The following is a 72,089-nucleotide window of genomic DNA, read 5'->3' on the forward strand; positions in this document are numbered from 1 at the left end:
TCCTGTATCCTAAAAACAGAAAAAAGCTTTCCAAGTACAGGGAGCAGAGTACAGGGAGCATTTCATTTCATTTCTTTGACTGTGTGAAGTTGCAGGCTCAGTGGAGGGCCAGATGTTCCCCAAGAATTTGAGAACAACTTTTAATTACAATTTGTTTAATAAATTTGCCAATTCTGCTGCACAGTTCAAGCATTTGGATGTGGGATTAACCAAGGATTGATACAAAGGGGATGGTAGAAAGGAAGTGTATGGAGAATTCCAAAAAGAGGAAGAACTTGTTCCACTATGCATGCACTTTAGAAGGCAAAGATAATTCATGGAATTTAAACCTGTCTGCTTAATTTTACTTTGTAAACCTGTGTGCTTGGCTTTGGGCTCATCTCTTCCTATGGTCCTATTAATCCCTGCATCCCTCTGAACTTTTTGACAGAATCTTAAAATGGGGGTGAGGGGAATCTAACTACAGCAGAACCTCAGAGTTATGAACACCAGAATTACAAACTGACCAGTCAACCACACACCTCATTTGGAACCAGAAGTATATAATTGGGCATTAGCAGAGCTTCCCCTTCACCTCCCTCTTCCCCCCCAAAAAAGCAAATACAGTACAGTACTGTATTAAACAAACTACTAAAGCATAAAGGGAAAGCAGCATTTTTCTTCTGCGTAACAGTTTCAAAGCTGTATTAAGTCAATGTTCAGTTGTAAACTTTTGAAAAAAACATCCATAACATTTTGTTCAGAGTTACGAATATTTCAGAATTATGAACAACCTCCATTCCTGAGGTGTACGTAACTGAAGTGCTATTGTAATTTACACTCTTGCCATCCCTTGCTTAATTCAGCTAGAACAGAATGTTGCAGTACATCCCTTCAGCTACACAGACGACCATGAAAATGTCAGACGTGTCCACCACACTCTGCATTGACTTCCCATAAAAGTTAAGTTCAAGGTCTCAGTCCTCATCTTCAAAGCACTCAACAGTCTGGGCCCATGACATCTAAGAGATCATCCGATGCTCCAGGATGAGGACTGTGGTAAACAGGAATAATGGAACATTTTACTACCAGGGTAAAACTTGTCTGTGTAAGAAACAGGATCTTGGGGATGGTTTCAGACTGTGGAATGAACTCCTTCAGGAACGCAGGACCATCATAAACCTCACACCTTCTCACTCTAAGTGCAATGTATACTTTTTCAACCTTGCCTTTTCTAACAAATATGTAACAGCATATACCACAAGCACTACACTGCACACACAAATTCTCCCCCTGGGGAGAGAATGAGAAAAAGAACCACACATGAAAGATGTCATCCATCTCACTTACTGTATTACTGGAAGGTGCTCAGATATTGTGGTGATTAGAGCAGTTTGAGAACCTATGTAGAACAGAATCCCATGATCTCCCCTCCAATGAAATTCAGGGTACTTTTAGTTGCTATATATTTTATGGGTTGTGTAGTTTAATGATTATATATTATCTGATAAGTATTTATTTGGCACTGTAGTGACTCTGTGTGGCTCCCCTCCTGCCCAGCAGAGGGAGTGCCCTTACAGACACCCAAGTGGGCAGAGCCTCCGCCACCTGTTCCCGCCCCCTGGAAGTCAAGGGACGGGACAGGAAGTATAAAAGCCGGCCGCCAGAGCTCAGTGCAGCCCCAGCCAGCACAGGGAGCAGACGTGCAGTGGGAAGCTCGCGGCCGGGAGACCTCCGAGGCCGTGGCCCGAGCTGCCCCGAACCCACTACGAGGAACCACTGGAGCCCGTCCGCTCCCATCATTGGGAGGACCCGTTGGAACTCCCCCACACCAACCCCGAAGGCGAGACACCACCAGGGGCCTTCCACCCCTGCTGTTACCTAGAGGAGCCACCTGAGTCCACACCGGACTTCCCCGAGGAGCTGCCAGACCTGCCACCAAGCCCCGGCTGGGAGGAACCCATGCTGATGGACTGGACTGGGCCCGGTGGCACAGACGAGGTAGGCCCTGAGGGGGAAACTGGAAGTAGCCCGGGGTAGCCGACCCCGGTCAGGCTGCAGGCACGTACAAGCCGATGTCAGTATGTTTCGGTCAGGATACCCCACTGACTCACAGCAGCAGCCACTGCTAGAGCCCCAGGCTGGGACGCAGTGCAGGGGGTGGGCCTGCATCCCCCCCTGCCACCCCGCTCATGGGTGGCAGGCTTCCCCCTCACCCAACGCTCAGGTATAGGGCCTGAGCTCCCTAGCTTTTGTATTGTTGCTCAGCCCCTGCACCTGAGGGCCTGAGCCCTGAACTGACTGTTTGCTTGTTCCACCGGTAGTGAGTCAGTGTGGCTCCCCTCCTGCCCAGGAGGGTCGAGCCCCAGCACGAACCTTCTACAGGCACATAAACAGTAATTATAATTTGTATTACATAGTATCTAGAGGCCTTAGTTGTGTAGGGTCCCATTGTGTTCTAGTTCTTGCACGTACATATAGAGACAGTCCCTGCTTTGAAGTGTTTGCAATCTAAATAGACAGGACATCCACAGAGAGGACAATGGAAGAGTAGTAAGTAGTAACCCAAGATTTAAAAAAAATTGACCAAAGAGCTCTCTGAATCACTAATGTTTATTGTTAGCAAATCTGCAAAAAACAGATGAAATTCCAGAGGACTGGAAAAAATGGTAATGTGCCAATATTTTAAAAAGGTAAATGGGATAACCTGTGAAACTTTAGACCAGGGATTGGCAACGTTTGGCATGCGGCTCACCAGGGTAAGCACGCTGGCGAGCGGGGCCAGTTTATTTACCTGCTGACGTGGCAGGTTCGGCTGATCATGGCCCCTGCTGGCCGCGGTTCGCCGTCCCGGGCCAATGGGGGTGGCGGAAAGCTGCGGCCAGCACATCCCTCGCCCGCGCCACTTCTCGCCGCCACCATTGACCCGGGACGGCGAACCACGGCCAGTGGGGGCCGCGATCGGCTGAACCTGCCACGTCAGCGGGTAAATAAACTGCCCCGCTTGCCAGGGTACTTACCCTGGCAAGCCGCGTGCCAAACGTTGCCGACCCCTGCTTTAGGCTGATTAGCCTGACATCGATGCCATGCAAATTCATGGAAAGGCCAAATATGGGAAGCTATTGGTAATTAATTAAAATGACAATAGCATAATCAATTACATTAACAGGTTTATGCAAAATAGGTCTTGTCACACAAACATTTTTTGGTGAGATCACAAGTTTAGATGGTAAAAGTAACTGTGATGACTTCTGTAAAGCATTTGACGTAACCCTCCATGACATTCTGATAAAGTTAGCACTATACAAAATCATATTAATGGACTAAAAGTTGATTAACAGAGACCCCAAAATGTTTTTGTAAATGGGAAATTGTCATCCAATGGGGTTGTGTCTAGCAGAGTCTTAAAAGCAATCTGCTCGACTCACTAATAATCAATTTTTATAAATGATGTGGAAGAAAAAATAATTGCTGGTAAAATTTCCAAATTACACTAAAATTGGTAGCGTGATAAATTAAGATGGGCACAGGTCATTTATACAAACTAATCTGGATCACTTGGTAAGGTGGGCTCATCTGAACGTGTATTTTAAAACAAATAAATGAAATGTAGGAACAAAGAATGTAGGTCAGATGGGGGCTCTCTCCTGGAAAGCAGTAACTATGAAAAGGAGGGGTTCATGGCAAATAATTAAGGCTAAGATTTAGTCACGGGTATTTTTGGTAGAAGTCATGGACAGGACAAGGGCAATAAATAAAAATTCACGGCCCATGACCTGTCCATGACTTTTACCAAAAATACCCGTGACTAAATCTCTACTTCTGGGGCCCCGCTGCTCTGGGGTATGCCTGCACTAATGCTGGGGGTTGACTGACCCCCAGCCGCTGCTCCTGGGGACTGCTCTCCAGACAGCCTCCAGGCGCTCCTTGGGCCACTGCTCCAGCCACCCTGGGACTGCTACTGTTCAGGTGGTCCCCAGGGCACCATGACTGCTGCTTAGGCACTCCCCGGACCTGCCACACTGGCCACTGTTCCAGTGGTCCCCGGAGCCAGCTGCCCGGGACTGCCTGAGCAGTGGCTGGTGTGGCTGGTCCCGGGGCAGCCCCTAAGGCCAGCCGAGCGGGACCGCTGCATGGGCAGTCCCCAGGACCAACCGGCACCGGCTGCTGCAGAAGTCACAGAGGTCATGGAATCTGTGACTTCCGCAACCTCCATGAAAGAATTGCAGCCTTACAAATAACCAACTGAACTTGAGCTCCCAATGTGATGCTGTAGTTGAGAGAGCAAATTAATCCTTGAATGTATATGCGGTGCATATCAAGTAATAGTAGGGAGGTAGTATTCTTGCTGTATATAACATTAGCAAGACCATTACTGGAATGATGTGCCAAGTGCTGGTTCCGCATTTAAAAAAAATATTGAAAAATTGGAAATGGTCCAGAAAACAGCTATAAGAACGATTCAAGATCTGGAAAACATGCCTTACAGTGAGATGCTAATATAGCTCAATCTATTTAGTTTAGATAAGAGAAGGTTAAGAGATGACTTGATCATGATCTAGAAATGCCTTAATTGGGAAGAGATTTCTGATAGACTGAAAAAAGCAAGAGATTCAATGGTTGGAAGCACAAGTTAGACAAACTCAGACTAGAAAAAAAGGCACATTTTTAAACAGTGGGGGTAACTAGTTATGGGAACAACTCCTCTAGGGATGCGATGAATTCTCCATCACTTGATCTCTTTCTAAGAGATATGCTGTAATTCAAACAGAAATTGCAGGCTTGATGATGAAATTACAGGGTGAGGATTTTTTGGCCTGCATCATGCAGGTCAGACTAGATGACCATAATGGCCCTTCTAACCTAAAAATCTACTACGTATTTTATTATATCCATTAAACAAATGGGGAACCAAGGCACAGAGAGATTTACATGCCCAAGGTCCGACAGGAAGTCTGTGGTTGAGTCAGGAACTGAACCCTTGATTTCTTGAGTTCCAGTCCAGTGCCCTAACCACAAAAGCATCCTTCCTCTTTAAGGAATGAAAATTATTTCTCACAAAGAAGTTTTTAAAAAGCACATAAGACTACAAGTCTCATGAATAAGGTCAGAGGAATAAATATTTAAGAGATGGCCAAGGGATAAATTCAAATAATTTAAAACAAAATCTCATGGTTTTAAAGAGTGTTAGGACAAATCCTTGGATGCCACTATGCAGAATCTCTGTCCACCGAAGCCTGTGGTCTATGCTATAGGTGTATGTTCAGCTGCAAAGTGCAGAATGGCTAACCGACCGATGGGTCAACATCGGATACTTTGAAATTAGCATGAGAATGGCACTGTTTCCTATAACTGCTTAAAACCCCCCAAAACAGAACAGGCTGGCATGCCCCAGTATACAAGACAGCATGGAGCACATAGAGGTTAGAGCAAGGAACAGAGGAGTGAGCAGAGCTTCCATTTTCACAAACATATTATTCAAAGTCCTTTCTCTAACCCCCTCCCTTTCCAAAGTGGCCAGTCAGACTCTGTCTGACTTCAGACAATCTTATACAACAGCTCCCGATGAAACAAGGTCACACTCACCTTGCCCCTACTTAAGCAGCAGCATGCTTAGACCCAGCCCTCTGAGATGAAGAGCAAATTTCCCAAGCACCTTCAAGTACCAGCATCTGGACCACGATAGAGGGATTGTTTTCACTACGGGGGTAAGTCGATCTAAGTTATGCTACTCCAGATACATGAATAACGTAGCTGGAGTTGACGCAGCTAGGGTCAACTTACCCCGGTGTTTTCACTGCACTGAGTGGACAGGAGACGCTCTCCAGTTGACTTCCCTTACTCTTCTCGGAAAGCTGGAGTACCAGGGTCGACTGGAGAGTACTCTACCACTGGTTTAGCAGGTCTTCAGTAGACCTGCTAAATTGATCCCTGCTGCATCGATTGCAGCAGCGTCAATCTCCCAGGAGTGAAGGCCAGCCCTTAAGAATCAGGAAATAAGAAGGAAGTCCCGGTCTCACACAGGACACAGCATGGCTATAGCTGTTCCTTCACTGTTATCTTGGCTATGTATGCAGTGTCTAGGGGGCTGCTCAGGTAATTTAAGTATAATCACATAACACAATTTTCTTTTTAAAAGCTAGAAATAATTTAGCAGTACTGTACACATTTCGGACAGGGGAAGAATGAGTGAAATACAGAGGCTTCCTCTCTAGCTAGCTTTAGAGAAAATATCTCCTTATGATCCTACTTAAATTACGTATTAAAATACAGCCTGAAAAAAACCCATTTGAAAGGCAGTATACACCTTAGTATACAAGTCAAGAAATATTGCACCAAATTCAAAACTGTCTCTTCAGGGTATGTATTTCTTTTTTGGAAGTATAACACAGCTGCTTGGCTTATATGTTACAATTTGAGTAATTTTATTTTTCTTCTTCTGTGATTCACCACAGACTCCACTCTCCCACCCCCACCACTTTATCTTTTTCATATAGTTACCATCTACATTTCCACTCACACAAAATTCACACTGATGTCAGTAGCAATTTTGTCTGTGCAAGAACTGCAAGTTCAGGCCTTCACTCCACAGTGCACAAAAGTCATGTAAACTACATAGATGGGCAATTTACATCTACAGTTCCATTGAATGCTCTGTGAACATGGTTATTTTAGAGTGCCTTTTAAAGAGAACAGGAATACTACAGGAAAGAAAAAATAAGCAGAGGATTATTTTATGAAGCAAACTGTAGAACAAGAAAAGATAGAGTCCCATACAGAAAGTAAAACAGGATCAAATAGAAATGAATGGGATTTATATTTTGGAGCCACCCTCAGCAATCATTTCTTCTGTCTGGTTGCATGCTGGAAAAGGACTTTAGAAAAGGGTCACACTGCTTGAGCTGGGGAAGCATGAGAAAAAACAAAGCTTACCTTGTACAGAATTCCCAATAGTTTGGTTACCTAGCAACATAACGCTACTGCCTTTACCCATGTCCTTATGTAAAACACAACTAAACAAGCTTTGTACATCTGAGCTAAAATGAGTCGTGATGAAGTTAAAAGGAAACCACCCCTCCTCAGCTGGAAGTGGGTACTCTAGATATCCTCTAGGAATTATTTTGGGGCAAGTTCTAGGGCCTGTGTTATACAGGTCAGACTAGAAGATCACAACAGTACCTTATGGCCTTGGAGTCTGAGTTCATGGGCTACAGTAGTAGTTAGGGTCCCTGCAGACCCAGTAACAAAGGGAGCACAGGGCTAAGGATCTTAGTAGTGTCAAGTCATAGTCTCATTTACACACAGCCAGCTCTCCCATTGAGCTGCTACAGTCTTCACGGAACACAGAATACTGTGCCCTTGGCACAGCCTTTCAGTTTCAAATTTTACAACCAGTTGGCACACTGCCTTGTGAGTTACAAACCCTGAAGTCTTTGCCTCCTTGAGAAAGCAGGTGGAGTCAGCACTTTTCTTAGATTAGAGGCAATATACATCCATGGCTCTATGTATAATGCAGTTGCGAGTGTCTATGCAAACAGCTGCCTATTTTTTCCATTTTAAAGTTTCTTTATTATTGTGCTCCAGCACCTAAGCTTTTATTTAAAAGCTAAGCCTAAATCTTATGAGTGAAAAGATAATCTTCAAAATGTGCACCAATAAACTCATGCTGCACCATATGCAGAGCTTGCACACAGCATGACAAAATAGCTCAGAGAAAGATGAACTGCTCCTATTAATCAACATTGGGGGGGGAGGGGGCTCAACTCTAATGACAAGTTAAAGATCAACATGGTTATTTCACAACTGTTTAGATTAGCAGGGGAAAGGGGGGGGGGGAAATCAAGCTAATGCCCGAGGTTTTCCTTTAGTGGTTTTAGGTCACCAATTTGAGAGATATTTAAAGGAGTCTTTTTTTTCAGGAAAAAATGCTTTGAAAAATAAAACCCCTTTAAATATGTCTCAAGTGGAGCACAGAAAACTTTATGAAGCTGTTACAGGATACTGTTTATATGAAATATATAGAAAATCTCATTCTACTCAGGTTCCTGTACCATGCAATCCAACCACTTCTATTTCACTGTATTTCTTAAATTACATGTTTATTCATTTTTCATAGTTAAGACAAGTGTAGGTAAACCATTAACCTTTCAAAAATTAATGCCGAGCTCTTCCATGCATGTGGAATTACTTGCATGTGGAATATGCTTAACATTCAGGGAACTACTGTGCATTGTGTAGGGTTTTAAAAAAAACAACAAAAAAATAAGACATGACTTTTCCTTGCAATTTTCCCTTTTAAATTTCCTTTCTGAGAACTAAACAAGTTAAAACTCTTTTTGCCTGGAAGTTCAAATGGTGAATTTTAAATTCTGTCCTCTAGGTCTTTCAAAAGAAGGTGAAAGACATACCATAACCCTTTTATATCCTGGAGGGGTAATATTGAAGTAATATAAAAGGGCAAGAAATCCCTCAGTCACTGAGGAATGGTGATGAACAAAACCCCAACAGTAGTTTTCACAGTCTTGTGCGGTAAGTAGGGATTTGCCTATGACATAATATAGTTTTGCAAGCACAGGTTAAAAGCCAGATATGATTACATAAGCCTGCATAAAATCAAGTATGCCACTGACATTTTAAATTTGTATCTCAGGATGATTAGGTAGTGGAGCTAGTGAAAGTTTTTTGGGAGGATGGAAGACATCCTGTACAGATTTCAGAATGTTTTCACCTTGCTTTTAATCCAGATTAAGAAACTAAATATTCAGACAATCTTTCAGTCTGAAAGAGGAAATATAAGGGGGCGGGGAGAAGAGGAAATCTGAAAAATGTAAAGGTGAAAAAGGGTAGCAGAAGGTCACCGATTATGAGCTGTACTCTGAAAAGCTGAAAATAGGTTAGAGGTCATAGAAATGGATGCTTGCAATTTAAAAAAAAAAATTAATCTACTAACCACCTTGTCAATTATATTTCTGTGCAGTAACAGAACATCTAATATGGGCAATCTGTATTCCATTTACATTGATTTGTTTTGTAAATAAATTGTAAATATTTTACCTGTTAAACAGCAGCAGTTACCAGGCAATCCAAAAAAGCCTAAATTCATTCTGAAAACATATCACAAACTGGAACAAGACATTAATGGCACTTTTAATGTATCAATTTATTGCACGTCAGTACATAAAAATAGAATGTGTTTTGTAAAATCAATTTTATTGTAAAAACCAGACTAGAATGAAAGTGTTTGTAAAAACTGCAATGGTTAGCACGTAGACTGACACATTTATGCTTAGGGGACAAAATATAGAATTAGAAGTACTGCTTCGTAGGATACTTAAACTGAATACTAAAAAATTAAAGAAAATTCATTCCTTGAACATTCAATGACTGACTTTAAATTCGGAACACCAGCTATTGAATATGCTTTAGCTATATAGGCTTCTCTCTTCTGCACGATTCTACTGTAAACTATACAGACAGGACAGCATTATAAATTGTTCTAAACGGGACACACCAATCGTAGTTTAATCCCATCCTGTGCAGGAGGCATTAGTTTTATTTTTGGCAAAGTGTCTCTTGCAAATTGGCACATCATTCTTTTAAAATGCACTTGAAGAAAGTGATTTATGAAATATAACTGAAGGTATATCTGCATCTCTTTGCTAACTGAAAGTGTCAAATCATGTAAACTTGTCAAATCTTAGGATTTTAGGGTCAGAACTATTCACTTTTACATTTGTCACCATAAGAACATCCAAGGTGACACTACTAATTAGTCAGGAGAGAGAGTGAGAATGTGAGAGTGCATCTACCCTTACAACTGGGAGATTGTCCACAAATATCAAGTCTGCCAAGTATGTTTGTGCTGTATTCTTTTACCTGAGAATGGACATGAGGGCACCTATATTAGTCATTTCCCCCCGCTTTGAAAGCTTATATCTTTGCATTTCACAGTTTCAGAACTAGATATTAGGAATGTAAACATGGGCCAATAGGAAGCATTATTTCCACTAATTACATTGAGAAATAAAGTACTCTTGCCTGGGGGGGATTTATCACAAGAACACTAGTGGCACAGCTACTCTATTTTGACTCCCAATTCTTTTGAAGTCTATTTATATATATATATATGGGCAGTTCCTACTCAAGCGTATACTACTATATCTTTAAACCGAAGAGCGACCCCTCTGTAAACCCTGGATCCAGACTACTTAGTCCCTTCTCCCCAAACAAGTCTATGATTGGTAATCGTACAAAATAAGAATATATATGGTTCACAGTTAAACACTTTATCTTACTGTTATTTTTTGCAAGAGGGAATATTCTACATAGAGGAGCACTGGCAAAGGTGCAATTGACTTAATTACCCTTCAATTTATTTTTCAGTTAAACACAAATGATATAACAGCAGTAATACTTTAGCCAAACGGCAAAGATTCTTCTCAATACCCAACCATAACAGCTGCTTCTCAAACTGAAAATTCAACAGCAAAACACTGGTTTGTCACTGTACAATTTGGAGCCAGAATGAGTGCATTGCTGTAGACAAAAATCTTGACTTGTCAGATGTTCCAGCTGGGAAGGATTCCCTCACGGGGGGGGGGGGGGGGGGGGGGGATAATTTTCCACTTTTGTTACCAATAAATAATCACATTGACAGCAGTATAGTATTTACAGAAAACAGAACTTAACAAAATTGGTTTAAGAATTCCCTCCCACCTGCCCCAGATGGATTTCAAAGCGAAAAGGTAAACGTCTTTTAGAGATTCAGTTTCTCATTCACACTGCTTAACATGACCCTATCCCTATATGGCACAGGAAAGGAGTCTGAACATGTGTATGTGGTTGAAGGAGTAAAAAGTGGAGGGTCAGTATTCAGTTTAATAAATCCTATGAATATAGACACCTCATACCTGGGATAAATATTTATCACAATGTGCAGGTTTTCAGATATATGACTTGAAAACCCACAGTCACTATGGTGATATGGTTTGGTGATCAAGAGTGCATTGCTAAACAGTTCTAGTTTGTCATGATTTCCTGCCCCTTCCCTCCCCACACGTTGCTTTTGCAACTATGGGCCCAATTCAACATTCCCTACTCAGATGATACAAGTGTATAAAGAGCCCTTTATGGAGTCAGAGTTTACACTAAAAATACACATTTAATTTATGTTCAGCTTTTGCTTTGGAAATCCATATTTTATATTGGGCATAATTTAATAATGGCCAGATATGACAACTTTTGAAGCAGCTATTTACAGAGCTGAATTTACAACAGTCAACAAATAATCTGCATGAGTGGCTGCTACTATTAAAAGCTTTTTCTTTCAGAACAGCAATATTTGTCCCACTTAGAATAAATAAATTATATCCGAGTATTTTCTGTAGGAATTTAGTCAGTTCCAAATCTGTGATGTAGCTGAAATAGTACAACACAAGAACAAAATTTGTGAAAAATATACACGGTCTGATAGGAATATACCAAGTAAACGAACATTATGATCCATTAAATTCTTTTAGCTGTTAAGAAGGTTGCCACTTCTACATCACACAGGAAAAGAAATATACTGCACAACACTGAAATAATTAGAGGAGACAAGGAGAGTTTATAACACGAGGCAGTTCCAATGTTGACTCCAGTCATTTTAAAGGACTTCTGGCTGCAGTATTAAAAATATACTTGTCACTGAGATGGCAGCAATATAGGATATGTCTTTATTAAGAAAAATGAGTAACCATCGTTGAAAACTATTTTCTCTAGTTGAGAAATTTCACCCCTCATGTCCATATTTAATTTGTTGATAAAGACATATCCATGTGCAATACCTGTACTTCTATATAATAAAGTAGTCATTAAGGCACCAGTTCAGGAATGCAGCTTTGTTCACTGAAGCTAACGGACCTTGGGCACATGCTTAAGTGCTACTCCTAAACAGGAATGGATTTAAGCATGTGCTGAAGTGCTTTCCTGAATTAGGGCTTAAGAGAATTCAGTCTGAAACAGCAATGGTACAGATTTTTGAATGGAAAACCTTTTTTCACAGATATACTTACTCTGGTTAAAAAAAAAGCTATTTGTTGAATAGGCAAACTGCATATCATCTGCAGCAAATGAGTAATTAAACCTAGACAAGGTATTTTATATATTTGTACATGTTAACTGAGCAGATGCCAGACAGCTTTGGTATAGTTGTTCAAGCAAGGATCCTCATTCTAGAAGGACAGTCACAATCAGGCTCTTATCTTATTATTCAACACTGTTGACACTAAAGTGGTCACCATTAACTCTTAATGTGACTGGAAGAAATTCACATTTTTGTTGATGGTACTTACAATCTGCACAATATACAATAAAATTTAAATAAAAAATCCGCAAACAAAAGGCTAAAAGTTAAAATAAAATGATCTATATTCACTAGGCTTTAACAAATCATAAATCTGCTGAGTCTAAATGTTTATGTGGCTTTCTTATCCCTATCATAGAAACCGTACAAATCAAACTCTGTTTTAACAGACTACTTGTTTTAGAAGTGTATGTAGAGGGAGTACAGACATGTTTAAGTTCATCAAATTTAAAATCAAATGTAAGTTTATATGTAGCACCCCACCTGCCATCTCTTAAACAAATAGTGTTGCTCTTTCTGCTATCCTGACCTAGACATGGGACACCCTGCCTAAACTGATGATTGTGTTGTGATGCCAACAAAAAGCAACTAATAATGGCTAAGTTGAAGAGCTGTGGACAAACAATAATTGTTCTGAAAGAGTTATATTTGGATGGTACATTTTTTCCCCTCTCTTCATCGGTTAATTCTCTTCTCAGATAGCAGGCTGTACAAGGAAAAAACATCTCTTGGCCTTTAGGCATGGACACTCAAATTTGTGAGCACTACTACAGTAAAAATAATGAAAATAATATAGAAAATTGGCTTTTCCTCTTAACCTTCAATTTGTAATATAACATATATAACCATAAAAATAATCAGGATCGCACACCCTTAGGTATACGCTGCCATTAATGATATTTACATTACTTAGCATATCTTGCATAACACAGAAATTCAAAGAATAAAACACTATCATGCATGGTATACTTAAACTAAATCCTAGAAGAGAAATATTGTTATGGAACATATTTTGCTAATCATGATTGGCCAAATAGCTGATACATACAGCAGAGAATACTGAAGTGCCTTCTGTCATCTTAAACTAATGTAAATTGTAATAATGTAGTCACAAGAAGTTTAACAGCCTTCATTGTATATATCGAACAAGTGGAAGAATAAACAAATCCAAAAGGTGTATGGGAAAGACCTGTAAAACTGTTCACTCATTTACAATGTTGCAAATGTAAAAACTATATGGATGATCATAATAAAGTATTAGACCTTTCCAAGTTTAATTTCACTCTTTAGGCAAGTACAGAGATAATATACATTTAAAAATTGACATTCTTTTACAGTTTTTCACAAATCAAGGTACAGTGCAGTTTTATCAGAAAAAAGGGAATATCGATTATATTATTGTTACATTGGATGATGTTTTTGCCATTTCTTCAGGGGAGTGACTCTTTATTACTTCTTTGATGAACTGTTCAAGTGCAGTGAAATAACCTTGACACTGCCAAGTGTCATTGTGAGTTCCATCTGGAAATATTGCCAATCTCTTTGTCCGAGACGGGGATAATTCATAAAGCTGCTTCATCATAACTGGAGGAATTAACTGGTCAGATAGCCCAGAGATGAAGAGGGAAGGCATTCTGCACTGAGAGATTTTTCTGTAGGACAGGTATTGATTTTTGTAGCACCACAAAGGAAGATATCTCATTGGGAAGAAAGAAAACAAAGTGCTGGCCATATGTGGAATGCTAAGAAATGTGTTCTCCACCATTATGGCAGAAATCCTATGGGAATTTTCAGAAGCTAAATGAACCGCCACTGCTCCCCCCAAGGAACGGCCAAAAAGAAAGATTTTTGTTTTATCAAGGTCAGACCTAGTCATCACGTAGTCTAGCACAGCCTCAGAATCTAAGTATAAACCTTCTTCACTTGCTTCTCCTTCACTTTTTCCATAACCTCTATAATCAACCAGCAGCAAATTTACTTTCAAGTTTACCAGCATCAGCAAAGCATTCGGTAACCTGTGACCAATGTTGCCTGCATTCCCATGAAAATAAATGATAGTAGGAGAATACGCTGCATTGTCCCCAGTGTATCTCAACAGAATAAGATTGAGAAGAACTCCATCTTTGGTTTTGATGAAGATGTTTTCATGTGGTATACCGGTAGGCATAGGAACATAAAGGCGTGAAGAAGAGGGCTGTTCTGGGAAGTAAAGCAGTACATCCTGGAATTTATATAGTATACCTGCTATCGATACAAATATTAACATAAGTAAAGTAATGCCGCCATACAAATGAAAAGTTACTATCAAAGGTAGAAGAGAAATACGGCAGAGACCCCAAGACCATGATGCCAAAGCCAGTAGCCACCTTTCAACAAAGGTCCAAAGCATCCATGACTTTTCCATTGCAGTAGTGATTGATCTTTTAGTCCATATGTATCCTGCAAAAAAACCCAAATATACATACATAAATATCAAACATGGAAAACAGTCAAGCAAGCATTCATATTCCTGAAGATTATTAGTAAACCATTGCATAAACAAAAGGTAACAACGAACTACTGTTTATTTCATCTTTTATGTAACTGGATCACTTTAATCACTTCCCAAAGTTCAACTGTAATAATCAGCAGGGCTCCTAGAAATTCATTTGTCATGGAAAACCACGAAATTCGTGTTTTTATACAGAATCTTTAGTTTTGTGAAAAAGCATACATTAGCTACAGCGGAACCCTGTTAATCTGAGCCTCCATTATCTGTCTTAACCGAACCAGGGCTGTGAGCCCCAGGCAGCAGGGCTCAGGCTTCAGCTGACAGTGGGAGCTCCGCTGCCTGGGGCTGAAGGTCTCTGCCCATTTGCCAGATTATCCAAATTTTTGATTATCTCATCTGGCCCAGTGCCAATTAGCTCAGATAAACAGAGTTCCAATGTAGATCAATAAAAGACTGTGTTCAACAGATACCTATATATATTGTGGGTAGGAAAACTAAAGTTCAGCATTTCATTTTAATTGCGAAAAAATGCGGATTTTTGTGGGGGGTTTTAAGTCAGAGAATTTTGGTTTTATCATCATGGAAAACTAGGATCTCTGATAATCGGTGAGAAGAGTAAAATAGGCTTTGCAACTCCTAGGAGAGTTCTCTTTTGTTTTCATTTGAATACTACTTAGTACTAATAATCCCCTCAAATACAGTGGCTGACAGCAACATTATTGCCCCCAAATTGCAGAACAAAGCATGGGCACACATGGTGATTTGATCAGTTTGTAAAACTGCTTCCTGGGCATTAGTTCTAGGATCCAGAAATAAAAACGATGTCACAGGTATGGAAGTAAGAGTGGTAAGTGTCTTCAGTCTTAGACTATTTCTATATAAATTGTCAAACAGACCAACTTCCCCAATCCCTTGCAGCAAGGCATTTGCAACTATAGCCCTTAGTTACCTGAAAAAGTATTATAGCTGGATTATGACCAGATGAAATTGTGATGGATGCCTACTACTTGTCCCCACCCCCATTTTGTACCTATGCTGCTTAATGCCACAGTTGTTCAGATTCTGTTTAAGATTTCTGCTACCAGCTTTCTAGCCATATTTCCTCCGGATTCATTTGTTACAGGCCATCAAGTGGGAAAGGTATTTAGCAGTATTTGTACCATCATCCACGGTGATGACCTCAGGTGGTTTTAATGTCCTAAGGCTACTGCGAGGTCAGTTGTTTGTACCTCCTTGTGATCAGCAGAAACAATACTGGTTCAGGAGAAGGTCAGGATGCCAAAGCAAGTTCATGCCCCAATGAGAAAAGTACACCCAGAGATCAAAATGAGGGACACAGTGGTCAGTCCATGACATGGGAGTAAACTCTATCCCTCCAACTACTTATCCCAATATATAAACCAGATCCACAACATAGCCCACTGTATGCATTGAGACTGATGCCAACTAGAAGAGTTATAGTAATAATGAGAAGTGGAATTAACCCCTAAAGAGTCCTTATCTAATTACTAAAGACATCTAAGAAAGTCAGTCTGAGTGACTGTCGGCTCCAGATGGGACCCTGTTATGCTGTAAGGGTGATCAGGCATCAGCAACAAAACATGCTAGCTCCAACCTGAGGTTCATGCACTAAACAATCTTGGCGTTTGGACAGGATATCGTCCTTAGAGGTCACTACATTCGCTGAATTTCTCTCTCTAGTTTTATTCTTTTTTCCATGTGTGTTTATTCTTATTTCTAGCCTGAGTTCATCTGCAAATTTGCTAATGGAATTCACACTAAACACTCACTGGAAAAGTGTTAAGATTTCAATTTCCGTGCAGCCACTGAATCACAATACAAGAAAACAGAACCACAAGAGTAGGCACAGAAAAATGTTAAGCACGCTGACTGAAGGACCTGATTGAAAATGCCCATGGTTTGGTCCTCAAGTGCCAAGAACTGCAGGGATAATGACAAAGCAGGTGACCATGATATGGCAGAAAAGCTGTGCTTTTATTCTGTGAGGAAGAAGACATAAATGATTGCCCTTGAAATAAGAAGGAAAGGGACCCCAAAGCCTTTTTTGATATAAGCCATTCACTGGTGAGGGAAATACCTGTGATCCAGTGCATGAGGTTACCATTATTATCATCAGAAAAAACACAAAGAGAAACAGTCACAGCATAGATCAAATCTCAAGAACTCCGGAAGTCATAAGAACGGTTGAATAAACTACATCAGACATCATACTTCACTACATGATGACTGACATTCACAAGTGAAACTTTACAGGATGGCAGGCATCCTTCTTATTGTGATAGAAGAAGCTTTGTAGGCCATCCAAAGTGCTGCATATACCAGTCTGGGAGCTTCTTCTGTATGCTGTTATTTAAGTTGCATAAAACCTTTGTACCAAAGTTTATAATTGCACTTGCAAAGCCAAGCCAATCTACTCCTCCAACTAAAAGTCAAGAAAGAATACTTTAAGAATTTAATTTAATTAAATCAGGTTTGTCATGTGGCTAAAGTTTTACAGATATGGAAAAACAAACAGTACTTTTGTTTAATCTGACAATAAGGAGGGGGGGAAGACAGTACAACCATAAATCCATCTCTTTTCACAATCAGCTACTTGATAGGATATTAAACCCATCTGGGTCCTTGAGTATCTGGTAATCAACATTGTGGTCAGTTGGCAGCAGAGAATTCTTCCCCAGAGAGTTATCTGAAACTTAACTGGTTCCATCCCATGTCCTATTATTGGTGCTCAGCATTACAGCCAGTCAGAATCATAGAAGATTAGGGTTGGAAGAGACCTCAGGAGGTCATCTAGTCCAACCCCCTGCTCAAAGCAGGACCAACAACAACTAAATCATCCCAGCCATGGCTTTGTCAAGCTGGGCCTTAAAAACCTCTAAGGATGGAGATTCCACCACCTCCCTAGGTAACACATTCCAGTGCTTCACCACCCTCCTAGTGAAATAGTTTTTCTTAATATACAACCTAGACCTTCCCCACTGCAACTTGAGACCACTGCTCCTTGTTATATCATCTGCCACCACTGATAACAGCCGAGCTCGATCCTCTTTGGAACCCCCTTTCAGTTAGTTGAAAGCAACTATCAAATCCCCCCACCCCATTCTTCTCTTCTGCAGACTAAATAATCCCAGTTCCCTCAGCCTCTCCTCATAAGTCATGTGCTCCAGCCCCCTAATCATTTTTGTTGCCCTCTGCTGGGCTCTCCAATTTTTCCACATCCTTCTTGTAGTGTGGACACAAAACTGGACACAGTACTCCAGATGAGGCCTCATCAATGCCAAATAGGAGTGAATGATCACATCCCTCAATCTGCTGGCAATGTCCCATCTTATACAGCCCAAAATGCGGTTAGCCTTCTTGGCAACAAGGGCACACTGTTGACTCATATCCAGCTTCTCGCCCACTGTTATCCCCAAGTCCTTTTCTGCAGAACTGCTGCCTAGCCACTCGGTCCCTAGTCTGTAGCAGTGCATGGGATTCTTCCGTCCTAAGTGCAGGACTCAGCACTTGTCCTTGTTGAACCTCATCAGATTTGTTTTGGCCCAATCCTCTAATTTGTCTAGGTCATTCTGGACCCTATCCCTATCCTCCAGCATATCTACCTCTCCCTACTGCCTACTGTCATCCATGAAATTGCTGAGGATGCAATCCATCCCATCATCCAGATCATTAATGAAGATACTGAACAAAACCAACTCCAGGACTGACCCCACGGACACTCCGCTTGATACCGGCTGTCAACTGGACATCGAGCCGTTGATCACTACCTGTTGAGTCCGACGATCTAGCCAGCTTTCTATCCACTTTATAATCCATTCATCCAATCCATACTTCTTTAACTTGCTGGCAAGAATACTGTGGGAGACTGTATCAAAAGCTTTGCTAAAGTTGAAGTATATCACGCCTACCGCTTTCCCCATATCCACAGAGCCAGTTATCTCAGAAGCCGAAGGAGATTGGACAGAAGAGCAGTTTCAGACCCTCCATAATATTAACACCACAAGAGTAGAGGTGGAAGAGATGTCATTAAATTGATACCCAAAGAGTCCAAATAAAAGAGTCCCGTAGGATTTTTAATTTTCCTTCTCTCCCCCAAAACCATTTGAAAGCGTGTACACATATGCGGTAATGAAGATTCCGTTTCTGAGCAAAATTGAAATTAAACCCCTGGAAGAGACCCAGTAAGCTAATATGAACGTAAAATCATTTTAAAGAAAGCTACAAATAACATTTTCTTCAGAGAGCAGTACTGCCATCAAGCTGTAAAACGCCTTACTACAATACACACACACACAATCTAATCTGATCTGCACAATGGAAGAAGAAACAGGCAAAGCTGGATTTCAGAGAGAGTAACCTAGAAATCAGGAGTATCATTTGCTATGGCACAAAGCGGGCAGTTACCCCCACCCTGCTGACTTTGGACACAGTTAAGCAATAATTGCCTAGCTTTTTTTCATTTGAAAATATTTGGAACACAAAATGTTCTATTTGCTGACACAACTTTGCCTACCCTCTGAAGTGGGGCCCCTGCTACAAATCATTGTGCTCTTAGAATAAAACTACAAATGCATTTCTGGGAAAGCCACACATTTTGAAACCCTCAGCCCCTCCGTTACCCCTGACTTCCCCAACAGTGACTTTGCACTGTTTCTCTGGGGGCACAAAATACGGTTCTGTATTGTAGTTTTGTAAGATAACTGTCATGCTGTCAACACTTAGAAAGGTATCGTTTGAAAGCAAGGAATTTCACACAGAACCATGAAATATAAAACCCTAGTCACAATTTACTTATATTGCTGATATTTGAAGAATAAAAGTACACATTTATTTTTGGTAGGTATACATACTCAAAATTAGATAACTAAACTATGATTATACTATGTTATTTTGATAATTAATATATGTAGAATTTTAAAATATTGTATGTAGAATATTTAATTTTTTGGCAAAGAATTCCCCTAGGAGTAAATCATGGAGCCAAACAGTTATTTCCTTCAGTGTCTTCCAGACTCAAACAACATTCCCTTTCAAATACTTAATTTCAGCTAATCAATATTTCCTCCTTTCCCCAAATATGACAAATAGTCAATATTATCTTTAAGTACAACTACCTATAAGACAGGAGTACTTGTGGCACCTTAGAGACTAACAAATTTATTAGAGCATAAGCTTTCGTGGACTACAGCCCACTTCTTCGGATGCGAAGAAGTGGGCTGTAGTCCACGAAAGCTTATGCTCTAATAAATTTGTTAGTCTCTAAGGTGCCACAAGTACTCCTGTTCTTTCTGCGGATACAGACTAACACGGCTGCTACTCTGATACCTATAAGACATTATCCATTTATATTATTTGCCATCTGTAAATGTGAGTGCCCTATGAAGGAAGGTAAGTATTGTCCTCATTTTACAAATGTGAAAGCTAGGAAACAGAGGAATAAGGTGACTTGTCCAAGGGTGACCGAATGGGTTACTGGAAGAGCTAAGAAGACAACTCAGACTCCTGGGCCAGTGGATAAGAAACTGAATTCTATTGTCTACACATGCCTCCTTTCCATTCCTGGATAAATATTAGCCCTTTATAACCATACTAAAAGTGGTTGCTTGTCATGGCCAAAAAAATCCAAATGATTTTAGTTAAAGAGAGAAGTCATGGCCCACAGTGTTTCAGGTAATAGTACATTGTTTCTCTTGGAAAACTATGACCAAGAGTCAAATGTTTAACTTTATCAAAAAATTCATAAAACAATTTAATATTTGAAATTGTTACACTACGCACTTCTATTACATTGGCCAAAACAGAGTCTGGGGTAACAGGAACAATGAAACAAATATCTAAAATTCACTTTTTTGTTATGGAAATCTCAGCTCTGACTGACATGCAGACCTCAAAATCAGTAATCCTTAATGAACCTTTAAAACAATATCTTTGTGAATATGTTAGTAGTTTCTTGAAGCCAACTGTTCTTGACTAGCAGTTAAGTAGTAACATCTAAGAGTTTAGTAATGCAAATAGAAAATACGTATAAGATATTGGGTACCTGCAAGACAGTCACAAAGGCAACTTAATTGGCTGGTTGGATATACTCCTGGCACAGGGGAATACCAAGATGGCATAGAGTCAGTTCTATGCTACCTCCATCCCAATGCCAGCCTAGGGGATGAGACTGGATGAAAGAGAACTTGACCCCTTTTTGCTATTATAGACCCGTGGGAGCCACTACAGCCTGCACAATTTAGAGCAGTCTGAGACCACTCTCCATTGCTTCTCAGACCTAGACTGGTACCTGACAGTCACATACATCGCTTATAGCCACGTTTGCAGTCCCATACCCCACAAGCTGCACTGGACACTGAACCCAAGATCTGGCTCACCAGGTATTAGGGTTCTAAACTTAAACATTTATTTTTGAAATCATTGAGTTTTGCAAGCTTTGTAATTTTGAGTTATTTAAAAAAGAATTTCTCTCTCAGATTATTTGGGAAGATTTTAAGAGGCAAGTAGTAAACGCGGTGGTCCTAAAAATTAGACCTACTTACTTCGCTGCTGCAAGTTACTTTCTTAATACTCTTGCTCTGCCCATCAACCTCAATTATTGTATGCCAAAAAGTTCTCAAACTTACAAAATACTATTTGATTTCACTGAGGGGGAGAAAATCCCAAGACATCTGAAACTTTTAACAAATTACATACTGTAAAATGTATATAGGTTCTAGTAAGTAGTGTATGTGTTGGACAGTTTATTAAATTTAAGCTGTACAATAAATGTGAGGAACTTGTGGAAATCAGCTACCTTAATGCATAAGTGAAAAGAAATAACTTTTAAGAATATTTAAGCATAAATGCAGCACAAATGACTATCCAACTGTTCAGTAAAATGGGTTATTAACTAAACTGAGCTACGCATCTGAGCTTTGATTACTTAATTTATCAAGCTTGCATTATTAATTTATTATTATTAGACAGATTTAATACATCCGGAAAAAGCATCTTGTGTCCCGCTGCTTTTCCTCCTCTTTCCTGCCGTGCCCTCCTCACACACACACTTCCTCCCGGTCACTCATGTTCGCTGCGGGTTGCCCGGAGTGACGCTCCAGTCCGCGCACACAGAAAGGGAGAGCCGGGTTATCTGGCGACTCCGCATCGTTCTGACCCAGGGAAAAAAAAATCCCGACCGAGGCTCACGTGGGCGGGCGCAGAACAGGCACCGAACTGCCCTGTGGCCGAGACACTGGCCCGGCCCCGCCGCACGGGGCTCCGCTACCGGCCCAGCTTGGCTCAGCCACGGCGGCCCCGACCCAGTCACCGGGGGAGCCCGGGGACGGTGCAGGGTCCGCCCGGGGGAGGCTCGCTGGGCTCCGATCTGCGGGTCTCGGCAGGAGCCCGCCCAGCACCAGGCACCGAACCCGGGGGGGGGGGGGGGGGGGGCTCCCCCCTCCAGTGACAGGCGGGGGGAGGGGCCGGGGCAGCCCTGAGGTGGCTCCCCGCAGCAGGAAGACGCCCCCTCCCCCCGGCAGCGCCACGCTGCCCTCGCGCCTCCCCGCGTGTCTCTCACTCACTCAGACGCGCCGCGCTGCCGGGACCGCTCCCAGGCTGAAATCGGGCTCGGCGGGGCCCCCGCGCCTCATTCTCCTCCGCAGCCGGAGCTCGCCCCCCCCGCCGCGCTCGCTCGGGCCAAAGCCGGGACTTCCAACTTCAACCACCGCCGCTTCCGGGAACGAAACCACCACCGCAGCCACTTCCGCTTCCGGGGCCAAGGGCATCATAGTGGTGCCTCCCCCCAACCTGATACTAGGACAACGAACTATTGCGTAGGACGTGGGGAGGGAGAACGGGACCAGTATCCTTTTTTTCCTGGGATGAACCAACCCACGGGCGCAGAGGAGGGTGTCAGAGCTATTCCCGGCCAGGATTAAACCACTGCGCGCGGGGAGGGGTCCGCGACCTGGCGTCGTCGGGAAACGCCTTCCCTCCCCCCCCCCCTCAGCTTCCAAATGGGCGGGTCCGATGAACGAGTTTCCGGGTCGGTGCGTGGCCCCCAGTGACGTGTGCTGGGGCAGGAGCTGGGCTCGTTGTCGGTGGTGGGTGAGTTGGGCTGAAGGGTGGGGGGGGCGTCAAGGTCGGCGCTGGGGCCGTTGTGACGCAGCCGCGTTACCCGTACTGGCCGCTGGGTGTGTAGGGCCGGGGTCCCCCGCTGCTCCCCCCACCCCCAGTCCAAGTCGCCCCTTTGGCAGGGCCCTGTGATTCCTCCCCTGCCAAGAACCCCACAGCTGGGGGGGGGGGGTGTTCTCATGACCCCCCAATGCCAGGTTCGCCATCATGCCCCTCCCCCCGAGCGGGGGCTCTGTGTGCACCCGACTCTCCCCTCCCCCCACTGTTGTTATCATTGTATTATTATTATTTGTGAATAATGCAGGGGGTCAGTGTGTTGGGAGCATCAGTAGGGCTGGGATGGGCGATTGTTATGCTGGGAAGTGTTCATGATGCCATCATCTGGTTGATCACTGGGTAAGAAACTTTTGAAGGTGATTGAAGCCGTGGCTGTGCTAAAAACAAGAGGGCAGTGGGTGCTGTGTGTCCCTGATTTCGCCCCAGAGCAAGAGGCTTCTGGTCACTTATGCCTAGAACATTCTCAGTAGTTTTGAAATTGATCGGATGCAGCATTGCCTCACCCACTCAGCTTGACGATATTTCTGCCTGTCTGTGTGTAATATCTTTATGGGACCAACTTCTGTTTGTGTGTGAGAGAGAGAGCCGGTTACCCAGCGCTCTTCTTCAAGTCTGTGTAAGCTCAAAAGTTTGTCTTTCACCAACAGAAGCTGGTCCAGTAAATGATGTTATTTCACCCACTTTGTGTCTCTCATATTCTGGTACCATCACAGCTATAACAACATCAAGCGGAATGTAAGACCTTGCAAGCTTGGCTAATTATTATTAATTTGTGTTGTGGTGGATTGGGCCCCAAGGTGCTGAGTGCTGGACACCCAACACAGAAGGTCGTTCTTACCCTGAGAATCTTTGGACATGTCCACACCACAGAATAAGCCTGGGTCTGAGCCTGGGCTCAAGAAAAACCTTCTGTGTGTCCACACTGCAGTTGTGCTAAACTAGAGCTCAGACCCAGGACCCTGCAGGGTAGGAGGGTCCGAGCCCATGTTAAGCCAGGACCTAGGGTCCCTATTGGTTTCCTATGTACATGTGGCCCTGGCTTGACTCACATCTTGGGAGTCCTACAGATGTATCTCATGGTTCCTGGCAGCAGAGTGGCTGCGCTGCAGATAGCCAGCGCAGCGGGCCAGAAGCACTATTACTGCCTGGCCGAGTCCACTCTCCTTTCCTGCTCTTCCCTCCATGTCCTATTCGCTGCTGTGTGGAACTTGCCCAGAGCAGGGAGCAAAGTTTCAAAGTGGGAGTCAGCTTCCAGGATGTTGGGGCTCATCTAGGGTTACCATACGTCCGTTTTTTCCCGGACATTTCCGGCTTTTCGGCAATCAAACCCCCATCCGGGGGGAATTGCCAAAAAGCAGAACATGTCCGGGAAAATGCCGGCCAGGCACTTCCCCTCCCGCGGTGGCTCTGCTCCTCCCCTGACTCTTCGGCTCTGTTTAAGAGCCAAGCTGCCCGAGCGCTATGGGCTTCAGGCAGCCCCCTTGCCTCCGGACCCCCGCCGCCGGCCGGGCACTTCCCCTCCCAGGCTCCGGCAGCGCAGGGTCCGGAGGCATAGGGGCTGCCCGAAGCACAAGCGCTACCGGCTTCACGGTTTGCCAGGCAGCCTCCAGACCCTGCGCCCCCGGCTGGGTGCTTCCCCTCCTGGGCTCCAGCTGTGCTGGGGAAGCGCCGGCCGGGGGCGCAGGGTCTGGGGGCTGCCCGGCAAACCGTGAAGCCGGTAGCACTCGGGCAGCCCTTTCCGCGTGTCTGGGAGTGGGAGGGAGGAGGGGGCGGAGTTAGGGCGGGGAAGGGGCAGGGTTGGGTTGGGGGTGGGAAATGGGCGGGGCCAGGACCCTGTGGAGGGTCCTCTTTTTTTATTAAGTATGGTAACCCTAGGCTCATCCCTTCCTGGGCCAGGCTGAGCTGGGAGCTCTACTGTTTTCCCTCCCTTGCAGGGCAGTGGTTGGTCCCTGCTCTACTCTCTGGCCCTTGCTCCAGTGCTCCCCCAGCCTTTCCTGGGGCTGTAGGGGCGGGGGAGGGGGTGCCCAGGTTGTGTGCACTTTCAGGACTATGAGTGAATGCCAGCCCCAAAACTTGCCTGCAGCGGTGCCTGCAGCTCCGGCTCCTCGCTGAAGCATGGAGCTTTCCCAAAGCAGGGAGTAAAATTCACAAAGTGGAGGTGGCTCTTAACTACTGGAATGTTGGGGATCATCCCACTCTGAGCTGCACTGAGCCAGGAGGTTTACTGCTCCCCCTCCCTGCAGGGCAGTACTTGATCCCCGTTCTGCTCGTTGGCCCTTGCTCCCGGGCTTCTCTTGCCCTCCCTGGGGCTGTGTGTGTAGGGACACCCAGGCTGTATGCACTGTCAGGGTGGTGAGTGGGAAACAGCCCCAAAACTTCCCTGCAACCTCCTGGGGTACAGAGGGGGCAGGGATAAGGGATCCCCACAGAGTGCTGGAGAACACTGCACCCCAAGCCCTGGGGATGTACTTAACTGTTCTGCAGTCAGCAGCAGCCAGGCTTAGTGGGGAGAGGGGTGTCTTTTTCCTCTGATACCTTCATTTTATGTCAGACTTCAAAACAAACAGGAATGAATGAACAAATAAACACACCTTCATTGAACATCCAGTTTTAAAAATTGAGAATTGCAAAGTTTAAGTTTAATAGTTGACAGGCCTGGAGACGGATGTCCTAATTATACTCAGAACAGGTGCACGTGGGGATTTTCATGCCAATATGACTCAGCCTAGAGCTATAGAGCCCAATTCTCAGATTAGATGATAGTTCAGTATAAAGCCTTCTCAAACTGCAGTTGGTCTACTGACACAGCCACCAAAGGAGTTAATTATGTGGTTTGTGTACTCGTGCTCCTTGTGGCCATGAGTCCCATCAATAGCACCACTACAGTTAGGAAACAGAATGGGCAGTAGAGTTTTCCCACAATGCACATGTTCCTAGAGCTAGAGTGTCGATACTGGGGAGTGGGGGCTCTGGATACTATGACTTGGGATTGCACACTGCAGTGGGGATGCCAGAGCCCTAGGTTGGAGCATGAGTCAGAAAATTATTAATCTGCGGTTAAAATGCAAAGTAGATGCTCAAGCCCCAGGTCAGCTGACTCAAGTCCCACTAACGCTAGGCTTACATTGCTGTGTAGATGTAGCCACAGTGTAAGACCAGAGATAATAGGCATATACATCCAACAGACGGGGGGAGGTGTATATGTGTGTAGTTGTAATAATGCATGATTGTAGTGCTCCAACTCCTTAACCACTTCTCCACTAGAAGAAGTAAAGAGTAAAAGTTGAATCCTACTGTTTTTTGTGCCGGAGTCAAAATTCCACTCCCCAAATAAAGAACATCTTTAATCGCTATTAGTGTCCCCAAAAATAACAGAACCCAGCACAATTTGGCACTGGAAAAATACAGAACAGGGAGTGGACATGCAGATTTCTGTGTCTCCTTCTCCAAAGTTGGGTTTTAGGTGATGGAATTAGGGGCCTTGGGTGCCAAACTTGGCAGGATGCATCATTTTCTGTTGGGCTGTGGCTTTTAGCCATGCCTCATCTTGATCAATAGTAACTACCTAAGAACCATCTAATCATGTACTACTAACCTGCACTATATTTAAATCTGTCACAGAGATGCAAGACTGTAATTCATTACTGTCCCTTGAACCATCTGATACCTCTGCTTAATTGAAAATAAGAAATGATTAAATGTCATAGACAGTCCTATTATATGATGCAAGATTTCCTCTCAAGTATGGGAGTCTGAATAGAAGGGAGAGGATGGTTTGAGACTAAGGCTGGGTGGCAGGAGATCTTGGATCAATTTGAAGGTCTGCCACAGACTTTTATGTGTCCTTGGGTTAATGGGACTTATGTTCCTAAGTGCCGCAGGATATGTCTACATTACAAGTGCAATGGCAGCACAGCTGTAAATGCTGCAGTTATGCCACTGTAATGTTGACACTCACTTCAATGATAGAAGAGGTTTTTCTATTGCTGTAGGAAAATCTTCCTCTCAAGAGGTAGTAGGTCATCCTAACCATGTTGAACAGATCATGACATTTTTCATAGTCCTGAGCGATGTAGCTATGTTGACCTATGTTTTAGGTATAGACCAAGCCTTAGTAACTTTTGATAATGGCCCTTATGCTTCTAAATCACTTAGGCACTTTCAAACATTTTACCTGTAATCTCATGGTATCTCTGTTCCCCATCAGTAAAAATTGGATAATATTTCCTTTTTCCATCCTTTTAACTGTTTTGTCAATGTAAAATTTATTCTCTTCAGGGATTTACAGCATTTTTTTTTTTTTTTTTTTTTTTTTACAGAGCCTAGCACAAGGGGGCCCTAATTTCAGTTGGGGTTGTGGGGTGGTATTGTAATATAGATGATGATAATAATGGTAGTTAAACTAAGGGTAAAAATATCTACTGATTGTTCTATGTAAAAGTAATTTTTAAAAACCTACCTAATTCTTTTTAGAAATAGGGCAATTTGATGATATGTTTTCTTTCACTTTAAATATTTTTGTTTTTTTTAATAGTGAAAAAGTGAATCCTGATGTCTTCCACACCTACTTCTCAATCTTCCCCTAAACGAACTGTGGCATCAGTAGTTCCTTTTGCAGATCTGTGTTCAATTTTGGAACGAATACAGAAATGTAAATCCCGGCCAGAGAAAACCAAGTATTTTAAGGAATTTTTAGATTCATGGAGGAAATTTCATGATGCTCTTCATAAAAAAGAGAAAGATGTCACAGACTCTTTTTATCCAGCAATGCGACTTATTCTTCCACAACTGGAAAGAGAGAGAATGGCTTATGGAATTAAAGAAACCATGCTTGCTAAGCTCTATATTGAACTGCTCAATTTACCCAAAGAAGGAAAAGATGCCCTAAAACTCTTAAATTATAGAACACCTACTGGCTCACATGGAGATGCTGGAGACTTTGCAATGATTGCCTATTTTGTATTGAAACCGAGGTGCCCAAAACAAGGCAGACTGACCATACAACAGGTGAATGAGCTGCTGGATTCAGTTGCTAGTAATAATGCTGCCAAAAGGAAGGACCTAGTAAAGAAAAGTCTTCTTCAGTTAATAACTCAGAGCTCAGCACTTGAACAGAAGTGGCTGATCCGGATGATTATAAAGGATCTAAAACTTGGTGTTAGTCAGCAAACCATATTTTCCCTTTTCCATCCTGATGCTGCTGAGTTACACAATGTCACAACTGACCTGGAGAAAGTTTGCAGACAACTGCATGACCCTTCTGTGTCACTCAGTGATGTTTCCATCATGTTGTTTTCTGCCTTTAAACCTATGCTTGCTGCTATTGCTAATGTCCAGCAAATTGAGAAACAAATGAACCACCAAAGTTTTTACATAGAAACTAAACTAGATGGTGAACGTATGCAGATGCACAAAGATGGAGATGTATACAAGTATTTCTCCCGTAATGGGTTTGATTATTATACTCAGCAGTTTGGTGCTTCTCCCCTCGAAGGTTCATTAACTCCATTTATTCATAATGTGTTTAAAAATAGTATACAAAACTGCATTCTTGATGGTGAAATGATGGCCTACAATCCCAATACACAAACTTTTATGCAGAAGGGAAGCAAATTTGACATAAAAAAAATGGCAGATGATTCTGATCTGCAGACATGCTTTTGTGTGTTTGATGTATTAATGGTTAATGATCAGAAGTTGGGTCATGAGATACTAAGCAAAAGATATGAGATTCTAAATGAGTTGTTTACACCAATAACAGGCAGAATACATATAGTTCATAAAACACAGGCTAGCACCAGGAAAGAAGTAGTTGATGCTCTAAATGAAGCAATAGATAACAGAGAAGAAGGAATCATGATAAAAGATCCTATGTCCATTTACAAGCCAGACAAACGTGGGGAAGGCTGGTTAAAAATCAAACCAGAGTATGTCAATGGTCTCATGGATGAACTAGACCTATTAATTATTGGTGGTTACTGGGGAAAAGGTTTGCGTGGTGGCATGATGTCTCATTTTTTGTGTGCTGTTGCTGAGACTTCCCCTCCTGGTGAAAAACCATCTGTCTTTCATTCTATTTGTCGTGTTGGTTCTGGTTACACTATGAAGGAGCTATATGATCTTGGTTTGAAATTGGCCAAACACTGGAAACCTTACCGTAAAAGAGATCCTCCTTGTAATATTTTATGTGGAACTGAGAAGCCTGAAGTCTACATCGAGCCTTGTAACTCAGTCATAGTTCAGATTAAGGCAGCGGAGATTGTTACTAGTGATATGTACAAAACTGATTGCACTTTGCGATTCCCTCGAATTGAGAAAATAAGAGAGGACAAAGAGTGGCATGAATGTATGACTTTGGATTTCTTAGAACAGCTCAGAGGTAAAGCATCAGGGAAGCTAGCATCTAAGCACCTTGATATGGGTGATGATGAACCACAAGAAAAGAAACGGAAAACTGTACCAAAGGTTAAGAAAATAATTGGAATCATGGATAATTTTAAAGCCCCTGATCTTTCCAATGTAAATAAGATTTCTAATATATTTGAAGATCTTGAGTTTTGTGTTATGACTGGAACAGAAAACCATTCAAAATCTGAACTGGAAAGTAAAGTAGCAGAAAGTGGCGGTAATGTGGTACAAAACCCTGGACCAGACACTTACTGTGTTATTGCAGGAATTGAGAATGTCAGAGTAAAAAATATAATATCTTCCAACAAGCATGATGTTGTGAGAGCAGAGTGGCTTTTACAGTGTTTTGAAATGAAAATATTTGTACCATGGCAGCCTGCCTTCATGATTCACATGTCTCCAGATACAAAACAACATTTTGCATGTGAATACGATCGTTATGGTGACAGCTACACAGCAGATACAGATGTGACCCAACTAAAGGAAGTATTCTCAAGAATTAATAATAAAAATGATGAGAAGATGCCTTTGGACATGATTGCTGACTTAGAAGAACGTTATTTGTGGAATAGCTCTCCACTCGGTATGTTCAGGCAAAATACCATTTATCTGGACCTTTATGCTGTTGTTAATGACCCCAGTACCAAGACCCATGGAACAATGCTATCAATTAGAGCTTTGGAGCTCCGTTTTCATGGAGCAAAAATAGTCTCACAGCTAAAGGAGGGTGTATCCCATGTAATTATGGGAGAAGATCATACCCATGTGAAAGAGATAAAAGCACTTAGGAGAACATTTGAGAAAAAATTTAAAATCCTATCTGAGCTGTGGGTAACAGATTCAATAAAGGAGGGGAAGTTACAGAATGAAAATCCATACCTAATTTAAAGCAGGTTTTAACTAGAAGTAAAGGCATTCTGATTAACTTGGTGGATTTAAGATTTGCTGAGGTCCTTCTGCATGTTTCCGGGTGTATACCTAGCCTATGGTTAAAGAGTAGCTCTAATTTTTATATATTGGAAAAGGAAAGGTAGCAGCTCCTGTGCTGGGGAAGGAGGGAAAGACTTCAGACTACATTACACTGTGGGAGGAAATGTCCAGTGCTAAAGAAATAATTACATGCTTTGTAAAACACAAAGATCTCCCATAGGAGATTGTTTTACTTATAGCTATGAAGATAATCTTGTACCACTGACAAAACTTGCCTTTATGTAAATACTGGCTATTTTATACCATTTGATCTTTCTGAAGTGTGAGATTGAATTTTTAAATCATTAATATTTAAAGAAAATATGCTATTGAATAAAGAAATTACAAAAAGTCTCTTAAACCAAAGCATTAACACAGTTAAATGTTTTTATAAAGTTCTACATTAATCATTGAATAACGATGGTACTATATGAATTTTAACATTCTGAAGTAGATATTCAACATATGTTTGAAAACTTTCAGAATCTATGCTGAGTGTAAATTTAGAGAAAGTGAGTTTCATGTATTTTAAGGATATTTTTTTCAGTAGTTTAAAACAGACCTGTAGAACTTTCATTAAGTGTTAAACATAACATCACTCATAATTGTATAGTCATAGCTACAATTTTAAAAAAATATTTGTATATACTCTAAAAGCTGTGAAATTTGCCATCCCTTCATTGTATCACAACTGTAGTTATTTTTGTACTTAACATGAATAGGGCTTGCAAACTGGGTCCTTTAAGTAACACTTCAATTTCAATAAGACTACTTGTGTAAGTGCTACTGTGTGAGTAGACGTAGCCTGGATCCAAAGATTTAGTTGAAGGGTGAATAAAATATCAAAGTTACTTGTATATTGAAAATATGCACATATTTAAAAACTTGGGTGACATCCTGGCCTCGTAGAAGTCAATGGCAAATCGCCTATTGACCTCAATGAAGTCAGGATTTCTCCCCTGATTTCAGCTTACCTTTCTATAAGTGATAATATATGGTTACTTTAAGGTATTCAGTAATGTATAGCATTTTATTTCCAAATACACTTCAGTTTTAATCAAGACTTTGTATTGAATGATTGAAATAAAGATCTATATTTTTTTATTCCAGTCTGAAATGTTATTTTAATGTGAAAATACTTCTGTAGTGGGGGGGGGGGGGGAAATACGTGAACCTTTAGTGGCTGATCCTGCCCTATGAACATAAATAAGACTTTAGCCATTAACTTCGATTCTATCATGATCAGGTGCCACGTAACAGTATTTGACCATATGGATTTTTTTTCAAGAAGAGTTACATAAATAATTAGGAACATTATATCAAAGGCCAAATGGGAAGAAAGAAAGTTTTCTCATTTTTTGCTTCCTTTTTATTAGTATAAACATGAAGGGCTAACTTTACAAATTATTCTTTAGTTAATTTAGTTTTCTAAAATAAACATTATAAACACCTATTTTTTTCTTATAATGTAGTTTACCAGATGAATCATTAAACTGTAGAATACATGAATCTATTCTTTTTTGTGCACTAAAAATACTAAGATGATGGATTTATTAAAATGGAAAAATTGTATACCAGCAGAAAATAGATACTCGTTCATGAGACAAATATTTTTGATAAAAAAGTGACGCATCAAAGAGTGGGGGTCGGCTTATAAAGGGATCCACACCAAAATTTGATGATTTTAAACTCTATGGAATCATTGAATTGAATATCTAATCCATTGTCATTTTGTTTACATGGAGCTCCGCAGGGAGCTGAGGGGCTCCATGCCTGCAGACGGTCTTAAGTAAACAAAACATCCCAACTCGCCAGCGGCTTACCCTGATGGGCTGGGAGCCAAAGTTTTCCTACTCCTGAAATATAGAGTCGGCTTATGAAAGGGTCATACAATTTTTTGCTATTTTTACCTATCCATTTTGGGGGGGTCAGCTTATAAACGAATGGGCTAATGAACGAGTTTATATGGTACATAAGACACTCCTAACGCAATCATCTTAAAAGGTTCCTTACTATGCAATACAACTTAGTTTATTAGCTTATATTAATGATAATATGTAATGAAAAGCATCATAGCAGATTTAATACATGAGATTTCCAACACCAAAATGTTTTTTCTCAATTTTTTAAAAATCTGAATGTATTTGAATTTTTTTCTCTCCACCTTCTCTATTACTAAGCCATTTTTAACCTGTCTTTCAAGAAAAATCTTTTGCCTTAATCCCAAGTATGATATACTACAAACAAAAAAGGGAGGAGTGTGGTTTTGAAGGTCAAAAATAAAACTTGGAACAATCTGCTGGCACCTCTTCCATGGAGTTGCTACTGGAAACATCATAATGCATACAGATATTCCAGATTGAATCACTTGTTTGTAGGTTTCACTTTCACCCAAGCTGCCTTCCACTTTCAAATTCTCAAGTAGTTCCTCCCTATTTGTCAAATCAAATCTAGAACGGCTTCTTCCCTAGTATCTTTATCCACCTTCTGAACTAAAAATATATGAGGGCCATCAAGCCCCCCAGGAATGGTTTATCACTCATTGCAAAGTGGTATTTTCAGAGGATTTTGATGCTGTTTAAGCTAAAGTATGGTACAGGAGTAAATCCTGGGTGTTTTAACAGGAGTGTTACGATGTTTGGGGGTCACCCAGATCAGTAAGACATTCAGTCACTGCTAGCCTTGTAATTTTGGGTACCCTTATGCTATGCTCCTATAGCTTAGAGCTCTGATAATAGTAGCAAGCTTTCAAGCAAAGACGTCTAACACGCTTCCACCTGCCTAGTTACTCCTTGCAAAGTGACTCCAACAGCCCTTCTGGGCCTGAGTCTCCCCAGATCAATCCCCCAAATTCTTAACTACCAGACACTCTGACATTCCCTTCTGCTTGTCACCCCCTATGATGTGAAACCTGTTCCCAGTTATCAGTCCACTTGGGGCCACCCACCCAGATTGTACAACAGAAACCTGCTTAGGATAAAAATAAACAAAAGGTTTATTTAATAGAAAAAATCATGGCTTTAAGGATGAAATAATAAGGAAAACCAAACACATACAAGGTACACAGAAAATAATAATAAAGATGCAACCTATATTAGCTAAATTCCCTTCTCTAACAAGTTACCTATTGCCTTTGAACAGTTTTCAAGTGTGCTGTTTATCATAGAGGGTGTGGTGCTAGCAGCTAACTGAGCTCAGGTCAGGACCACAAGGCAGTGTTAAGTGTCCCAATTCACTTGTCTGTTAAATGTTAACGTTATTCCCTACCTTTGTCTGTAACCCGCTGAATGCTATTTACATTGTGTATGTATCCTGTCTGAGGTGTACTAATGCAACTAAATTAGCCGGTTGGTGCAATGTCCTTTTTCATGTGTGTATCCTGTGCTTAATTAAACTTAAATCAAAGGATGTATTAGCATTTAGATGATTTAAGTAATGTATGAAAACTAGTGAAATACTAATGTTATTGTCTTCATCTACCTGAAACTTGTTGATTTACCTATAGACCATTTTGCTTTTCATAGTCTGAATGGCCTTTACTGAATGGATTATCTTTGAATGGCCTATTGAATGTTAAACAATGAAGATCACAAACTGTCTGCATTTGCTATTCATCAAAGCCCATGCAGAGAAGATGCCTGTCAGCTTGCTAGCCTATTTTAACTATAAAGGTGTGGCCTTGGGAGCAATCTTTACCTCTGATCCATCTGAACGCTGACAGGGAGGGTCCAGGTGCCAGATAGAACATAAGAACAGCCTTACTGGATCAGACCAAAGGTTCATCTAGCCCAGTATCCTGTCTTCCAACAGTGGCCAATGCCAGGTGCCCCAGAGGGAATGAACAGAACAGGTAATCATCAAGTGATGCATCCCCTGTCGCCCAGTCCTAGCTTCTGGGAAACAGAGGCTAGAGACACCATCCTTGCCCATCCTGGCCAATAGCCATTGATAGACCTATCCTCCATGAATTTACCTAGTTCTTTTTTGAACCCAGTTATAGTCTTGGCCTTCACAACATCCTCTGGCAAGGAGTTCCACAGGTTGACTTGGCATTATGTGAAAAAATACTTCCTTGTGTTTGTTTTAAACCTGGTGCCTATTAATTTCATTTGGTGACCCCCTAGTTCTTGTGTTACGATGAGTAAATAACACTTCCTTATTTACTTTGTCCACACCAGTCATGATTTTATAGATCTTTATCATATCCCCCTTTAGCCGTCTTTTTTTTTAAGCTAAGAACTCCCAGTCTTATTAATCTCTCCTCATATAGCAGAGGCTCATACCCCTAATAATTTTTGTTGCCCTTTTCTGAACCTTTTCCAGTTCTAATATACACCTCTACCCCAATATAACATGACCCGATATAACACGAATTCTGATATAACGTGGTAAGGCAGTGCTCCAGGGCGGGGGAGGAGGGGCTGCGGACTCCAGCGGATCAAAGCAAGTTCGATATAACGCGGTTTCACCTATAACGCAGTAAGATTTTTTGGCTCCCGAGGACGGCGTTCTATCAAGGTAGAGGTGTATCTGTTTTGAGATGTGACGACCATGTCTGCATGCAGTATTCAAGATGTGGGCGTACCATGGATTTATATAGAGGCAATATGATATTTTCTATCTTCTTATCTATCCCTTTCTTAATGATTCCCAACATTCTGTTTGCTTTTTTTGACAGCCACTACACATTGAGTGGATGTTTGCAGAGAACTCTTTCTTGAGTGCTAACAGCTAATTTAGACCACATCATTTTATATGTATAGTTGGGATTATATTTTCCAGTGTGCATTATTTTGCATTTATCAACATTGAATTTCATCTGCCATTTTGTTGCCCAGTCACCCAGTTTTGAGAGATCCTTTTGTAGCTCTTCACAGTCTGCCTGGGACTTAACTATCTTGAATAGTTTTGTATCATCTGCAAATTTTGCCACCTCACTGTTTACCCCTTTTTCCAGATCATTTATGAATATGTTGAATAGGACTGGGCCCAGTACAGACTCCTGTGGGACACCACTATTTATCGCTCTCCATTCTGAAAACTGACCATTTATTCCTACCCTTTGTTTCCTAACTTTTAACCAGTTACCAATCCATGAGAGAACCTTCCCTCTTATCCCATGACTGCTTACTTTGCTTAAGAGCCTTTGGTGAGAGACCTTGTCAAAGGCTTTCTGAAAATCTAAATACATTATATTCACTGGATCCCCCTTTTCCACATGCTTGCTGACCCCCTCAAAGAATTCCATTAGATTGGTGAGGCATGATTTCCCTTTACAAAAATCACGTTGACTCTTCCCCCACAAATTATGTTCATCTGTGTGTCTGACAATTTTGTTCTTTATTATAGTTTCAATCAGTTTGCCGGGTACTGAAGTCAGGCTTACTGGCCTGTAATTGCTGGGGTCACTTCTGGAGCCCTTTTTAAAAATTGGCATCACATTCACTATCCTCCAGTCATTTGGTACAGAAGTTGATTTAAATGATAGGTTACAGATTACAGTTAGTAGTCCTGCAATTTCACATTTGAGTTCCTTCAGAACTCTTGGGTGAATACCATCTGGTCCTGGTGACTTATGACTGTTTAGTTGATCAAGTTGTTCCAAAACCACCTCTAATGACACCTCAATCTGGGACAGTTCCTCAGATTTGTCACTTAAAAAGAGGTCAGATAGGAGTCCAAAAAAGCCATTTTGGGGAAGCTCTGAGAGAATTTTTGATAAGACTCTGAGTCTGGCAGATTGCTACATCTCTACTTTTATTTTGAACCTACAAATGCTAATTCACCTGTAATGTATTTTCTTTGCTTTAACCTTGCTATAACTCTCATTACTTTTTCCTAATTAATAAATCTTCAGTTTTAGTTTACTATAGGATTGGCTACAGTGTTGTCTTTGGTGAGACCTGGAGTATATTTTGACCTGGGGTAACTGACTGACCCTTTGGGGTTGGAAGTAACCTATTTTTGGTTTTAATAACCTTTCATCATAAATTCCAGTTTGTGTGGGTGGTAAAGAGAAGTTAGAGAGCATAAAGGGACTATCTGTGGCTCCATGGTAAAACCAATATTGTGATCCAGGAGAACACCTGTTTCTGGCTTGGTAAAATGTAATGATAGAATATACCACCAGTCTGGGGTGTCTGCTCTGATTTCTGAAAATCTGACCTGAGTTTGGCACCGTTACAGAGGGAATCCAGTATTTCATGGACCACACCCAGTTTAGATGCATGCCCTCCATTTTTGGATAACCTTAGTTTCAGAATCCTTCCCTATTAAGAGAGCTTTCTTTTCTTTCATGGCTAGAGTTAATCCTTCCTTAGTTTTCCAAGTTTTGGGTTTTCTTTTCAGTTACAGTGTCCTTCCATTAACTTTAATAGTCCACTATTGCCTTTCTATGAGTCTTACTGTGCTGGGTGCTTGGAATTAATTTTGTGCAAATAACTAGCCTGAGAGGTGCCCCTCCCTGTCTGGTTGCTGTGAGGTAATGTAGTTGCACCCTTGTAACAATTATAATGTTCTGCACAGCTATACGTGCATAAATTCAAAACCATAACCTGCATATGTATCTCCTAATGACCATCAAGTTCAGAACATTACACACTTTCATAAAAGATCTTACTTGACATATTTATAAACAATTACATTGTTTATAACACATTGATTGAATTGCTTATTCTTTGTTCAGACCCCCGTTCTGCCCTTAGGAAGTTTGGACCCTGATTGAGACACAGGAAGTAACTGTCCCACTCCTCAGTGCTGGTGAGGCCTCAGCTGGAGTACTATGTCCATTTTTGGGTGCCACATTTTAAGAAAGATGTGGGAAAACTGGAGAGAGTCCACAAAAGGGCAACAAAAATGATGATAGGCTTAGAAAACTGATTTATGAGGAAGGGCTTAAAAAACCTGGATATGTTTAGGCTTAAGAAAAGACTGATAAATCTTCAGCTTCATTAAGGGCTGTTATAAAAAGGATGGTGACCAACTGTTCTCCATATCCACTGAAGGTAGGACAATAAGTAATGGGCTTAAGCTGTAGCAATGGAGATTTAGGCTAGACTTTAGGAAAATCTTTCTAGCTATAAGAATATTGGGATAGGCTAGCAAGGAAGGTTGTGGAATCCCTGTCACTGGAGGTTTTTAAAAACAGGCAATCACTTGTCAGGGATGGTCTAGGTATACATAGTCCTGCCTCAGCATGGCGGAGATGGACTGGATGACCTGTTGAGGTCCCTTCCAACCCTATATTTCTATGATTCCATAGCTCAGGCCATGGAGTTTCACCCAGTAATTCCTGCATCAAACCCATAACTTTTAATTGTGATAATGCATATCTTTTAGAAAGACACCTAGTCTTGATTTAGACTCCAAATGTCAGGGAATAGGCCAGATTCTCTGGCCTGACTGGTAAGACTGACATTGACATTCAACTTTTGTAAGGTGGTTGTTAAAGCTTGATTTAACCTTTAATGCAAACTTTTATTAATGTGCTTTTATTTTTAATATCTATCTACCACTGCTACAAATCTTTCAATGGAGGCTTCTAAGAAACACTGTATTAAAATAAATTTCTATTTCTTTTTGTGATGTAGCACAACTGGATTGTAGTTAGCCTCCTACTGTGGGTGGTGTTAAGGAGATTAATTCTTTATAAAAGTTAGCCAAATTTTGCTGAACATTTTTTATGTTTATGTGGAACTGACAAAATGCTTACATTTGGTGGTTTTCAATATTCAGAAGTGAGGAACTGCAGAACTCCAAAACAAAAAAGTCTAAAGGACAAAGTATTTTTATAATCTACAAGCAAGGCCTAGAAACTGTGAATATCATTCAACCCACTGAAAAAACTATTGCCACATCCAGATAGAAAAGTAATAAGTCAAGCTGATTAAAAAACAAAGTCAAAGTGTAATTGTGACAGAGTGCACCCATGTTCACAAGCTACACACTATTACAACAATCTTTGTACAAAGTATGCCTTTTTAAGGTATCATTTAAAAACTCATAATTTACTCATGAGTATCATCCTGATAAACTATGTGTGGCAACATTGTATGTGAAGTTAGAGTCTACTGTATGGTATTATTAACACATGTTACAAACAGAAGTTGGCAAACAAGTGTGTCTCAAACAAAGGGATGTGTGCTCTGCTTAATTTGCATTTAAGCAGTAAACAGAATCATCAAGCATGAAGGGAAACAAAAGAAGCTCAAACACTTGAGGAAAAAGCAGCAGGGAACATCCTTCTTCATAGACTTTTGGTCTCCTGGTACCTAGCTAGAAATGTTTTTCAAGAGCAGGATTGAAACTGTAAAGAGGAGGAACAAACAGCCCAAAGCACCCATACACCCCCAACACCACCACCCATTGATTCACTGCACCTGAAATGACAAAATAAGTAGCTGTTGGACTGGAGAAGGGGTTCTGACCTAAGAAGTTTGGTCAGTAAGACTGCTGAAAGCCTGTGGTAATGAACTGAACATAATTTATTATGTTAGGTACCAATTGCGTTTTAGCTTCATTTTTTCTTGTAATCATTTCTGACTTTTATGCCTCATTACTTGTACTCACTTAAAATCTATGTCTTTGTAGTTAATAAACTTGTTTTCTTGTTTTATCTAATCCAGTGTGTTTAAATTGAAGTGTCTGGGAAACTCCATTTGCGGTGGCAAGTTGTGCTCATATTATTTCTATTAAAGAAATAACAGACTCGATATAAACTTGTACGGTCCCGGAGACATACATTTCTGGGAGAAAATGTAAGACTGGTGGTGTGTTGGGGTCACCTTGTGGTATAACCAAGGCTGGTGAGAGCCAGAGTGTAACCCCAGTGTGGCTGGCAGGCTGCAGTTGCACACAAACTCAGGGTGTGGCTTGCATGCTCAAAGGCTGTTTATGAGCCATGTGGGAGCTACTTCAGCAAGGCATTGTAAGGCACCCAAGGTTACAGGGCAAGGGTGGCACAACTGCTCCTTAGTCTAAATTGTACCCTGCTATGTCACAGTAATCATATAAAGTGTCTTGCTTTATTTCAGAAATACATTTCAGAAATAGCTGGCAGCAGTCTAGTGTTTCAGTGTTAATGTATTAATCTGATGTTTCAATATCAAAGGATCTTACTTTAGTACTGAAACGTTAGCCTATCTGCTGCTGTTGTGCTTCTTGTCAAAATAAGTAAAGCCATTTTTTGTTACATTTTGACTTGTTTCTGGATTGTCTTTTGGGTATAGAGGAAATTTGTAGGAAGAGGTTACCTTTACTTTTATTTCCCTAGACTTTTTATATTTGGCATAAATTTTATATCTGGGTTTTCAACAAATATTATGCTTGAAAGCAAACCTCCTAACAGATCGCTGTAATGCGATGGTTTTATGTTTATCTTAAGATGATTTTAATGCTGTGATATCTGGCCATGCTGTTTCTTAAGGAGAGAGAAAAAAAAAAAGAAAAAAAAACATAATAAAAGATGCTGTTGGGGAAACTTTTTTCCTGTTCACTGGCTTGTGACAAGCATTTTCCAGATAGGCTGTCAGTGGAGAAAAAGAAAGGGGAACAGTGCAGCTTGCAGGATTTGTTGTAATGGAACACCTGACATACAGATGGGCTAAAGCAATTGAATGTAAAATCTATGGTGGTGTAGTTTCTTGGTCAGCTACAAAGCCATTTCTGTTGCACAAATAACTAACTGCACAACATATCAGGTATGTTTTAAGTTGCTTTTGATAAGAAAATATTTAAAACAATAAAGAAAACCACACCAAAACAGCCCCTCGTCTACTCCACGCACACACATACCCTCCTAATAGGCTCAGATCCAGCCTTTTTCCCTTCCCAGGATCATACAATCCAAAAGGCAACTTATCCAGTGCAGGCCTACTGAGCAAGGAGAATAGGCTGAGGTGAACCCATGCAAGGGTTACAGATATCCTTATGTGCTTTGGGTCAGTATTTTATGGAAGCTTTAGCAGTTTAATTCCTTTCAGGGAGTTGGAAACAGCAGCCACTGCACAACATGGAATTGATTAAATCAGAGTTGTACATACATATCTAACACTGTTCTGACAGAAATCAACAATAGACCTTGCTATTTAGCTGTTGGCCAACTATCTTGAAATATGTGTAAATATTGTGACAGACCCAAACCAGTGGGGTACAGGAGTCTGGTAGAGGGCAAATATACTGGTCACTGGATGAGTAGTTTTCTGTTTCCTGAGTGACCAGAGCAGGGGCTGTACTAGAGTAATCAGGAACCTGCTAGAATCAATTAAGGCAGGCTAATCAAGGCACCTGGGTTTTTAAAAAGGAGCTCAGTTCAGTTTGTGTTGTGAGTGTGAGGAGCAGGGAGCAAGAGGTGCAAGGAGCTGAGAGGGAGAGCTGCTGGAGGACTGACGAGCACAAGCATTATCAGACCCCAGGCGGAAGGTCCTGTGGTGAGAATAAGAAAGGTATTGGGAGAAGGCCATGGGGAAGTAGCCCCAGGGAGTTGTAGCTGTCATGCAGCTGTTACAGGAGGCACTATAGACAGCTGCAGTCCACAGGGCCCTGGGCTGGAACCTGGAGTAGAGAGTGGGCCCGGGTTCCACCCAAACCTCCCAATTGATCTGAACTCTGGGTTCTTCCAGAGGGGACGGTCTCTGGGCTGTTCCCCAACCCAATGGTGAATCTCTGAGGCAAGAAAACCTGCCAATAAGCGCAGGACCCACCAAGATAGAGGAGGAACTTTGTCACAATATCTAGATCTTGGATATTTATAAAATGAAAGAGTATGCTTTTTTCACTGTCCTGTGACTAGTGTATTCATTTACACATGTGCAAAGTGGGTGTCAAAAATATTTTACACCCATTCTGCACTCATGTAAATGACTACACAAGTAGTGGGCAACAGATAATCAGGCGTAATGTCACTTATCGTCTGCAACAACTAGAGGCATTTGACTAAGGATTGTGGGAAAGGCAAAATTCTGTGACTAATGGTTTGTTTTCAAATAAATAACAGAAGTTTCTACTTTTTTAGCTCTATCCTCCAAAGTATTGGCCACCCAGCTCCTCAACTTTGTGTCATCTGCAAACTTGATCACTATGCTCATTATACCTACATTCAGGTTATGAATAAAGACCAGACCTAGAACAGATCCCTGTGGAATCCCACTTGAGACTTCCCTCCAATCTGACATCATTCCATTAATAGTTATTCTTTTTTTGCAGTTGTTTAACCAATCACATGTCCACTTAACGGTAGTTCTGTCACGCCCACATTTCTCCATCTTACTTATCAGAATGTCATGTGTGACTGGGTCAAAAGCCTTGCTGAAGTCCAGGTATATTATGTGCACTACATTCTCCCTATCCACCAAACCAGTCACCATGTCAAAGAATGAAATCAAGCTGGTTTGGCATGATTGTTCTTAGTAAATCCATGCTGGCTGTTAGTGATTACCCCTTCATCTTCCAGATATTTGCAAATTGAATGTTTTATACATTGCTCTAGTGGCTTCCCAGGTATGCAAGTCAGGCTGGCTAGTCTGTAGTTTCCTGGCTCCTCATTTTTTCCCCTTTTGAAAGATGGACATTATGATAGCCCTTCTCCAGCCTTCTAGGACTTCTCCTGTCATCCAGGAGTTTGCAAATATTATTGCCAGTGGCTCTGAGATTTCTTTAGCTAATTCCTTCAGTACCCTCGGGTTAATAGCATCTGGCCCCACTGATTTAAATTCATTCACATTGGTTAGAAGATCTCTGACATGTCCTTCCCCTTTATTGTCTATGGTAACTTCGCTAGTCATTTGATCACATCATGTTATTTTTGTGGGAAGACTGAAGCAAAGTAGGCATTGAGAAGCTTTGCCTTCCTATCATCTTCCGTTACCAGCTCACCTTCTCCATTGAGCAGTGGACCCACACCGTCCTTGATCTTTCTTGTTTGTCTGACCAGTGGCGGATTAATAATTTTGCCACCCCTAGGCCGGGAAATAATTGCTGCCCTGGCCCTGCCCCAACTCCGCCCTTTCCCACCCCCATTCCAGCCCCCTCCCCAAAGTCTCCGCTCCCTCGCTTCCCCTATTGGATCCCTTCCCCAAAGCCCTGCCCTGGCCCCACCTCTTCCCCCAGTGCGCTGCGTTCCTCCTCCCCCCTCCCTCCCTGCCCCGCAAAACAGCTGTTTCGCTGAGCAAGTTCTGGGACGGGAGAGAAACAGGACATGGCGACGCGCTTGCAGAGGAGGCAGAGGTGAGCTGGAGCAGGGGGGCAGGGCGCGGAGGGGAGCTTCCACCCCTGCAAATTTGCTGGCCTAGGCTTTGTTGGCCTAGGCAATAATACGGCACTGTGTCTGACATATTTGTAGAACGCCTTCCTGTTGTCTCTAACATTCCTTGTCAGCTGTAACTCATTCTTTGCCTTGGCTTTCCTGATTTTCTCCCTATATGCTTGCTCTATTCCCATATATACTTTCTTTGTGACATGCCCCTCCTTTCATTTCCTGTATGGTTCTCTTTTGGGTTTTAGGTAGCTAAAAAGCTTATTGTGCAGCTACATTGGCCTCCTGTAGTTCTTCTTATCTTCCCTCTGCATCAGAATAGCTTGATATTGAGCCTCTAGTATTACATCTTTTAAGAAAGGCCAGCTCCCTTCAACTCCTTTTCTTCCTAATTGGTCTTCCCATGGGACTTTGCCTGCTATTTCTCTGAGTCGGTTGAAATCTGTCTTCCTGAAGTCCTTGTTTTGCTGTTCTCATGTCCTCCTTTCCTTAAGATCTTATTCTATCAGATTGTGATCACTTCTTCCCAAGTTCCCGACCACCTTCACTTTCACAACTAATTCAGCCCTATTTGTCAAAATGGACTACTTGTTTCCTCAGCTTTCTGAATCAGTAAGCTGTCCCCTATACACACTAAGAATTTGCAGAACGTATTATGTTTTGCTGCAATTGTCTTCCAACAGATATCAATCAAGGAAGTTAAAATCCCCCATTAATACTAGATCATGTGTGTTAGCTATTCTTGTTACTTCCTTGTAGAATGACCCATCCGTTTCCTCTTTCTGATTTGGTGGTCTATAATAGACCCACACCCTAGCATCGCTACTGTTATTTTCCCTTGTTGTTGTCACCCAGAGACTCTCAGTAGCTCTGTTGCTCACTTCCCCTTGGACCTCGCAGCAAGTGTACAAATTCTTGATGTACAGTGTAACACCTCCTCTTTTTTCCCCATAGAACAAGCTATATCCCTCAATGCTGGTTCTCCAATCATGGGAATTGTTTCACCAACTCTCTGTGATGCCAATTAAGTCATAATTTTCTTCATATACCGTGACTTCCAGTTCATCCTGCTTGTTCCCTATACTCCTTGCATTTGTATACAGGCATCAAAGATATTTTGCAGACTGTCCTGTTTTTCTTTTTGCCTTTTTAATGCAGTTGTGATTTCTAGAACCTTCTCCAGAAATTAGCCCCTTCCCCTTGTCTTCACTACTAGAGCCGCTATTAGGTCAACTTACAGCCATTGCAGTAATTACTGCACTGGTGCATGTCCACACTTCCCTCCTTGGGTCAGTGGTGTGCGTCTTCACCAGGAGTGCCCCCACTGACCTAAGAGGGGCAGTGTGGCGAGCTGAGAGCCCAGTCTCTCAGCTCAGCTGGCAGCTTCCTGCCGGGAGCCCAGCTACACAACAGGCTCCCAATGGGATGCCCCACTTCCCACTCCCTGTTTCCCCTGGGGGGAGCTAGGAGGAAGCTGTCTGGGGCTTCTCACCACAGGGGGCAGGGTCCACTTGCCTTGGTATTTTGGTTCCATCCCCCCTTCCTGCTTCCCACTGGAAGCCGGGCAGCCTTGTCAATTTCTTGGGAGTGGGGGAAAGGTGGGGAAGCAGCCTGGGCTTCTTGCCTCAGCTCCCTGATGTGTAGACACTGCGTCACCCTAACTACACTGACATAAGCCCTATGCCTCTCATGGAGGTAGAGTTATTATGTCGCTGTAGTAGGGCTCTTACGTTGGCGGGAGCAAGGATGTAATAAAGACACTCGCATAATTAGGTCGACGTAGGTTGATGTAAGGCAGCTTAACTGTGTAGTGTAGACCAGCCCTCTATGATTATGAAAATACAGTAGGTTGCAGCCTGCTGTGCATATACATGTTACATGAGTTTGTGTAATGTTGGACAAATTCAACCTCATTGATAAATTGCTATGTGCTGGTCTTTGTTGTATTTAGTGACAGCAACATACTTTATCAATAGCATTTTAGTAGGTTTTGATGTGTTTATATAACTGTAATTTAATGTCAGTGTAGTGATAATAATAAAAAAAAAACCTTCCTGTTTTTAACCCAACCCTTTAGAAAGATATATTTGCAGAAGAAAAGAAGAGGCAGGAAGAAATAGTGAGTCAACACAGGATACCATCTGTTTTCTCACATAGTGTTCTGTATCCATGTTACATGAAAAATGATCAGCTATTTAAATAAAAATATTAATCAGCCAGGTAGATTGAATTGTCCTTTCGCATAGAGTCAATTAATGATTTAATTAATGATATTAGTAAAATTCCATTGCATTTTAGTTACTGAACTAGTTTTTTGAGGGTTTATTTTTGCTTTGATCAATCTACAGAACAAAAATGATTCATGTATATATCCTGATTAGAAAAATGATATACTTGCTGTATTTGTTTTAATACTTTGAAATTTTCATGGGGTGGTGAACTAACTGGAAAGAACACCTATAACACAGATGAGGCTAAGATATTTCCTTTGCCAGAACTATGCTGAGAAGAATCAAGGTCCAGGAGCCCAAAGTGCATGCACAATCATATTTTGAACTCCTGTACACAGGTGCTGACTTGTGCTGGTGGGTGCTCAACCCCCACCCTGCCCCCATTCCAACCCCTTCCCCAAAGTCCCCGCCCCAACTCCACCTCTTCCCTGCTTCCTCCCCTGAGTGTGCCACATTCCTGTTCCTCCCCCACCCTCCCAGAGCTTGCTACAGCTGTTTGGCGGCAGCAAGCGCTGGGAGGGAGCGAGGGAAGAGTGGAAACAGAGCGCGCTCAGGGGAGGAGGCGGAGGAGGAGGTGGGGCGGGGAGGGGAGCTTGGCTGCTGGTGGGTGCAGAGCACTCACAAATTTTTCCCCATGGGTGCTCCAGCCCCAGAGCACCCCCAGAGTTGGTGCCTATGCTCCTGTATAATCTCTAGTGAGTGGTGACTCATGTGGATGAAGTTTATTTTTGTGGTCAGAGCTTGGAAGTATACTACCATGGGTTTTTTCCTAACCTGGTCCCTATTGTGCATATGTAACCCACACACCTTCTGGGTGTGGTTTTCTGGTACCGAGACAACTTAGAGAGAGAGAAAAATGAGTGTGCTCTACAACCTTAGCTAATAGGCAGTTGGCTTTTAGCTCATGTGGTAGAAGCTCATGCACGAAGCTTCAGAATTCCCAGGTTCGATCCCGCTTGCCGACGACTGGTGTCTGTTGGCGTTACACATGCAAGCACCCATATGTACGAATCAACTTTCAGGATTGGGGCTTCAGTTTCAACCACTGTGAACACTTTATAAGTTTGCACCATAACACATTTATTAATCACAGGCTTAAATATCTTTAGATCCTTGTCAAATCTTCAGTTATGTGCATAAAGAATCAGAACATATTTTTTAGAGTTAATTTTGTGACATGGAATTAAAGAGCAGAAGGAAAATAAATTAATGGGAGACAAAGAATCAAGTTTGATTTCTTTCAACACTCAAAAAATTGGATAAGATGTGGTGGTGTTTTCATGGAACTCCAGGATAATGGTCAAATGGCAGATCTTGAACAGCTTTTCAGTTCCAGTGTTAATGTGGTTGACACGCTGTTCATTGTGATGTTCAACCTCAGTCTAGATAAGAACTATGCAATTATCTTACAAATCTGGTGTGTAACTTCAATATGAATGCTTTCAAAAGAAGAACTTAAAGGTCAGTTGAAAATTGCACTGTGAAGGAAAAAAGTATGTTCACTAGAAGGTAATCAATAAAGTCACTCTAGAGACATTCTGTTGGATCAACCAAGCACAGAACATCTGCGTTGGAGGTAACAGCTGTTGTACTACCACTGAACAGGACCATAAAATTTCACCCTCATTTGGCTTTGCTAATGAGTGAAAATGACTGCACTTAAGGCACAGTCTATAATTATCAGTTATCACAGAAGCTTGATAGGAGAGGTGGAGTTTGTGTGCATAATTAAAATTACCCTTACATTTGAAAATAATATAGAAATGAAAAGACATGTACAGCTGAAAGTGTTTCCTTTTAGATACAATTTATTTTGCAGCTAAGCTGAGAAACTGTCATGAAGTGTAACTTTCCATCTGTCCATTCTATATAATTTCATTTTGTAATATAAGGTAGAAAGACCAGGTGGGAGAGCACTTTTAATTTTAAGTTTGAATTGCAATTAGTTTCTACTTCCTTAAAATGTGCTTTTGGCCGTATAGTTTTTAAAAAAGATTGTAATCTCTTTTGCACTAATTTCAAAAGTTTTTCATATAAAGAATGACAAAAAGAATGATGATTCAGCATGTTAACTTAGTATAGAATTTTTCTTTAAAAAATAATTCGGCTGATCAGTTCCTATGCATATCCCCAGTTATAATGGTTTTAGTGACAAAATAAATTTTACTCCTTCTTACTCTGGTTAACACTACAGTGATTTTTTTTTTTATTACTAATTTGTATTAATGTAGTGCCTAGGAGTCCTAGTCATAGACCAGGATCCCATTGTGTTAGGCGCTGTACAAACACAGAACAAAGATTCGATTTTGACAAATAGGGAGGAACTGGTTGAGAAGTTGAAAGTGGAAGGCAGCTTGGGTGAAGTGATCATGAAAGGACTGATTCTAAGGAATGGTAAGAGGGAAAACAACACAATACAAATGGATTTCAAGAAGGCAGACTTTAGCAAACTCAGGGAGTTGGTAGGTAAGATTCCCATGGAAAGCAAGTCTAAGGGGAAAAACTGTTCAAGAGAGTTGGCATTTTTTCAAAGAGACTTTATTAAGGGCACAAGAGCAAACTATCCCACTGTGCAGGAAATATAGGAAGTATGGCAAGAGGTGACTCTGGCTTACCAAAGGATCTTCAGTGATCTGAAACTCAGAAAAGACTCCAACAAAATCTTTTGTAATTTGACCTAGTTTCCACTTTAACATAAAGAAACAGCACACACATGTAGGGACAAATTTAGAAAGGCCAAGGTACAAAACGAGGTTAAACTAGCTGGAGACATAAAGGGTAACAAGAAAAGATTCTAAAAATACATTAGAAGAAAGAAGAAACCAAGGACAGGGTAGGCCCATTACTCAATGAGGATGGAAAAACAATAATAGAAAATGTTGAAATGACAGAAATGCTAAATGACCTTTTAATTTCAGTTTTAATCAAAAAACTTTAATAGCAATTGGACAGCCAACTTAATGAATGACAGTGAAAATGATGTAGGATCAGAGGCTAAACTAGGGAAAGAACAAGTTAAAATTACTTAGACAAGTTAGATGTCTTCAAGTCACCTGGGCCTGATAAAATACATCCTAGAATAATCAAGATGCTGAGGATATATCTGAGCCACTAGTGATTTATCTTCGAAAAGTCATGGAAGATGGGAAAGATTCCAGAGGACTGGAAAAAGGCAAATATAGTGGAAATCTATAAAAAGGGGAATAAAGACAACCCGGGAATTACAGACAATCAGCTTAACTTCCATATCCGGAAAGATAATAGAGCAAATAATTAAGCAATTAATTTGTAAACACCTAGAAGATAATAAGGTGATAAGTAAAAGTCAGCATGCATTTGTCAAGAACAAATTATGTCAAACCAACTGTGACATTCTGTACCTCGGGGTAACACCCAGCACCCCCATGTTCATCCTTATAAAATGATTGTGTGGTATCTAATGCAAAGTTTATCATGTTGGGTGTCTTCGGAAGGCTCATGATGTACTGAGTATTGTTGTTATAGTGATGTTATAGTAATTGTTGTTACAGTAATGTTATAGGTTGTAATTTCATGTATATAGTTATGAGGCTGAAAATGTCCTCATGACTTAAAATAGGCCCAGAAAAAACTCTCCAAGAGCAGAAGGGCAGTTCACACCTCATCAGGGCATGTATGGGACAAACCCAGCCCAGCCTCACAGGAACAAAGGACACTGGCCTAGGTAACAACAAAGGATCTGTTGGACTCTTGAGTGAGTCACCCCCCCCTTCCTTTGGTCAGTTTGGAACTACGATGAGTGCTCACCTGACTCTGAATGGGGGGGGGGGAGGGCAAAGCCAAGAGGGAAGAAAGGACATGATAAAAGGGAGAGATGTTTGCCATGCTCTACCTCTCTTTTCCATCTCCATTTACAGACTTCACCACCAAGCAACTGAAGCACTGATCAAAGGGGAGAGCCTGGCTGAAGGGCAACCAGCCAGCCTGTGGTGAGAAGCATTTAAGTTTGTATGTGCACTGAAAGTGTTAAGATCATCTTAGAATGCGTTTTGCTTTTATTTCATTTGACCAAATCTGACTTGTTGTGCTTCGACTTAGAATCACTTAAAATCTATCTTTGTAGTTAATAAATTTGTTTGTCTAGTCTACATAAAGTAGTGCATTTGGTTTGAAGTGTGTCAGAGAATCCCCTTAGGATAACAAGCCTGGTGCATATCAATTTCTTTGCTAAACTGATGAACTCATATAAGCTTGCAGCGTCCAGCAGGCATAACTGGGCACGCAAGACGGAGGTTCCCAGGGTTGTGTCTGGGACTGGAGATATTGGCTAGTGTCATTCGGCTGCACAATCTAAGCAGCAGCTTACATGCCAGAGGCTGTGCGTGAACAGCCCAGGAGTGGGGGTCTCACAGCAGAGCTGGATACGGCTAGCTCCCAGAGTTAAGGATTGGAGTGACCTAGCAGATCACCAGTCCAGATAACACCAGGGGAATGTCACACCAACTTAATAGCTTTCTTTGACAGGGTAACAAGCCTTACGGATAGAGGAAAAGTGGTAGATGTGGCATATCTTGACTTTAGTAAGGCTTTTGATACTGTCTCACATGACTTTCTCATAAACAAACTAGGGAAATATGACCTAGATGGAGCTATTATAAGATGGGTGCATAACTGGTTGGAAAACTGTTCCCAGGGAGTAGTTATCAGTGGTTCTCAGTCATGCTGGAGGGGCATATAATGTGGAGTTCCTTAGGGATCAATTCTGGTTCTGTTCAATGTCTTTATCAAGGACTTAGATAATGGCATAGAGAGTACACTTATAAAGTTTGCGGAGGGGTTGCAAATGCTTTGGAGGCTAAGGTTAAAATTCGAAATGATCTGAAATAATGAAGGATGAAATTCAATAAGGACAAATGCAAAATACTCCACTTAGGAAGACAGAATCAGTTGGACACATACAAAATGAGCAATGACTGCCTAGGAAGGAGCCTACTGCAAAAGGGATCTGGGGGTCATAGTGGATCACAAGCACAGTATGAATCAACAGTCTAACACTGCTGGAAAAAAAGCAAACCTAATTCTGGGAGGCAGTAGCAGGAGTGTTGCAAGCAAGACCCAAGAAGTAATTCTTCTGCTCTACTAAGTGCTGATTAGTCCTCAACTGGAGTATTGTGTCCAGTTCTGAGTACCACATTTCAGGAAAGATGTGGACAAATTGGAGAAAGTCCAGAGGAGAGCAACAAAAATGATTAAAGGTTTAGAAAACATGACCTGTAAGGGAAGATTGAGAAAATTGGGTTTGTTTAGTCTAGACAAGAGAAGACTGAGGGGGGCATGATAATAGCTTATAAGTACATAAAAGGAATGAGGAGAGAGAGAAATTGTTTTCCTTAACCTCTGAGGATAGGACAGGAAGCAGTGGGCTTAAATTGCAGCCAGGACGGTTTAGGTTGGACATTAGGAAAAACTTCTTAACTGTCAGGATAGTTAAGCACTGGAATAAATTGCTTAGGGAGGTTGTGGAATCTCCATCATTGGAGATTTTTAAGTGTAGGTTAGACAAACACCTGTCAGGGATGTTCTAGATCAGGGGTTCCCAAACTTGGTTCGGGGCAAGCCCCTCATGGGCTTTGTTTACATGAGCATCCGCAGGTAAGGCCGCTCGCAGCGGCCGTGGTTCGCTGTTCCTGGCCAATGGGAGCTGCAGGAAGCGCTGGTCCGGCCCGTAGGACCGCAGCTCCCATTGGCCAGGAATGGTGAACCAGTTAGCTGGTCTAGATAATACTTAGTCCTGCCATGAGTGCAGGGAACTGGACTAGAAGACTTCTCATAGTCCCTTCCAGTCCTATGATTCTATGAAAAAGATGGTCCCTGCCCTAAAGGGGCTTATAATTTAAGAGACAACAGGTGATACAAACAGACATGGTAGTATAGGAAGAGTGAGACAATACTGATCAGCATGATAGGCAGTAGTCTCTGTACTGCTGCAGCCTAAATGTTCTCAAGTTATTGTAGGCATCATGAAAAACGAGCATTTTAAGGAGGAATTTGAAGGTGATTGTCACTATTTAGAGCAAATGCACATGTATTTCCCCTCAGTGGTTCAGTGAGGGCACCTATGATAGTTTAAAACCCATGCTTTTATCCAAAAACCTTTTTGTTTGTCTCTGGAGAATCCAGTGTGAACGAGTACATGCACATCTCCCCATGGAGGATGGAAGTTGCTTCAAAGGCGGTACATACAGCATATACACAATTACCTTTTTAATACGTTTCTCAACACTGTAGTCCCTAATTTAGTAAGGATTAATTTAACTCAATAAAGCTGGTCTTAATTCCAAAAGGCTTGTATAGGATATTGTCAGTCTGTCACAGTGATAATCAGGTAGCTTTGTGGATATTTACGGGGAGAGTCTCCTAAGCATGTGGGGCAGTATGGGAGAAAACATGAAGGTGTTTGTTTGCAAATTTAACAAGTGGTCAGTGGAGACTGGCAAAATCAATCTCTCTCTCTCTCTCTTTTCTCTCAAATTGAAACTATTCCATTGTATATAAATAAAGAATCATTGGAGCAGGGGGATTGGGTGATGGTTTCCCTACTTTCCCAGTAGGGGCCCTAACCAGCAGGCTATAAAGTCATTCTCACTTTCTCTCTCTGGCCCAATGACTATTTAAATACTTTACAAAGTGAACAACTTCAACAGGAGAGATTGAGGGAGACCCACATCTGAACATCCCATAGCTCAATGGTATGGCCATTCTTCTAAAGAGTGGGAGACTCCCTGTTCCAATCCCTTCTAAGGCTGAGACGGGCATTGAATTTGGGTCTTCCACATCCCAAGTGAGTGTTCTATTCTAGGTATGTTTCTACACCACGCTCATCACCATAGCCTCTGAGCAAGAACATGAAACACTAAACAAAGCATGAATTCACAGAGCTCTGTAAATATGCAAAATATGTAGCTATTAGGAAAAAAAAAAGTAGGGAAGTTAGCAACGTGCAACAGACAACATGTGTGGTGTTTGAATAGCTCATGGTCTGTATGGAGACCGGTTCCCAGAAAATAATGAACCAGTCATAGGGTGCATGACCAAGAATAAAGGGCACATGTGGCAAGTTTTAGAATGTGTTAATAAGATGATTAATGATATTGTACTTGGAGTGTGATATGCCCTATGCTTTAGTCTAATCAACTCAGCATAGCTTTGCTGGATGCCAAATAAAGGAATCTGAGTGATGAGATGGGAGTCAAACTAAGTTCTTGGGGAATCAAGTGGAAAAGGTCTCAGGGAACCCCAGCACTGGGTGCCTTGCAGTAGTGCATTAAGCAATGTGACTAAACATCTGTCATGTGTTTCTTCTCTCAACCTCTCCCCAGAGGGAGAAGCATGTGTAGTGGAGTTTCTTGTTTTGGTAGGTTTTTTTTTTATTATTTTTATTAAACATGTTGCTATGTGTTGATGTGCCTTGCCCTTGGAGCAGAAAGTGGTGAGGTTTGTGATGGCCCTTTGTTCCTGGGGGGAGTTCATTCCACAGTCTTGGATCAGTTCCCAGAGAAAGTGTTGTCACCTGCACAATGAGCCTTACTCTTATTGCTGAGTTTCCGTTGTGCCAGAGGAGGGAGGTTGTCAACAACAGTCTTTGTCCTAGAGCTTTAGATAGTCTTTTAGGTAACAGGGCCGAGGACATGGAATACATTGAAGATAAGATCAAAATCTTGAACTTTATTTGATATTCTAGGGGAGCCAGTGTAGAGTGTGGAGGACGGGCATGATGTGTGCACGGTAGCCATTCAGATATGCTGGTCCCTATGGTTTGTGCTTGGTGACCACAATTGCATGCAGGTGTTTGCCTCGTTTTCCATTTAAAGAGGGTTTGTCCACATCTCCCCTGAGATGTCCCAATAAGATTCAATCTGCACCAGTCTTTCCGACATAAATCAAAACCCAGTGGTTCCTCAACAGGATCAACAACGAGCTGTTTGTTCTGAGCGATCAAAGTTCTCCATGTGACTCTCCATTGAGCCTCAGCATCAAAGTTGGATGTAAGGATATTGATACAGTTCCATAGAGGGTTGCAGGATTTTAATCTTGTCTTTGGCAGGTTCTGCAGGTCATGGTGCAGTGGGATCCTCATATCTGCACTGACATGATTAGAATAGCTGCTCAACTTCTTGTTTTCTTAATCTGTGGACGCTGGATGTGCAATAGGACTGGGAGCCAGTCTACTGGAGTAGATTTGAGCGTCCCCAATACTATGCACATAGCATTTATTGAGTTGAGTGTCAAGGAGTTTAGTGTGACTACTCTGAGACCACTGGAGCACAATATTCAGCTGCAGAATATACCAAGGCAGTGGTTGCAGTTCATAAGGTCCATGGACTGGAGCCCCATGATGTTCTGGACAATTTTCTGATAAGCGCAACACGAGACCTGACCTTATTGTGGGTGTTCTCGAGGTATTGTCGAAAGCTCAAACTCCAGTCCAGTGTAATGCCAAGATACTTTGGATTAGCGTCATGGCTGATGCTGTCGCCGCGGAACTGAACATCAAGTTTGGTATTAGCCATTTTATTGTTCAGATGGAAAGCAGTTACCATGGTTTTTATTTTATTTTTATTTATTTATTTATTTTTGGATTAGGCCTAAATTTCCAGTATTGGAAATAATCAGCCATTGTGCTAAGATCTCGGGTTAGGGTGCAGCTGATGGTATGGAGGCTTGTATGGTGAACACCTAGGGCAATATCATCCTCATACATGTATTTCCTTGACTCCGTCACTGGTATGTCCCTGGTGTATAAATTAAAAAAGTATTGGGGCCAGGACCGAGCCCTGAGATATGCCCAAGTTAAGAGTTCTTGGTCTACTGATCTGGCCATTAAGGTGTGCCTTAAGGCGGCGGTCCTCAGTCATTGCTTCCAGGAGGCGGATCGTTTGCCGGCAGTGAATGACGTGGGAGACCTTGAGGAGGAGGCCCAGTCTCCAGACAGTGTTGTATGCCAAGGACAGATCAACAAGGGCAATTCCTGTCTTCAACTTACGTTGGAATCCTGCCTCAGTGTGGCCGGAAAGTGAAGCTACTTGGTCACAGCAGTTCCTCTTCAGGTGCAATCCTGCCTGCTCCACTGGGAGGATGTCTTCGATGATATCAGACAGCCGGTGAAGCAGCACCTGTTCCATAAGCTTGCTGGTGGTTGAGAGGAGAGAGATGGGGCGGTAGCTGGCTGAGTCCTCTGGAAGTTTCCCAGGCTTCAGTAGGGCAACCACTGTTGTCTGTTGCCAGCTTCTTGGCATGTCACTGGTTCTATGCATGGCAGTAAAAAGCGCCACCAGCTATTCCCGTGCCCGTCTCCCCAGATTGAGAAACTCTGGAGGAATGCCATCAACCTCTGCAGCTTTCCGGGTTTTTGCTTCCAACAGCGCAACATTAATCTCCTCAACAGAATATGGAGAGAAGAGTGGGGATTCCTCCGGGCATTGTTGAAGGTTTCTGCGGCGTTCTCGCTGGACCTCCTGCCATGTAATCTTGTCTGTTGGCGTCTTGCTGTTAGAAAGAAGATGAAAAGCAACAGCAATTGCTGTCACCTTTGCTGAGTGTTCCGTTACTGGCTGGGATCCTCCAAGTTGCCGCAAAAGAGCCCATGCCTTACGCAGGGCCGGCTCTAGGTTTTTTGCCACCCCAAGCAAAAAAATTTTTGGCCGTTTTTCCCCCACACCCTTTTTGGGGGGGGGCTTTTACACATGTTTGCACTTTGCAATGTTGTTTGTTTTATTTAAAAATTAAAAAAAAAGAGAATTTGTAGTTAGTGAAATAAAACAATTTTCTACTAGTGTACTCACTTAATTTTAACAAAATCACAATTACAAACAATTTGGGTTCAAAACGTTAGTGTCTTCCAGTGCACCCAGTTTTTCATAAATGTGTGTGAGGGAATGAGTGGGTGAGCTGTGAAGGGTGGATTTGTTTGGTTGTGTTGGGAGATGAATGTGTGTGTTATGATCGGTGTGTGTGCGGGGCAGAGCAGCAGCCAGGGGTGGGTCTTCGGGTGTGCCGCGGGGGGCAGTGGCGGGAGCCCTCTTTATAGGCGGCGGGTGGCGGGGCGCAGTGTGGGGCCATGGAGGACGTGGCCGCAGACCCGCTGGGCAGTGAGCCCTACTATTACTACGGGGAGACGAATGAGAGCGGGCAGGGCGCACAGTGCGAGTGGCCGGTGGACTGGGAGGCGTTCTCACTGCTGCCTGTGCTCTACATGCTGGTCTTTGTGCTGGGGCTGTTGGGCAACGGGCTGGTGATCTTCACCATGTGGTGGGGCCCGCGGGTCAAGCGCCGCTCCACCGACACCTACATGGGCAACCTGGCGCTGGCTGACCTGGCCTTCGTGGTGACCCTGCTGCTGTGGGCTGCCTACATGGTGCTGTGCTTCCACTGGCCCTTCGGCTCGGCACTGTGCAAACTCAGCAGCTACCTGGTGCTCCTCAACATCTTTGCCTCCACCTTCTGCCTGGGCTGCCTCAACTTCGAGTGCTACCTGGCCATCGTGAACTCGCTGCCTCGCTCCCAGCGTGTGCCTCCGCACTGCTCTCGGTGACCGTGCTCTGGCTGCTGGCCAACCTGCTGGCCCTGCCCGCCCTGCTGCTGCGTGACAAGCAGCCCGGCCCAGCCGACAACTGGAATGCCGCCCCTGGAAATGTCGCTCCAAGCACGTGTTTGCTTTGCTAGTGCCTAGAGCCAGTCCTGGCCTTACAGCTCTAAATCAGGGCTTTTAACGATATCTTTCCACCTTTCCAGGTGCACCAAATTCAAGGACTCGTGCAGTGGCGTTATTTGGGTAGCTGCTCTTTTCAGATTCCCTCAGGAGAGACTCAGATTCTTTTGTCCAGCAAGGGGTAAAAGCCTTGCGGTGACCACGCGGGACGTACTTCTTAGCAGTCGATTTTAGGATGTTTGTAAAATGATCAAAGTTTCTAGGTATCTGTTCTAGCCGTAGGATCCGAGATTCTGTTTCTGAAGTGTAGGCAGGCCAGTCAGCCTTGCAGAAATTCCCTTTGGCACAGACTGCAGAAGAGGCACTTCCAGGCCAATCTGGAGGATGATTGGGCAATGTTGGCTATGCGGAAAGTGACTCAAGATGGTTCTTGTTATGGCCAGTGGGACTATTATGGGTCACAAAACACAGGTCAGGGTTGTGATCTGTTGTCCACCTCGCAGACCGAAAAGATCCAGATTGCTTCAAATCATAGAGCAGGTGGAAGTCTTCAAGGGGAGCCCATTCCGTGATCTGCTCCCCGGCTGTGTCATTTTGAGCAGTATCCCCAGTCTTGATGATGGCCGTTAAGGTCATCTATGTAGATGGCCGGATGAGGAAGGGAAAGTAAGATGGGATCAGGCCCCATGATGCTAGATGGCTTGTATAATGATGTCCCTAATTCTACCGTATATACTCGATCATAAGCCGGTTCATTTATAAGCTGATCCCCCCCCTCCAAGATGGATAAGTAAAAATGGAAAATGTTTATAACCCATTCATAAGCCGACCCTATAATTCAGGGGTCAGCAAACTTTGGTTTCTGGGCCATCAGGATAAGACACTGGTGGGCTGAGATGGTTTGTTTACCTCGAGTGTCCAAAGGCACGGAGGTAAACCTAAGTAAACAAAGTGTCCCAGCGTGCCAGCTGCTTACCCTGACGGCCCAGGACAGCAACTGGTGGGGAAAATTTTTTTTGGGGGGGGGAGAAGCTGGGAGTCAGGGGAGTAACCCCCAAACTCTCCCCATCCCCTTCCCACCTTATCTGGGGAAGGCCAGGGGAGGATGCCTCTGGCCTAGCTGGAGCTGCTCCGGCAGGCGGGGCAGCGTGGCCGCAGCCTGCTCTGGCGGGCCAGACCGGGCAGCACAGCCAGAGCATGTTCCAGTGGGCTGGGCCAGGCGGCACGGCCGCAGCGTGCTCCGGCTGTGTGGCCACAGCCTGCTCTGAGGGGCAGGGCCGAGCGGCACGGCTGCAGCCTGCCAGCCCTGGAGCTGCATCTGCTTTGGAGGCTGGAGAAAGAGCAGCATGGCCAGAAGCGGAGAGACTCTGGCCCCGCCTCTTCCCTTCTGGGTGTGCTGCCTCTCCTTGCTCCCTCTGTTTGGGGGGAGGAGCTGTATCCCACCTCTCCCTCTCTATACCGGTTCATAAGCCGACCCCCTTCTCTAGTGCTTCCCTTTTTTACTAAAAAAAATTCAGCTTATGAATGAGTATATACAGTACGTTGAGCTCTCTTCCACTGATCGAGGATTCTTCTAAACTTCCACATCCTCTAATCCATTTTGCATGTACACTGCTAACCCATGTTTTGGATGGTTGACAGCAATGATTTTGATATAGCCATAGATTTTATGTCTGGTAGGTTTATCTTCTTTCACGTGAGTTTCTTAGAGGGCCACAATGTCAATGTGATGGTTGTTGCAGGTCCTCGAGAGGTAATCCGCTTTTTCCCTGGACATCCCTTCTACATTAAGTTGGTATATTCGGAGGACTGGCCCAACTGTTCTTTTTTGGTCCTGAAAGGGTGGTTTGAGGAAGTATAATCATTGCTACGTTCACTGGGAGGTCGGTAAAACGACATCTAGTGACCAGTTGATGACATTGGTATGTGGTGGATTTGCACAAAACACAGAGCACAAAAAAACACCAGCACTTAACAGCAGCACCACGTGAAGGTTGTTGCCTTGTTCCCAATGACTGTATTGATGTAGCTTAATAGGGGGCTGCTGGATAAACAAGCAGGAAAGGAACATAATGATTCGTAGATAGGAACATTCCAGCATATCCTTGAAAGTCAATGGGAAAAGCTACTCACTTCAAGGCTCCTCTATCCTGTTACAAGCCTTGTTTTGTAAGTGCTGGGAGTTAACAGATGAAAGGGTTGCAAACAGTTAAAGGGACTTTGTTCTCTGAGATGAGAGGTGATTAAAAACAACTGAGCAGCTCCTGAATGAGATAGAGTGAACTGGTTTGTGAGTTAGGGGAAAAGACTCTCATCCAGATCCTAGAGGTCTTGGGTGCCTGTAGGAAGCTTAGACCTGCCAGGTTCTTCATGTGGAACATAATAAGACATCTGGCAAGCTAGACATACATCGTTATAGGCTTTTAAGGTGTCTTCTCTGAAATGTTTTTATTCAAAGAAATACATTGCTTTTGGAAAGACTGGTCACTGGGTATCACTGATTACAGCTCACAGAAGGAAAAGAACTGCAGGTGCTGAACATAAATCAGGCCTGCTGAGATAATCATGATTAGTGCCCAAGGCTTGGTCTGAGTGTGGGAGAATCGCATGATTCCATCCCAAAGGAGGTGATGGCATGAGACCTGATGGGAGGTGCACTCACAATGACCAGAAGGGATTAGAGGTGTAGTTCACATGGGAACTATGACAATAACTTTCTCTTAAATTACTGCTTTTTAAAAACAATTATTTGAATTGCTCTGAAGTGCACAAGACTAAATGAAGGACTTAAATAATCATATTGCTGTAATCTTTCTTTCCTTTCCTCGGCTCTGCTTTACTATTTGCTGCCATCGCTACTGTTCCATGTCTAACATATAGATGCTAATACATTCTTCAGTGCAAGGCTAGGTCTTTCTATCTCTTCTGTAAAAGTTGCAGCACAGTTTGAATGCTATAAAATACTAGTTAGTTTAATTATATATAACAGCTGCGAATGCAACAAAAGTTGTTAAAAGTGCTACAGCTCAAGGGTTTTAGGAAGTACAAATAACTGTATTTCTAGACATTCTAGCCCTTTGTGCCTTCGAAAATGTCCTCTTAAGCAATACAAAAAGACCATTGGGTAAGTAAATATTGTGGTTCAAAGAATAAACTAAAAATCTTGGGCAGCAGTTGGAAACATCTGTGGCTGTTAATAGAAAAACTAATTTCACTAAAAAAAAAGAGTAAGCCCAAGAGAAAAAGAAATGTCCTCATACTATAAATGAGTTAAACAAAAGCGAGTCAGTGTTCATCAGGACTGTGATAGTGAAGAAACACTTAAGATGTTACTATGTCCTTTTCGAACACACTCATAAAACTGATATAGCAAACAGAGCTGAATGGCAGTCCTTAAAAATGAATAACAGTGAAATTTAAGCAGTGGCTTTGGTTTTGTTGGATGGCAGTTCTGATACTCTGTAACCCAGTATCAGTGACAGCAGCTAGCTCTTAATGCAGACAAAAGGCTTCCCATGAATACCCAGTTGACATTTTAAGTCTCACAATAAATCAGCTCAGGGAATACAATTTCAAGTGAAAACCCAATTCAAATATCACCGCCAGTAGTTAATCCCTTAGCAATACCCAGTGGAGCAACATAACTAACCCTCAAATGCACAAAAATAATGCCAAGCCACAGCTCTTCATCTTTTGGGAAACTTAATGATAAAATGGAACTCACGGATGTTAAGGGAATGAAGGATTGAATCCACAGTCCCTGAGTCATCAACCAGCATTCAGGGCCTCAATGACCCAGCCAGAAATGTGAGCTACACGTTTACACAAATAACACATTTTGTTGAAAAGTCAAAACCTGGAAAATTTCAACCAGCTTTAGGGACAGAGCCTCAGCTGGTGTAAATTGTCATAGCCGAGGACATGCCCCTTCATCTAAATAGGCCTCCATAGTATCTGAGCACCTGATTATGTTTGATTATCGTATCCTCACAACATCCCCGTGAGGTAGGGAAGCACTATTATCCCCATTTTACAGGTGAGGCACAGAGGGGCTAGATTAATGGGAGTTAGGTGCCTATGTGTTTTTGAAAATCCCAGTAGGTGCCTATCTACCTCTTTAGGTGCCTAAATTCATTTAAAAATCTGACCCTAACTTATTCTAGGTCACATAAGAACTGGATAAGACCAAAGGTCCATCTAGCCCAGCATCCTGTCTTCCGACAGTGGCCAATGCCAGGTGCCCCAGAGGGAATGAACAGAACAGGTAATCATCAAGTGATCCATCCCCTGTCATCCATTCCCAGCTTCTGGCAAACAGAGGCTAGATACCCCATCCCTGCCCACCCTGGATAATAGCTGTTGATGGACCTATCCTCCGTGAACTTATCTAGTTCTTTTTTGGACACACAAGAAATCTGCTCACAGCAGGGACTTGAGCCCAGGTATCCAGCTTTCTTCCTGACCACTGCATCATCCCTCCTTAGGGATGTCTACACTGCAATTAGACACCCGCAACTGGCTCATGCTGGCTGCCTTGGGCTCGGGCTGCGGGGCTGTTTAATTGAAGAACAGACTTTCAGGCTCAAGCTGGAGCCCAGCCTTAGGAGCCTGTCAGGTGGGAGGGTTCCAGAGCTCAGACTGCAGCCTGAGCCTGGAAATCTACACTGCAATTAAACAGCCCCGAAGTCTGAGCCCCACGTAGCCTGAGTCAGCTGGTATAGGCCAGCTGCGGATTTGCAGTGTAGACACGCCCTTAGTTCCCAAAGCCTAAACAGAACCAGCAGGTTTCCTTTTCTTTTCCACATTTGTCTATTAATATTTGTGTATGTGTGTTCCTTTTATGCCTGTGTAAGTCTCTGAAGAAGAGCAGAATTAAGCTGGGACAGTCAGTTTTAGTTTATATGTATAAAGGATGTGCACCATATTTAACTACTTCCAGCAAGGAATTGTTGTGAAGGTCACTTTTAAAGGAGATTTACCCCTCTTCTTAGACAAAGGGATTTTTAATATTATTTTCTTAAGTGGCAGGTTGATTTCTCCCCCCTTCCTTTTGCTTGTGTATGCAGTCAATACTAAAAAAGATTTTTGTAAGGTTGTCTTCATCCTTTTTCCTCTTAGTCCTCTTTACCACAGTAAAACAACATCAGAAAAACTGCAAAATGTTAAGTGCAATAAAACTAAGATTAAGATCAAACTGACTTAAATCTTCCATCCTACTGCAATACACCATACTAATGGATGGAGTTTATAGAAATGATAATTCAGTACAGGGAAAGATAAAAAGGGTCAGATGAGTGTATCCAAAAAGTCTTTGTTGCTTGTGGTTTTGTACATCTGCATTCACAATGTCTCTTAACATGTTTGATTATTGCAACAGAAAGATTGAGTATTAAAGTACAGTAGAACCCCGATCATCTGACTCTCCATCATCCGTCTGTCTGTATTAACCGAACAACCAGCACACCTGGGTTCAGAGGTGGGCGGTCTCTCCTGTGGCCACCAGATGGTGCTACAGCCTTGTGCTTTCCCATTCTCCAACTTATCCAAATTTTTAATTATCCCATCTGGGCCCAGTGCCAATTAGATAAGATAAACTGGGTTCTGCTGTTCTTGCCTTTGAGAAAAGGGTATTTCCTTAATAATGAAGGCATCACCAATAAAGCAGCATTGCACTTGTAGTCATAATTGACCTTCTCTGTTTTTTTTTTCTTTACTTCAAATAGTCTGAAGTTGTGTATTGTTCTTTCTATTAATTCTTTATTAAAAATTGTACATTCTTTATGCTAAATCAGATACTCAGAAAATAATCAAAATCTTCCTGTTAGTTTGCTGAGAGCAGCTTCTCTGAATAACTCTTCTAGTGCCATCTTTATTATATAGAAATCAGATAGAGGCAATTCTTTAGCCAATTCCTTCTTAGGGCCCAAATTGTGCAAAGCATTTAACGTGTGTTTAAAATGTAAGCATGTAAGTAGTCTCTTTGAAACAGTGGGACTCATCAGATGTTTAAAGATGAGCATGTGCTTAAGCATCTGTAGGATTGGGACCTAATATTGAACTTTAAAAAATAAACTTATACAATTTAAGTTAAGTGACAGTGTGATGGTCTGTGCCCCTGTATTCAATTCTTGCACACTATTGTAATAATCCTTCTACAGAGCATGCCTTGTGAGGTATTTGAAAACTCATAATTTGCTGATTATTATTGTCCTGGTAATATATGTGTGGAAATATTGTATGTAAAATTATAAGATTCCACCATATGGTGTTACTAAAACATGTCCCAAGTCTGGGGACTAGTCAACCCAGTTTTTCAGAGACAAAGGGATGGCTGATGCCTCAGCCAGGTATAAACAAGGTCAAATGGGCTATCACCGGCTAAGTGGCTATTCACTGTCAGGAAAAGGGACATGGGTGAAAAATTTGCATCTTAGCAAAAAACAGCATGGGGTCCCCATCCACACAGTCTGCCCGTTGCCATGTAAGGCTGAAGATGCTTCTCAAAGGAGAGAGAGGACTATAAAAAGGAGGGGCAGACACCCCACTGGATTTCTCCTTTTCTCTCTGCCTATGACATTCATGACACCTGAAGAACAAAAGAGGCAGTGTTGGCCGGGCAGGATCCGGATTGAAACAAGTTCAGCCAGTAGAACTGCTGAAACGTAGTGAGAGAGGCTTTGTTTTGGATTAACTCCAGTTTTTGTTAAATGCAATTAATTCCTAATTTAACTTTTATTTTTCTCTTAACCATTTCTGACTTTTATGCCTCATTACGTGTATTCACTTAAAATCTCTCTATAGTTAATAGACTTGTTTTATTTTATCTAATCCAGTGGGTTTAAAGTGAAGTGTTTGGGAAAGTCTATTTGGGATAACAAGATTTGTGCATGTTGTTTCCATTAATAAAATGATGGACTTTATATGACCTTGTATTGTCCAGGAGAAAGTTGGGCAGTACAAGATATACACTTCTGGGGGGAAAGTCTGGGACTGGAAGTATGTTGGGGTCACCCTGCAATAAACAAATCCAATGTGCATCTGGCAGGCTGCAACTCACACAGACATAGCTGGGAGTAATTTACATGCTGGAGGCTGCTTGTGAGCAGACCAGGAGTGGTGGCTACAGAAGCAAAGTGGTGAAAAAGGCACCCTAGATTAGAGGCAGGGGGGACACAACCACTCATTAGTCTGTATCTTACCCTGGGTATGTCACACAGGGATTATTATAAAGATTTTAATTCCCTATGCCACACAATAGTTTTCAGACAGAAAAATTGATTTCAATGGAGCTATGCTGACTTACACCAGCTGAAGGCCAAGCTATTTAGTTTAGGCTCGACAAGAAGTCAATTTTGTGGGGGAAGTGGATGGCAGGTTCTTGCAGATTAAAGCACAAAACAACATTCTTTTAGATAGTATTTTTGGAGATACCATATAGAATTCAGCAGAACACAAATGGCAGCAGCTAGAAGATGCCACAGGCCAGGCAATTGAGGGATATCTGCAATCCAGTGTAACTAGCTAACAGCGAAATGAAAAGAAAAAAATATCCAATAATCAATTCAAATAGAGAGAGAATAGAAATCATGTCACCTGTTAGAGGGCTTATTCCTTCACCCTCTCACTTCCCCGGTCCTTCTCGCATGAACAGAGAGCAACAATACCCAAAGTCCGAAGGTGCAAACAATTCGATGTTTATTGGGGTGAACTTCCAGCAAGCATGATTCCAGTTTCCTTCCTCAGTGTCCCCCTTCCCAGCTCTGACACCACAGAGCCTTGCCTGTGTCTCTGTTCCCATTCCCCGCCCCCTTACTTCCTGATTGACTGCAGACTATATAGTAAAACTTGAGTTCTGTTTAGCTATACCTTAACCAATCATTTTACTGAAATTTAGCTAAGCAATCCTAACAGATTGTAACATGCAGGGCTGGCTCCAGGGTTTTGGCCACCCCAAGCAGCCCAAAAAAAAAAAAAAAAATAGCCGTGATCGCGATCTGCAGCGGCAATGCGGCAGGAGGTCCTTTGCTCCCAGCGGGAGTGAGGGACCATCCGCTGAATACCTGGACGTGCCGCCCCTCTCCGGCGTGGCCGCCCCAAGCACCTGCTTGCCAGGCTGGTACCTGGAGCCGGCCCTGGTAACATGATTATGTAACCAATTATATCCCACCACCTTAGTTGTTTTACACCCAACAAAATTAATTATGCAGCAGACAGAAACAATCATAGTACCAGACAAACAATAGGGAAGTGGAGACTACAGTGATAGAACAATACAGAAATGAGGATTTCACATCCCAGCTATTGATAAGTGAGTTCTTGCCAGTCTGGGTGTTATCAAACTAAGTTTCCTTTTACATCTTCTAGGCTCTTCCCTTTCTCTGGAGGTGATAGGAATACAATCCTGTCCTGATATTCCCAACAGCCCAATAGCACCTTGTTTCAATGTGACTAGTTTAGAATGTGAGGATGTGACCAGACACTTCCCAGCTTATGGCTGCCTGTGCTGCTTAGCCAAAAGCTTAGCCTAAGAACAAGGCCTCAGACTGTCACAGTACGAGAAGGCCCTTACACAGACAGACAGTGGGGAAAACAGTGATTTTGATTCTTTTATACCTCTATAACTAGCTAAGTGACAAGATTACTCCTAAATTCTTAAAATATAGGCCTTTGCCGACAGGCCTGAATATCTCTATCCTAACATCACCTTTTTCTGGTTTTCTGATAACTGCAGGCTCTCTTCTGACTAGTCTCACATCAAGAAATCTGGGTAACAATAAGTTGTGTTAAAGGAGGGTGTGACAGTTGGAGCTACTCTGTGGTAACTTATGCACACAGTATGTTGACCTGGTTATTGGGATGTACATAAGCATCTAGTTTATTGGGGGAAGGAGACTGTATGGAAAAACAAGGAGGGAAAGAAGAAGAATGGCTCAAGACATGCTACTTCTTAGCAACCACTTAAGTTTTTAAGAGCCAAGGACTGGAAAAAGGCTAGGAGCCAGAAGATCAAAAGGACTATCCCAGTTTGTTCAGGGGGAACCTGACTCAGATGCAGGAAACTGATGGGGTGTCTGCAGAAATTAGGCCTGCATAGGTTACCATCGGGAAATGGTAACCTGTTGCTTAGCAAGATATATATGTTGTGACAGAATGCAGCCCTGTATTCATACCCTGTGCTCCACTGTAATAATCTTTGTACAAAATATGCCTTGTGAGGTAACACTGGAAAACTAATAACTCACTGGTCAATAACATCATGGTGAAATGTATGTAGCAACATTGTATGTGAACTTATGAAAATAAGTTGCAGTCACAACTGAAATGTGGCTAATAGACAAGTTTGGGGAGGGGATAAACATGTTTGTCTTGGAGAAAGGACAAGCTCATACCTCTAGACAGATGTCATCAAAGTTGATGATGGGCAATCAGTTGTCAAGTGGTCATTCTTTCCCAAGGAGTTGGGGCAGGAACCAATTGGTCTGCATCTTAACAAACAATAACATGGAACTTCTTTCATTATGAGGTGAGATTCCATGACTCCATGCTCACCCTCAGGAAAATGCATTTCAAATGGGGACAGGACTATAAAGTGAGGGGCAAAAACACCCAAGGTTTCTCTCACTCTTTCACCTAAGAAGACAAAAGAAACAGCCATTTTGACTTTGGGCGAAATTCTGACCTGAAATTTGGTCAGCCCTGCTGCTGGGAGCATGTGGTAAGAATTTTATCTTGAACCAAGTCTAGATTAAGTTTTAGCACTAGAAAGCATGTTATCTTTAATGCCTGGTACTTGTAATCACTTAAAGTCTCTCTTTGTAGTTAAATAAACATGTTTTATTCTTTAATCAAAACTAATCCAGTGTTTGTGGTTCAACTGGACTGTGTGATCATAGAATATCAGGGTTGGCATGGACCTCAGAAGGTCATCTAGTCCCACCCTTGCTCAAAGCAGGACCAATCCCCAACTAAATCATCCCAGCCAGGGCTTTGTCGAGCCTGGCCTTAAAAACCTCTAAGGAAGGAGATTCCACCACCTCCCTAGGTGCTAACTCCATTAACAGTAGCAAACTATTTGGATATCATTCCCTTAGGGGGCAACAGACCTAAAATATCTGAACTGACCAGGAGAAGGCTGGACACAGGTTTTAGGGAGATTCAGAATAGTAGGGTTGGGGTCACTCTGCAGGTAGTAACCAAAGCTGCTGAGGTCAGTCTTGCTGGCAGGCAGCAGCTATACACAGAAACTCAGGGTGTGACCTGCGTGCTGTTCGTGAGGAGTCCAGGTTAGGAGCTATAGCAACAATGTATTCTGAGGAATCCCAGGTTGCAGGACTGGTAATGACACAGCCCCTCACTGGTCTAGATTGCACTCCAGAATATCATACATGTAGATAATTTTAAAATCCTTTTTCTCCAAGGGTTTTGTTCCTGCTGCTAAAATATTTTGTTTTAATAAGGCTGTCTGATCATTGCAGCCCATTGGTCAGATCTTCTGAAGAACCGAACGACAGGTGGATGAACTCAGTTGGACCTACAGGGTAAGCATGGTGGATACAGAGGGTACTGTAGCCCAAGACCTGGTGGCAAAAATCATGGGATTGTACTGTAAGAAAGGTGGAGGTATAAGGCCTAACACCTGGGAGGCGGGGGGGAGGGAGGAGGGCAGAGAGTGCAAGGTACACTCGGAGACCAGAAAAAGGACAGAGGTGTAACTAGCCCTGCAACCATGAGTGGTCTACTTAAATTTGTAAGTTGGACAAATCATCAACTATTTTGCAGATAATTGTCTCAGTGCCTGTACTTGCACTGCAAGGCCATTGTGACATGATTTGGCAACGATTAACTATTTATGGGTAGAGAGTGGTACTACAGAAAAGGATGTGGGGTTTATAGCGGATCACAAATTCAATGAGGGTGCTGTTATAGAAAAAAGCAAATGTAATTGTGGCATGTATTAAAAGTCTCATATGTAAGATGTGGAAGTAACTGTCCCACTCTGCTTGGCACAGATGAGGCCTCAGCTGGATATGGTGTCCAGCTTTGGGCACCACACTTTAAGAAAGATGTGACCAAAGTAGGGAGAGGGTCCAGAGGAGGATAACAAAAATGATAAAAGTTTCAGAAAACATGACCTATCTGGAAAGGTTGGGCCCATTTCTTCAAGAGAAGAGAAGGCTGAATGGGGAACATACCTCTTCAAATATGTAAAAAGTTGTCATGACAAGGGCAGTGATCAATTGTTCGTGTCCGCTGAGGGTAGGACAAGCAATAATCAGCTTAGTTGGCAGCATGGGAGATTTAGGTTGGATATTAAGAAAACTTTCTAATTATAAGGATAATTAAGCACTAGAACAAGTTACCATGGGAGATTGTGAAATCCATGTGCTTGGAAGCTTATAAGAGGTTAGAGAATAGGGTTTAGCATAAAATGCATATAGAGAATAATGAAAGAGCTCTCCAATGTTGGGGCCTAAGAGATCGTAAGGATAGTGGAGATGTAAATGGAGAAAAAGGAGGCGTGAGAGAAAGAAAAATGAGAAGAGATTGAATTTTGGGGAGGCCCAGTTTGAAAAGACAGCTAGATTGCTGCTTGAGATGTGGGATGGGATGCAGGGGAAAGAGGATAGGAGAAAAGTGGTAGATTTTGGCCATCATCAGCATGGAATAGGTAGCTGAAACCATAGACAGATGAAGCTGCAGGGGGAAAGAGAATGTAATGGGACAGATGGCTTTGGGGAAAAATAGAAGGGGGGAGAAGCTATTATAAGCAACACTTAGAAATTGCATAGGGTCTGATTGTTCCTGACTTTAGAACATGTGTGTAAGGGAAGGGGGCAGAAAGGCCAGGGGAAATGGTTTTGTCCCATCTCTTCTAGCACTGGAACTGTTCTCTGAACCATCATAGGACAGCCTCTTGCTGACAATTGTTGTTGGTCATGCGTCAGTCTCCTAGTGTAGAAAGAGCCAAAGAGACAGCAAATCCCACGTCAGCCACAAAGCTGGACGTATTTTCAACAGGCACATAGAGATTGTGTTATACTATTAGTAAGGTGTACTTGTTTCTAGATGCGAGCTGAACAATATAGGTGAGAGAGAAGCAATTCCTTACACTTAATAGAGCTCAATCATTTTCTCTCACGTCTTTTGCATCCATATTTCCTAACTTATGTTTTCAGTTCTCTCTCTCTCTCACACACACACACACACACACACACACACACACACACACACACACACACACACACACAGCCTCCCCCCTTCCTTATCCTCCCCCCCATCCCTTTCTCTGACCCTAAGCAGACTTAAGGAGCATATTCTCAGCTGGTGTAAAACAGACTAGTTCCAGTGATTCCATTGGAGCTAAGCCAATGTATGCCAGCTGAGGAGCTAGTTGTAAAGGTGTGTACCAACCTCATACTGGGCCAGACGGCCCAGAATGAGAGCATGTGGGTTCAAACAGCCTCTTCTCCACTACACCAGGAAAGAGGAATTAAAAAAAGCAGAGTTCAGATGGGGACTGACCAGGAAGGAGAGTGGATTGGTGGCTCCCACTCAACGAGAGAAGCCTGGAGTCAGGATGCTGAGGACTGCTGGCAGACAGTGCTTCCCTAAAGGAAAATAGGCCTGCAATGGGGAGCCCAAGGCAGTTGGGAAGGAGAGTTGGAGGAAGTGAGTCTGCTAAAGATTTTCCATGCTGCTGAAAGGGCCTGCAGGTAGCAGGACCCAGGACAGGTGAACAGGGAAACCTCTTCTGCAGCAGAGCCAGCTGGGTTGTAGAAAGTGCTAAGAAGCTCTGCAGTGACCCTGGGGAAGAGGCTGAGAGCAGCTGGTATGCTATGAGCCTGGGAAGAGGTTGTGGCAAAGGTCCATGACAGGGCAAGGTAGGAAGTGGACCAGGGAAGCAGCAAAGGGTCTGTGTAGTCAGGCTTGTTAAATAGTCCCGGACCAGAACCCAGTGGAGAAGGATGGCCTGGGTTCCCCTGGGTTCTACTGAGGAAGTAGAGCCAAACCCTTCAATAAGGATTTTGAAACTCCCTGGCCCAGGGGTAAAGACTACTGAGTCAGTTGTCAGACCAAAGGCCTAATGTGATGCTGATGGGTGATTGTTTGTATTATTGATTCCACCTGGAAGGGTGGGGACTATGTGTGACCTGATTGGATGGCCGAGTTGTATGAAGAAGCAAACCGTGACAGGGCCAAAGCAGCTGTTAGCAGGTGCCAAAGAAGGTAAGCTTTCTACACCAGACTCGGCCACAGGGTGGGAAGCCAGCTAGTGAGTGTCATGCTTGTATTGATCAAAGAGTTTCTTTGTTCATAGCTACTGTATTTCATAGTTAGACACAACTGTGGAATCTTTTCTAGTCCACCATGGTATGTTTATAGGGGAAAAGCAAGCAATAAGTAGTGAAGTGATATCTAGATTTCCTGAACAAAAGCAGACTAATTCTCCTGTGAAGTGATTGGGTATTTTTTTATGTTAACAGCTAAATATTTACATAGCAAACACTCTGAAACTGTTACTGGGAGGGCTTGGCTTGTTAAAAATAGCAACTCATTTCAAAGCAAATCTTATTTATTTATCTGAATTTGTCTATATTTAGTAATGGTTTGCACATGTTTAAACCTATGCCTAGTCAATTTCATGTGTAAAAGGAAATTAATTCCTGAACTAGAATTTTAATCCAATAAACAAACAAACTGTGGATGATGTGTACAGATGACCAATAGAGCTCAACAGAAGAAAAAAAAAAACACTTGGCTGAATAGATAATTAAATTAAATTCATGACATCTATCCTTGACATTATCAGTATTTTAAATGTCAAAGATTTGATGGCCGGACTGTGGCAGGCCTAAAGGTCAAAATTTGTGAAAACAATTTTTGCTGCTTTCAGTAGGTGGCAGTATGAGACATTAACATATAATATCTTCTCAATAGACTGCCGCTTAGTTAAAAAGAGTAGATACAATGATTGAAAGCTTGTGGGTTGAAAAAATTACATTTTTTCTTTATAGCCAATTTGTCAATTACTAGAGCCTGAGTTCTGTGCATTCAGTCCTCACCATTTTGAGGACACTTATCACGAGCCACAGTTAGCTTATTATTAGGATTAATCTTGATAACACAACTCTTGTATAATGAAAATCATTATGTATCTCAAATACTTGACAAAAGGGGTTTGTATCATGTCCCCCATCTTACAGTTGTGGTGCTAAGCACAGAGAGGTGCTGTGATTTGCAGGCTCAAATCAAATCTCTGAGGTACATCCACAGCTGGGATGGGTCATTCAGTCTTTTGTTCAGAGCTTCAGTTTGTAGCAAGGCTCCTCCAGAGGTCAGAAGCAGGATTGAAGACAAGATGGAGGAGAGGCAGCAGCCTTTTATAGTCTCTTGCCATGTGGCCTCTGCTTTCTTTGTTTCAAAAACAAGCTATCCAGCACATGGCATGGAAAAACCTTAGAGTTCTGTCCATAGGCATGTCCCTGCATGCCTTGCTGAATTACAAGGTGCATCTGCCTTCTCTCAATGGGTCAGTTGTATAGCTGATGGTCCTTAATGGGCCATCAAGCTGCCTAGGCAGTGCTGACGCCAAATTGTCTGGGGTGTCACCCAGAAGCATAGCACAAGTTTGAAGTACAGACAGTATAGAGCCAATACTTATAACTTTAAATACAAAATGATACATGCATACAGATAGCATAATCATAACCAGCAAACCATAATCTTGTCTTAGACACCTTATTTGACCTCCTTCATACAAGATTTGGTGCCACTACAGGATCTTGGTTGCAACAATGACTATACGGCCCCAGTTTGTGTCAATAACATTACAGCTTTGTATTTGTTATGGCCTGGTCTGGTGCTCCTTTGAGTTGGGTGTCTTGGTCTATGGGGAGCTTACTACTGCTGCTGCTGAGTTTGAGGAGGTTGGGGGGTTGTTTGAAGGCCAGAAGTAGGGGTTTGGCAAAGACTTCTTTCAGGATGGGGTCCCATTTGATTATGGGTTGTAGTTTGTTGATACCTGGTATGGATTCCAGTTTGGGGTGGTAGGTGACAACTAAGGGTGTGCAGTCGGACAGGGTTTTATTTCTGTATTGAAGCAGATTCTCTCAGGGTATTTGGGTGGCTTGTTCCATGATGTGAGCTACTTCTCCAGTGGAGTGTTGTGGTTTGTGTTGAAGGTGGTTTTGAGTGTGTTAGGGTGTCTACCCTGGACTTTCTTCTCAGAGCATATGCTGTAGTATTTGAATGCCTGGCTGTAGATAACAGATTTCTCTAGCACTTTTTACACTCCCTGCTTTTTGTGAAGAACTTGGTGTTAAAGCATAAATCTGTAGCATACAGAGTTATAACCATCTGGCAATGTCTCTGCCATTTGTAGCTGCCACCTTCCTTCTCCATCATAATGTTTTGAAGGGGAAATGAGATTATAGCAACCCTTTCACCCAACTATTTTTTCATGGTGAACAGTCATGAGGAAGCAGAGTGAGATGGGAATCACAGGTTTATACAAAGATTGGAACACTGAAGGCTTATGAGGCCATGGATCTCTGCGACACTCAGAATCTACCCTCCAGAGAGTATTAATGGAATTACCATGTTATCTTAGACACATTCACAGATTTTAAAGCTAGAAAGGACCATTCTAATAATTTAGTCTGATCTCCTGTATAACACAGACAGCACCTTGCTGCTTCTACATGGTTTCACAAGATTGTAAAATCACCGGCTATATGTATTTGTAACTCATGGTATAGTCATTTAGCAATGGTACTTTTTGTTGTTGTTGTTGTTCACTCAAATAGAAAAGCCAACTGGATTCATCGCTTCCCTAAATGGGAACCGTGTTAAATTTGGAAATATAAAATGATGAGGCAGCCCAATAGAGTAGTTCAGTCACATGGTATCTGGGTTGAAATTCTACTTAATATACATTAAAGGTCTTAGCTTTACAACATTAGTGGTCTTAGCTGAAACTCTGGTGAATGTTTGCCACCATGAAGCCACTACATTACTTGGCACAAATGTTAGCTCTTGTTTAAAAGTGTTGGAATGGCAGGGTTATTATAGGTCAGGATTGGAAGAGCAAAACAGAAAGCTACCATAGTGACGGTCCAGCTTTAGCCAAGGCTATCAGCTTCTGACTTCACAAGCACTGAAATTCAATCAACATTTAAGAAGAGGTTGAGAGGATATAAATTCTTTTTTTAAAAAACAAACAAACAAAAACCAGAATTGCCAGTTGCTATTTTTGTGAAGAATAAGCCCCCGGCGTGATAAAGTGAAACTCCTCTCTGCTTTGAAATTAAGCACCCACAATGTTAGCTGCAAAGGAAGCACATTTTCCCACTACAAGGGAAAATTCAGCTGTACAAAACGTATGGCATTTAAAGATCAAGAAGGCCTCTGAGGGGAATAATTGCTTTACTCTTGGGTGTTTCTACAATTCAGATCACTGGGCACCCTGACATTAAATCAGTCAAAGGTCCTGTTGATCATAGCTAATGCACATTTGAGTTAGCAACCAAAAATGTTGAGAATAATCTAAGATCTTACGAAAACTTCAAATTAAGAAGAAAACACAGTTGGGGGAAGGGGGGAGGAAGAGGGAGGGAACCTTCATCCAGTTGCTGTTTTTATGTGTTTGCCAATGATTACACAAATCCAAAGACAGTTCAGTTACAGAGCAAATCACACTCCAAAGATTTCAGTGGAAATACACTGAGACACTCCACTGGAGAAGTAGATCATATGATGAA

The 72,089-nt window shown here is 42.3% G+C and overlaps 3 protein-coding genes and 1 pseudogene across 4 annotated transcripts in view; 2 read left to right on the top strand and 2 right to left on the bottom strand.

Moving 5' to 3' along the window:
• Positions 1–29, bottom strand: part of TNFSF13B (TNF superfamily member 13b) — a 13,703-nt gene extending 13,674 nt beyond the window's left edge. Inside the window, exon 1 of the mRNA XM_034758181.1 lies at positions 1–29. This exon is cut by the window's left edge and continues 866 nt beyond it. The gene's annotated coding sequence lies outside the window, so the exon portion shown is untranslated.
• A 10,548-nt stretch (positions 30–10,577) lies between these two features.
• Positions 10,578–22,343, bottom strand: ABHD13 (abhydrolase domain containing 13). Its single transcript, XM_034758180.1, has 2 exons — positions 22,175–22,343; positions 10,578–14,542 (listed from the first exon to the last, which is right to left on the bottom strand). The coding sequence occupies exon 2, from the start codon at positions 14,505–14,507 to the stop codon at positions 13,494–13,496; it is 1,014 nt and encodes a 337-aa protein (XP_034614071.1). The 5' UTR covers positions 14,508–14,542; positions 22,175–22,343; the 3' UTR covers positions 10,578–13,493.
• Positions 22,344–22,410: 67 nt separating this feature from the next.
• Positions 22,411–31,265, top strand: LIG4 (DNA ligase 4). 2 transcript variants are annotated; one of them, XM_034758179.1, is made up of 2 exons: positions 22,411–22,696; positions 27,319–31,265. In XM_034758179.1, exon 2 carries the CDS (start codon positions 27,336–27,338, stop codon positions 30,078–30,080), a length of 2,745 nt encoding a protein of 914 aa, XP_034614070.1. In that variant the 5' UTR covers positions 22,411–22,696; positions 27,319–27,335; the 3' UTR covers positions 30,081–31,265. The 2 variants fall into 2 exon arrangements, with proteins under 2 accessions (XP_034614070.1, XP_034614069.1); XM_034758178.1 differs by having other exon boundaries at positions 22,412–22,700.
• A 23,473-nt stretch (positions 31,266–54,738) lies between these two features.
• Positions 54,739–55,343, top strand: LOC117879631 (annotated as a pseudogene).
• The last annotated feature ends 16,746 nt before the right edge of the window (positions 55,344–72,089 follow it).

This window comes from Trachemys scripta, chromosome 1 (genome assembly GCF_013100865.1).
Source record: "Trachemys scripta elegans isolate TJP31775 chromosome 1, CAS_Tse_1.0, whole genome shotgun sequence".
Classification (NCBI taxonomy): Eukaryota; Metazoa; Chordata; order Testudines; family Emydidae; genus Trachemys; species Trachemys scripta.

What these genes read in the sequence shown, in the direction of transcription:
- ABHD13 (XM_034758180.1), bottom strand. Translation starts at nt 14,507, where the DNA reads ATGGAAAAGTCATGGATGCTTTGGACCTTTGTTGAAAGGTGGCTACTG.
- LIG4 (XM_034758179.1), top strand. Translation starts at nt 27,336, where the DNA reads ATGTCTTCCACACCTACTTCTCAATCTTCCCCTAAACGAACTGTGGCA.